The 72,089-nt window shown below is 35.1% G+C and overlaps 1 protein-coding gene across 1 annotated transcript; it reads right to left on the reverse strand.

Moving 5' to 3' along the window:
* Nucleotides 1-8,710: 8,710 nt before the first annotated feature.
* On the reverse strand, nt 8,711-18,272 carry LOC131155420 (U3 small nucleolar RNA-associated protein 25-like). Its single transcript, XM_058108584.1, has 2 exons — nt 17,969-18,272; nt 8,711-8,823 (listed from the first exon to the last, which is right to left on the reverse strand). The coding sequence occupies exons 1-2, from the start codon at nt 18,270-18,272 to the stop codon at nt 8,711-8,713; spliced, it is 417 nt and encodes a 138-aa protein (XP_057964567.1).
* Between the last annotated feature and the right edge of the window lie 53,817 nt (nt 18,273-72,089).

A 72,089-nucleotide genomic window follows, 5' to 3' on the forward strand; every position in this document is an offset into this window, starting at 1 on the left:
CCATACTTTGTTTCTTTCAAATTGATTTAATTCTTCTTGCATGGATAACACCCAAGATTCATCCTCTATAGCTTCACTCACATTCTTAGATTCTTCTGGAGATAAAAATGCACAATGACTCATCATGTTCCTAAGAGAGGAGCGAGTGGATGCTCCATGTAATGGTTCACCTATTATTTGATCTATGGGATTCTTTATGCATTTCCATTCTCTAGGTGGTTCATTAACCTCATTTGTAGTTTGATCAATTTCAATGGATGGTTCTTTAAGTTCATTTTTCTTTTCTGAATCATTCTCAATTGATAGTTCTTCTAGTTCCTTGTTTAATTCAATTTCATCTTCATCAGTTCTTTCAGAGAAGGGATTTGACTCATCGAACACTACATGAATAGATTCTATGACCGTCAATGTTCGTTTGGTATACACTCTATAGGCTTTACTATCTAAAGCATATCCTAGGAAGATACCTTCATCTGATTTCACATCAAAATTTCCTAGATGCTCATTATATCTAAGCACAAAACACTTACAGCCAAAGACATGAAAATATGATATGTTTGGTCTATGGCCATTCCATAATTTGTAAGGAGTCTTATTAAGTGATGGTCTAATTAGAACTCTATTTAGCACATAGCAGGCGGTATTCACTGCCTCGGCCTAGAAGTATTTAGGTAATTTATGTTCGTTAAGCATAGTTCTAGCCATTTCTTGAATAGACCTATTCTTCCTTTCAACTACACCATTCTGTTGTGGTGTTTTAGGAGCTAAAAAATTATGGGCAATTCCTAATGAATTACAATAGTCTTCCATGCCTTGATTTTTAAATTCTCTACCCCTATCACTTCAAATTTTTGTAATTGTGTATCCCTTTTCATTTTGTACTTTCTTGCACAGGTTTATAAATTTTTCACATGCTTCATCTTTATGACCTAAGAATAGTACCCATGTGTATCATGAAAAGTCATCAACTACGACAAACGCGTATGATTTTCCTCCTAAACTCTGAATTGGGTTTGGTCCAAATAAGTCTAAGTGTAGCATTTGAAGTGGCCTAGTAGTGGAGATCACTTTCTTTTTCTTAAAGCTTGTTCTTGCTTGTTATCTTTCACAAATTTAGTCTTAGGCAATCCCTTAACTAATTATTTCTTAACTAGTTTTGAGATTAAATCCATGTTTGCGTGTCCTACTCTCCAATGCCAAATCCAGCTTATTTCATTCATAGCAGATAAGCATGTCACACTTTGTGAAGTTAAGTTATCAAAGCTTGTGGTATATACGTTTTCATGATGCTTAGCAATGAACATTATTTTATTATCAGTTTTGTTTTCAAGTATGCACTTGTCATGTTCAAATGATACTTTGTAGCCTTTATCACATAGTTGACTTATGCTCAATAAATTGTGCTTTAAACCTTCAACTAATAAAACATCATCAATAATGAGTGAGGAATCATAATTGACTTTACCTACACCTGTGATCCTTCCCCTAGCATTATCACCAAAAGTTACAAACCCTTCATCCTTGAGTATGATGGATACGAATTTTGCTTTATCTCCAGTCATGTGGCGTGAACATCTGCTATCCATATACCATCTATCTTTTAAGGATGCGGATCTTAAGCAAATCTACAAGACACAATTAAACAACTAACTTTGGTACCCATATTGTCTTGGGTCCAGGAGGGTTAGTGCTAGATTGACCTTTGACCTTCCATACTTGCTTAATTTTTACATCTTTATTTTTGAAAGGACAGTCAAATTGTATGTGACCCAACCTTCTACATTTAAAGCATGTAGTATATCTATAATGATTCTTAGTTGGAACAAATGACTTTGATTCTTTTGTAAAATACCCCATGTAAAGATGTCTTTTCTTTGTATTTTCTTTACCATTAAAACCGAGCCCTTCTTTTTCTAGAGAATTTCTTTGAGATCCTAAGAGCTTTTCAAAATTATTTTGTCCTTCGATAAATTTACAGATAATTTCAGATTTATCTTTCAAGTCCTTTTCTAACTCCTCAATTTTCAAATCTTTATCTTTTATAAAAGATGCATGGGATTCATTTTGGTGTTCAACTAGATTTGAAAGTTCTTTGACTTTGCTTCTTAACTCGGAAATTTTCTTTGTTTTCTTCTCAAGCATTTTAATAGTGTACAGGTATTCTTGTTTCAGTTCATCATATGAAATCATATCATTTTCATTTTCAGATTCACTAGAATATATGAAGATGATGAAAAAGATGATTGTACCTTAAGGTCATCATGTGCCATTAGACACAGATTGGCAACTTCGTCATCACTGGATTCAGATTTTGAACTGCTAGTGATGTGTGTATCCCAACCGACCTTCAGTGCCTTCTTCTTTTTCTTTGAAGCTTTTATGAGCTTGGGGCACTCAGGTTTGATGTGTCCAACTTCTCGACAGTTGTAGCATGTTAGTGGATCCTCCTTCTTTTTCTTCATGCTTTGATCTCCTATTTTTGATTTAGAGTTTTGGAATTTTCTGTTGAACTTTTTGTTCTTCTTCAAGAATTTCCCAAACTTCTTTATTAGCAAGGCCATGTTATCATCTATTTCGGAATCGCTTCCTTCACTTGAATAGCTTGATGATGCCTTAAGTGCAGTGACCTTCTTAACTTTGCTTTGCTCATTTTTCCTCTCGTTAATTGCCAGCTCATAGGTGATGAGTGATCCAATGAGTTCGTCCACCGACATCTCCTTGAGATTTCTCCCTTCAGCTATTGCCGTAGCTTTCGCTTCCCATACTAGAGGTAATCCCCTGAGTATTTTCCTAATCAACTCACAAGTAGGGTAAGTTTTTCCAAGAGCATTTAACGAATTAATGATGTGTGTGAATCTAGTGTACATGGATTGTATGGATTCATCAATCGTCATTTTAAATGCTTCATATTCACTAGTGAGCATGTCTATCCTACTATCCTTGACTTCCTTAGTGCATTCATATGTAACTTCTAATTTTTCCCAAATTTCTTTAGCTGAGTTACATGTCATTACCCTATTAAATTCATTGACATCTAATGCACAGAAAAGTATATTCATGGCAACGGCGTTAATTTGAATTGACTTCCAATCCTCTTCAGTATACTTATCTTCAGTTTTAGGTACATTAATCTTATCAATTACTTTCATAGGAATGTGATTTCCCTTAATCACAATTTTCCAAACCTTCCAATCTACGTTCAGTAGATATATGCTCATCCTACATTTCCAATAGGTATAATTTACACCACAGAAAATGGGTGGTCTAGTGGATGAGTGTCCCTCACCAAATGGAGTTACACCAATGTGTGCCATTTGATCGTTTTACAAATTAACTATCAAGTCTATGTAAACCCACTCTGATACCAAATGTTGAATTAGGTATAATCCCAAGAGGGGTGGTGAATTGGGTATTTAAAAAATTCTAAGGCACTTAGTTACCTATTAAACTCTTCTTATAAATTTACCAACAACTTCTTGTTACTCAATTATGTATGTGTATGGCTATTCAATCTATGCATGCAATATACACAATTTAAATGCAATGCTGAAAATAAAGAGTGAAGGGAAGAGAGAGGATAAACGCAGTTTTACAAGGTTCAGCCAACTTGGCCTACGTCCTCGCCTTGAGCAACCACTTAAGGATTCACTAAAACCCTGCTCCTTAAAGTGGGACGGAGCTTCCCTTACAATACACTACTTACAAGAGGCACAACTTCCTCCTACTCCGCTGCTTACAAGAGATACAGCTCTCTCCTCACACACCGGTTCACACACCAAACCGTGTATACAATAGAATATGGAAAACAACACTCAAAACAATGCTTCTAACAAAAGCTTGTGAGTACAATTCAATTTCCTAGCACATTAACATATGATATAACTTGAAACTCATGAATGTATGAAAAATGATACAATCATTTTATGTATGATATGCTTCAACACACAAATCCCTATTTAACCACAACTTCCAAGTAAAGAGATATTTGAAATGCCTTGGAGTCAACTAGGGTTCTTGATTCACTTTGTAAAGATGCACAAGTATGTTTGATGTGAGCTAGTTAACAAAAAAAACTTTGTCTTGATTACAAACTCAATCAAAATCACAAAGTTTTAGTTAATGTATTCAATCACAATTTGAGTATATTAATTTTCAGAAAATATCCTTCAATTAATTGTATGGTTATAAGTACCAAGGATATTTAATCAAACTTTAATATATCTAAAATAAAAATCTTTTATAAAACACACACTTAAATCAAATAATGATCTTGTTTAAAATAGCTATGTATATGTATAAATACTTTCAAGATCACCTTTTTAATCAAACTAGGTTTTTCAATAATATGCTCTTTGAAAAATATATGTATATTTATATGCTCTTGAATCAAAATTCAATCAACCAAGTTAAATAACCTTTCTCAAGTAATGATCTCTTCAAAAATTAATTTTTATACGAATAAGCACACTCAAGATCAAAACTTTTCCAATGCTAGTCAAAAACAAGTAATGAGATGAGATGAAAAGTTCGTAAGAATAATAACTTGAAAAATCAAACCTCAATACTAGATTGAAGTATAGTAGAGTAAACAAATTCCCTTTGAGAATCTGAGTTGATTTGCCCAAGCTTGAAGAATAGAGCTTGAAGTGTAGGCAATCGTATAGCACTAGAAGTAGATTTTCAACGTTCTTGCAACAAGGTGTGTCCTTCTCTTTCTTGTGTGTCTAACCTCTTATCTAGGGTTTAGATATTAAGAATATATAGTATATTACCCTAAGGATTGATCTCAGCCGTTGGATCAATAAAATAGCTTGCGAGTCTTTTAATAAAAATCTGAATTTTAAGTTTCCCGCAAGTTCAGGCAATCGAAGTGGGGTTCAGGCTCCTGAAGTGACAACTTCAGGCGCCTGAGGTTCTAGGGTCAGGTGACCGAAGTACCTCTGCTAGGTTCTTTCTTTCCCATTTAATTCTTCAGGCTACCGAACTTAATCTTTAGGCTACCGAAGAAATTCTTCAAACGCCTGACGTTGAGTTCAGGCTACCAAAGTCCCCTTTTTCTCAAATTTTATTTTCTAATTTAAAATTTTGTTTTGCTCCTTTTCTTGGGTCTTTTATAAAACATATTTTTCATGATTTTAAGAATATTTCTAAGTCCATGAGAGTTTCCTAATGATGTACATGAAATGCATGAATCCTAAAATCATTCTAAGTTATATTGAGCCTCAAATTAAATCATACAAAAATGTAAGTACATGAGTTCTAAATACCCATTCCCAAAATATTCTTGAACTTTGCCGCTTGCATCTTGATTCTCGTACTCTTTGAGTTCCATGGTGCTTTCTAAAATGTATCAGCTTTACTTTATGGTTTCCATGACTCGTTAACTTTCTGTGCATGCTTAGTGTAAGTCATGTTCACAAACTCAATGCGCAAATCAAATATCAAGTGATTTGTCATTACTAAAACAGGATTGGACTCGTAGAGTCAACATGACGCATAATCATGTATGATTTGCCAGCTTACGAGCCGAGCTATGGAAATGATTCGCCAACGTACGGGCGGTGCTATGGATATGATTTGCTAGCGTATGGGCCGAGCTATGTGTATGATTTGCCAGTGTACAGGCTGAGCTATGGATATGATTTGCCAGTGTATGGGTCGAGCTATGGTAAAATATGAAATACCGGCGTATAGGCCGATGATATTCATGATATACGTATATATGCAAAATGATATAATTAATTTAATAATTAATGATATGAAATATCCATGTATCACAGTTTCATTATATGTTATATGATATCAGAACCTGGTTAGCTTGGTCTAGGCTAGCACTTGCACGGTGTTGTTGCTATATGTCCATGGTTATCATGATCATAATATTTGTGTTAACGCCGCTGTCTGGAGTGGTGTGAGATTGGATGGTCTATGTGGTTTTTAAGAACTGTGTGAGCGCCCCTGGTGTATGGACCAGGTTTGGCAGACCCATCAGACTTACAAACTGTACTTTTGACTTGGCAGTGGTCGGCCAACCATTGTCAGGTCCCGCCTTTGGGCCACACAACCCAGTCATGTGGGGGTAATACATAACAACAACCAGCTAACCTACCAGGATTGTTTTCATATTATGTTATACGAGATGAATTATATTTATGAAAATCATGTATGTTCTGCAATGATTTGAAAATATATGTTTCCCAGATTTGATACAGACAATTATATTTATGTATGATTTTATATAGAACATGAAAATGCTCATGTTGTCACACACTAGTGTTAGTTTATTTCCCTTACTAAGAGGTGTCTCACCCCGAATTTTATAAACATTTCAAGAGCTTCTAATAGGAGAGCGGGTAAAGCCCCGCTGATCTAGCACGGTTGATCTGCTCTTCTAGAAGGGTAAGTGTTTTGATAGGGTCGAACGTACTTTGTGGGATGGCCTTAAGATATCTTTTGGGTTGTGTATTGTGTGAATATAAATACAATGGTTGTAGTAACTCTGGTATTGTGATATATGATATAATGAGATGTATATGATTGTATGTTTCCTGTTGCCTAGGCTTCTGCTCTATGTTCTAATATATCCCTGGTACCCACGGGTCCAGGTGGACTATGATCTGCTGAACTTTGTGATATTGATTTTATTATATTAAAAAAAATGTATAAATTAAGTAGGTCATCACACAGAGAATGAACCATTTCTTGTGCCAATGAAATATTCTCAAATATACTTCTACTAGGATGAAAGCTCCCTGCTCTGGGGAAATCAATGCAAACAATAAACCTGTCATCCTTACAATAATAATTTTTGAAAAAATTTTGTAGATAACACTACAAAGACTAATAGGCCTAAACTTGTCAAAACTTTGGGGATTCTGAACTTTTGGGATTAGAACAATGTAAGATGCAGAATAAAATTTAGGAAGAGGAGACCCAGCAAAAAAATCTCTAGCTGCATCGATCACCTCTTCTTTTACAATATCCCAACAATCATGGAAAAAAGTTGAACCAAAACCATCCGAACTTGGGTTACTATTTCTCAGGATAGAAAGAATAGCATCACTTACCTCCACCTCAGACGGTTCACGACAAAGAACAATATTCTCCTCTTCAGAAACCATAGGAGATATTATATCAACAAGATTAGTTGTTCGACTGGGGTCTACACCTGTTAAGAAAGTTTGAAAATACCTTACTGCACCCTCATGAACAGCCTCCATATAATCCAACACTTCTCCATTCGGAAGTTTCAATGAATGAATCATAGTTTTCTTCCTCTTTTGGTTCAAAAATGCATGAAAGAACTTTGTATTGCTATCGCCCGCCTCCAACCACTTCTTTTTGGCTAGCTAAGAAATACAAATTTCCTCCCTCTTTTCCTATGCTTCCAACTCGAGTTTAGTAAGAAAGAAATCTTACTCCATTTTTGGAGAATACCCTTCCTAAAGGTGAGCCTTTAGAACCTCCATACTTTCCTCTAGTTTTTTAATGTTCTAATGCACATGTCCAAAAGCCTATTTGTTCCAATTTCAGATTGCAACTTTCATATGCTTCAATTTAGCAGCAAGTCTAACTAAACTCGTGCCATGTGATTCCTCCCTCCAGGCTTCCTCCACGCAAGACTTAAAAGGCTGATGAGTGCTCTACATATTTTGTTACCTAAAAGGAGAAGGACCATACCGATGCAAATTTCTATGAAATCGAATAATCAATGGGTTATGATCTGAAGTCCTCCTCTTTCCATACTCAAAATAAATATTTGGAAAAGATTGGAGAAGATTCGAATTATAGGGGACCCTATCCAATTTTACCCAACTTCGAGAATTTTCACTGTGATCATTACACCAAGACATGTTGCTGCCAATACCAACCAAATCCATAAGACCACAGTTGTCCAAGCAAGTATTAAATTCCTCTATAGTCGATAATGGCCTCGTATGACCATCAATACATTCCGAATATAAACGGATGATATTAAAATATCTCGTTACTAGCCAAGGGAAATCATCCTTCTTTACAAACTTCAAAACATTCCAAAGTTCCCAAAGATCTGTTTGACGACATTTAGCATAAACAAATGAAGCCAAGAAATTTTGTTCCATGGAACTAAAAATACTCGAAATAACTTGATCATGCATATGTTGTAACTTAAAGTGCACTTCCTCTTCCCAAAACATCCAAAGTTTACCCTCCACTGATGCTTTTGCACAAAAATTTGGAAAATTTAGAAAGTCGGCCCATTGCGACATCAAACTTTCATTAGAAAATGGCTTTGAAAAAATCAAAATAGAAAGCGAAAATTTCCTCATTAACTTTTGCAAACAGTTTTTAGACGTGCTTAAATCCCGCACGTTACACATTAGAATTGTATTAATCTTAAATCAAGTTTCTTTGGACGGGTAATAACCCGTTGAGACTTCTTCTCACTTTGCCCGTTAATATCCTTCAACTTAACCAACAGAACATGTAAATCATCATCCAAACAATAGCCTTTTTCCAACGGGAGTTTCTTTAAAGTATTTGTCTCCACCTCCCTATCTGATTCACAATTATGTGGGATATACTTGGGCATGATTGTACACTCTTGTTCCAAGATTTCTGAAACCATATTACTAGATGTCATCAACTGATCATGCACTACTATACCATCTTCTACTAACAGAATATCAGCATCGGGAGCACCCAAGACTGGTTCAACAATATTCTCCCTCTACACAATCTCATACTGGTTTGTGTTCATCTGCAAAATATCCACTTCAGGCCTTGGATCTTCAGGAGCAAACTCCCCCTCTTCCATCTCACTTTGCGGAATTGTCTCAACCACTGGAAAAATTTTTGATGTCGTTGCACTCTCTTAAACATGAGCCACCTCTAAAGGTTCTTCAACAATGCATGGATCTATCAATTCTCTCTGAACTTCCTTCCCTTTATCCAATAATTTCTTCACACGCCAAACTTCTTGTCATTTTTCTTGTCTTTTTTTGTATCCTTACTTCTATCCCCAATTTTCTGTTTCCTTTCACCCACTTGGCATACCACCTTTGAATGCCCTTGTCTATGACATTTCTCACAATAAAATCCTTACTTTTTGTACCATTATATGCACAATGTAATTTATGCACTCACAAATGATAGGGTATCAAGCTCAAGTTAGATTTCATTAACCAATGTGTTAACTCTCAACAATATGTGTGTCAATGTGTATAAGTGAGACTGAGACCTTTGATTTCAAGATAATTTATTTGTAATATGAATATTCAAAGCATCTCTAGAACCCTAAGCAAATATCTCAAAAATATTTTTCAGATATCAAGTACAATGGATGAAAACCAAGGTATTGTCCCAAAAAGGGGGGGGGGGGTGAAGTCTTTGGGTGTTTCACTAATCGACGCACTTCCTTACGGTTTCTGCAAAGTATGGATCAACCAACGACTCCCTTTCAGTTTCCGCAAGCCCAAAAAAACTTTAAAATTCAATTTATTCAATTTCCAAACTTCGTAGTATTTATAATTAAGAATTTAAAACATCCATGTAGTTTATATGTATGCTAAAAATTAAAGAGAGTAAAGGAAAGAGAGTGACATCAGATTTATATGAGGTTCGGCTTATCCTCAGCCTACATCCTTGCCTTTAGCAAACTACCAAAGATTCCACTAAACCAAGCCTTTCCGGGTGGAACAACACAGTTACACACTCCTTCAGTAGGTTAGAGCTTGCCTCTCCAAGTGATACCCCTCACTCGGTTACTCCTTCAATTAGGCTAGAGTTGCACCTCTCCAAACGATACCCTACGCTTAGTCAATGATTTGAACACCTCGAATCGTCCAAGAACTACAAAAAATATGAAGAAAACACCACGTACAAAAACGCTCTCAAAACATAGCAAATTAGTACAAATTCAGCATAATGTACTTCAGCAATTTAAATATCAATATGAAATAGATTTGAAGCTCAAGTAAAGAGATCACCAAGGGTTCTTTAGTAATTAAGAAAACTCAGTATTAGAACCGTAGACTTGTGATTAAGCAGCTATTCAGAAGGTATCTCCCAGATGCATGAGAGAGATTGAGAGTTCAATTTCAAGAATGCTGTGTGATTGCCTTGGTTATTAATTTCTTGGGATTAAGGTAGTATTTATAGACATTTTAGGATTAGTTTCCTTGTTCCCCAAGTCCTGAAATATCATTAATTAACCAAATATGTTAAGTTTCTCTTGTTTGTTAGCATCAAAATAGGATGTTAAGTCTTGTAAGGCTAACAATCTTCCCCTTTTTGATGATGACAAACAAGGAGCAAAAATATGAGTAAGCCTTAAAAGACTCCCTCTTACAATAAGCATCATATTAACAATATTTGTAATTTCAAGATCAATTTCAAATACTCTTTTACTATCATGCTCATTCCATCATTCAAGTTCAAGATCAAATACTCTCATATTCAATATCATGTACTTCTCCTCCTTTTGATACATATATCATGTTCAATTTTTGTTCAAAAACTTCTCGCCCTTTTGACATCAATCAAAAAGAGTAGGATATCAAAAATAAATCATATTTTAGGCATATGAATATCAAACATGCATATCAAGCATATGATACCAATTGAGATTTTCATTAATTCTAATACCAATTTAACTTTTGAATTTGTGATACCAATTGAAACATTAAAGAATAATACTAATTGAAAATTTATGATACCAATTAAAAAATAATTCATGATACCAATTTAAAAATTAGGAAAAAATCATAATATAAGCAATCAGTCATAATACTCCCCCTGAATTTAATACATTCAGATTTGATACCAATTATGCTTTCTAAATTTATCATCCATGTTTCAAACATTTGATTCATATCATGTATGTGCTCATGGATACTAATATCAAATATCAATATCATATCAATGTCATAACATTCTCAAGGATATTATTATGCTTGTCATGCTTAAATTTTAATTGATATTGTTGACTCTACGAGTCCAATCCTATTTTGATAATGACATATCACTTGATATTTGCTCTGTGCATTGAGTTTGTGAATAGGAACCATATTAAGCATGCACGGAAAGATAACAAGTCATGGAAGTCACAAAGTAAAGCAAACAAATCTTGGCAAGATCTATGGAACTCAAAGAGTACAAGAATCAAGATGCAATCGGAAAAGTTCAAGATCATCTTGAGAATGAGTATTTAGAACTCATGTACTTACATTTTCGTATGATTTAATTTGAGGCTCATCGTAACTTAGAATGATTTTAGGATTCATGCATTTCATGTATATCATTAGGGAACCTTCATGGACTTAGAAATGTTTTTGAAATCATGGAAAATATGTTTTATAAAAGGCCTAAGAAAAAGAGCAAAGCATTTTTTAAAATTAGAAAAAGGAAATAAAAAAAAAAGGACTTCTGTAACCTGAACTTCACCTCAGTAGCCTGAAGAATTTCTTCGGTTGCCTGAAGATTAAGTTTGGTAACCAGAAGAATTAATGGGAATCACAGAACCTGGCAGAGGCACTTCAGTCGCCTGACCTTGGAACCTCAGGCGCCTGAACTTGCCACTTCAGGAGCCTGAACCCCACTTTGGTTGCCTAAAGTCGCTGGAAAGTTTAAAAATCATATTTTTATTAAAAGGACTCACGAGCTTTTTCTTTGATCCAACGGCTGAGATCAATTCTAAGGGTTAAACACTATATATACTGATTATCTAAACCCTAGAACTAAGCTAAGACACACAACAAGAGAAGAACTCATCGTATTGCAAGATCGTAGAGAAACTTGAGCTGATTGTCTGCACTTCATTCTACTTTCATTGTCTTTGGGCAAAGCTATTCCGAAAATCAAAGGGCATTCATTCATTCAACTGTACTTCAATCTAGTATTGAGGTTTGATCATTCAAGTTATTGTTTTCAAGAACTTCTCATCTTATTACGTATTCTTGAACATCATTAGAAAAGGTTTGATCTTGAGTGTGCATATTCGTGTAAAATTGATTTTTGAAAAGATCTTACTTGAGAAAGATTATTTAACTTGGTTGATTGATTTTTGATTCAAGAGTCTATAAATATACATATATAAATATATATATATATATATATATATATATATATATATATATATCATTCATTGAGCTTATTATTGAAAAACCTATTTTGATTAAAAGGTTGATCTTGAAAGTACCTATACATATATATAGTTATTCTAAAAAAATCATTACTTGATTTAAATTGTGTGGTTGATTGAAAGGTTTGATTCAAGTGTGTGTTTTCTAAAAGAACTATATTTTAGTTATATTAACACTTGATTAAATATCCTTGACGCTTATAACTATATACTCTATTGAGGGATAATTTTTGAAAAACAAGATACTCAGTTGTGATTGAATACTTGAAAGAAAAACTTTGTGATTTTGATTGATTTAATATTCAAGACAAAATTTTTGTTAACAAGGTCACTTCAAATATATTTGTGCATTTTTGCAAAGTGAATCAAGAATCCTAGTATACTCCAACACATTTTAAATATATCTTTACTTTGGAGTTTTGGTTAAATAGGGACTTATGTGTTGAAGCATATCATACATAAAACGATTGTATCGTTTTCATACATTCATGAGTTTCAAGTTATATCATATGCTAATGTATTAAGAAATTGAATTGTACTCACAAGATTTTGTTAGAAGCATTGTTTTGAGTGTTATTTTTCAGATTCTATTGTATACACGGTTCGATGTGTGAACCGGTGTGTGAGGAGAGAGCTGTATCTCTTGTAAGCAGCGGAGTAGGAAGGAGTTGTACCTCTTGTAAGCAGCGGATTGTAAGGGAAGCTCCGTCCCAATTTAAGGAGCAGGGATTTAGTAAATCCTTGAGTGGTTGCTCAAGGCGAGGACGTAGGCCAAGTCGGTTGAACCTCATAAAACTGTGTTTGTCTTCTCTCTTCCCTTTACTATTTATTTCAACATTGCGTTTAAATTGTGTATATTACATGCATAGGTTGGATAGTCTTACACTTAAGTAAATTGAGTAACAAGATTTTATTGGTAAATAAATAAGAAGGGTTTAAGGGGTAAATAAGTGTCAGATTTTTTAAATACCTAATTCACCCCCTCCCCTCTTGGGATTACACCTAATTCAACAGATATATTCATGAATACCAATATACTTTATAGATACCAATGCTAATGTCACATTATGCACAACTCATGAATATTAAATTATTTAGATGCAAAATTTTCCATTTATCCACGTGATCCATCATAAGCATACATGGTCAAAAATTAATTTCATATGCATATATCAATACCATAACAAAATTTATGCTTCTAAATCATGCTTAATAACTTTATGCTCAGTTTTTCAAAATATAGTGAGTCATAAATCATCAATATTTTCATTGTCTTTAGAGTTTTCAAGATACCAATTTCAAGATATACACATATAGCATATTGCATATCATATAAACATGGAATATATCATTATATTGTACTACACTTTTGCTTGGATTGTTCTTATGTTGCTCAAGTATTTCATTTTAAACTTGTTTAAAAATTTTACCTTCAGTCAGTCGGCTGAGCTTATGTCCAGTCAGCTGACCTATCCTTTCTCCTTAAAGGTGTTGTTCAATCAGTCAGCTGATCTTATAGTCAGTCGACTGACCTTTGTTTTCTTTCACCACTTCTCTGTCAAGCTCTCTTCTTTAAAAAAGTACTCATGCAATAAGTTCAATTTGCTTCAGATTTTCTTTTCTTTTGATTTCATATAGACATCCAAAGTTCATATATCTTAGTACTTTCTAATTTAAGCCTTGCATGATTCATTCATTGATTTGAGGCCAACAATTTTTTCATTAGCTTCAATAAGCATTGATAAGCTTGAATAATTTTATCCTTATTCTCTATTTCAATTTGTTCAATATCTTTGCATGATTTTTCATAGATTTGATATCAATTGAAGGATTTAGTCATACTATTGCATCTTGGTACCCATACTTTCTTGGATTCTGATGGTTTAACAAGTGATGCTTCTTTAATTCTCCAAACTTGTTTTATTTTCTCACATTTCCTCTTTAATAGACATTCAAACTTTACATGTCCCTTTTTCTTACATAGATAACATGTGGTCTGAGTATAGGCATTAGTGGAGGTGCTAGCATAGTCTTTGGAGGCTTTTGTAAAATATCTCATATAAAGATTCTTCTTCTTTGTATTTTCAATCCCATTGAATCCTATGCCATCTTTATTTAAAGGCATTCTTTGTAAGCCAATCATTTTGTCAAAATTTTATTTTCCTTTAGTGAAATTGTAAATGATTTTGGTTTGATCCTCAATTTATTTATTAAGATCATAAATTTTTGAATTTTGCCTAATTTTGTCATTTTCTTGATTTTGAGATATTTTACTGATTTTATTTTCTAATTCAGAAATATATAAGTCTTTCTCATTTTCCATAGAGGATTGGGATCTCAAGTCTTCTAATTCCTTCATCAACTTTTCATTCTTGCTCTCTAATTTCTTGATTTTCAATTCTTTTTCTTTTTCTTTTTCATCAAGATTTTTAGACTTTAACTCTTATATCATAGCTTCATTTTTATTTTCCATTTTCTTGATTTTTGAATCTTTTTCACTTGCAACAAGTTTAAGGGACTCTAACTCTTTCATCACTCCTTCATTCTTGTTTTTCAATGATGTGTATTGTTTAGTTACTTTGACTAACATCTTTTGCACATTGAATAAATCATTTTGTAACTCCTCATAAGATGACATGCTTTCATCATTGGATTCATTTGATGAATCACTACTATAACCATTATCCGATTTCGATGAGGAAAGCCTCATCGTCCCAAGCCATATAGTAAGCAACCTCTTGGTCACTTGATTCATTATCAGAACTACTTGTACTCAAATTGTCCCAAGTAATGGCTTTCATTGCCTTTTTCTTTCTCTTCTTAGAATCTTCCTTCTAAGTAGTGGACATTCCGATTTTATGTGTCCATCCTTCTTGCAATTATAACATGTGAGAATTTTATTCTTTGATTTCTTTGTATTAGTTTCTTCTTCATCTGATTCCAAGTTTTGGATTCTTCTTTTGAATTTATTTTTCCTTCTTAGTATTCTTGCAAGTTTCTTAGATATGAAGGCTAGTTCATCCTCTTCATCTTCACTATTTGAGTTTTCTTTTGAAGTTTTGAAGGTTATGGATTCTTGGGCTTTAGTTTTTCCACTTCTTTCATTCATTGTCATTTCATATGTGAGGAGAGAACCTATGAGTTCATCTAAGGAGGTATTTTTCAAATTTCTTCCTTCGGTTATTGTAGTAGCTTTTGGTTCCCAAATAGGTGGCAACCCTCTAAGAATTTTTCTAATCATTTCATAAGTGGTGTAGGTTTTTCCTAATGCATTTAGGGAGTTTTTTTTATGTGGGTGAACCTAGTGTACATGCTAGTAATTGATTTGTCCGTTTTCATCTTAAAAGCTTCATACTCGCTAGTGAGCATATTGATTCGATTGTCCTTTACATCAATAATACCTTCATAGGTAACTTCTAATTTATCCAATATTTCTTTTGCTGATTTACATGCCATGACTCTATTGAATTCATTCATATCAAGGGCACAATACAATGCATTCATAGCACTTGAATTTACTTGTAACATCCTATGGTCATTATCGGTTAATTCTTTTTATTCTTTAGGTACTTCTTTACCATCTACAAGTTTAGTAGGAATTAAGTCACCATGTGTGAGAACCTTCCAAGTTTTCTAATCCATGGTTTGTAGATGGATTCTCATGCGTTGTTTCCAAAATGTGTAGTTTTAACCACAAAAGATATGAGGCCTAGTTGAGGATTGCCCTTCTCGAAAGGAAGCTATACCCATGTTAGCCATTAAGATCTTTATATAGCTACTAGTTAGGATTTGCTACAACCCCACTCTGACACCAATTGAAAACCAAGGTGTAGTCCCAAGAGGGGGGGTGAATTGGGTTTAAAAATTTTCTTTATTTCCTTTTAAGAATCTTTAACCTCTTTTACTTCTTTTAATGAATTCTTGACTTCTTGTTGATTTATTCAATATACAATAAATACTTAAGTCTTTATACAATTCACAACCACACAATTTTTAATCTTAAACAAGTAATCAATCAATTAACCAAACCAATCAATTATCCAATCAACCACAATATCCAAACCAAGATATAAGCTTCAACTTATTACAAGAATTTAGCTTTTGTTTGTTTGAAGCCCTGCATATATGATTTTGATTCAACCTCTTAAAGTAAAGATTGATAATGCAAGTTTGCTTATATAAAGCCCTGTATTAATGATTTTGCTTTCTCAAAATGAAGTTCAATATAAAATCCAACACTCTTTCTAAAAGCTTAGACTTTAAATAAACTTTCAGTTAAAGAGTCTTTGGGTGTTTCACCAATCAACGTACTTATTTATGGTTTTCGCAAAGTATGAATCAACCAACGTACTCCCTTTCAGTTTCCACAAATCCAAAAACAATTTAAACTTTAGTTTATTCAATTTCCAAACTTCGTAGTATTTATAATTAAGAATTTAAAACATCCACGTAGTTTATATGTATGCTAAAAAATTAAAGAGAGTAAGGGAAAGAGAGTGACATTGGGTTTTTATGAGGTTCGGCTAATCCCCAGCCTATGTCCTCACCTTTAGAAAACCACCAAAGGATTCCACTAAACCAGGCCTTTCCGGGCAGAACAACACCTCTATACACTCCTTCAGTAGGCTAGAGCCTACCTCTCCAAGTGATACCCCTCACTCGGTCACTCCTTCAATTAGGCTAGAGCTGCACCTCTCCAAGCGATACCCCACACTAGGTTAACAATATGAACACCTTAAATTGTCCAAGAACTACAAAAAATATGAAATAAACACTGCGTACAAGAACACTCTAAAAAAAAAAGCAAATTAGTATAAATTCAGCACTATGTACTTCAAGAATTTAAATATCAATATGAAATAGAATTAAAGCTCAAGTAAAGAGATCACCAAGGGTTCTTTAGTGATTAAGAAAACTCAGTATTAGAACCGTAGACTTGTGATTAAGCAGCAATTCAGAAGGTATCTCCCAGATGGAGTATGAGCAATAGAGAACTTTGAGAGAGATTGAGAGTTTGATTTCAAGAATGTTGTGTGATTGCCTTGATTATTAATTTCTTGGGATTAAGGTAGTATTTATAGATTTTTTAGAATTAGTTTCCTTGTTCTCCAAGTTACTTGGAGTGTCGACCAAGTTTTTATAACGTTCACATTTGAAAAACTGATTTTTAGAATTTTCCCGTTGAGATTCAAAATTTAAAATCTCGTGGAGTCAGTCGGCTGGACAGGCGACTGGGTAGTTCATTTCTCAGAGTCGGTAGGCTAGACAGGCAGCTGAGGCCTTTCTGTCTACCTGAAATAAGTTCCATTAAAAGTACTCCAATTCATGGTGACAATACTAGTACCATTAACACTTCAATAAATTCGTGTCTTCACTCTATAACAAAGCACATAGAAATTAGGCACTAGTTCATTCGAGATCATGTCCAAAAAGGAGATGTCGAGTTGGTCTATATTCCCACCAAAAACCAACTTGCTGACATTCTTACTAAGCCTCTCAAAGAAGAAAGATTTCTAATAATTCGGCACGCCCTAGGTATGTGCACTCCTTCGAACATACTATAGGGTGTATGTCTTTTCCACTCTTTCTTCCCCTACTCTTCCACTTTAATTTTATTTCTTTTCTCTAGGTTCTCGTCGACCAACACAGGTTCCTCGTCGCCGAGAAACCCTCACAATTCGTCCACGAATACAGGGCGTTCGTCACCCAAAAATTTGAATTTTCGTCGACGAACTCAGGGTTCTCGTCGACGAATTTTATCGGGGTACTTATGTTAAGACAACAGAAACCCTAAACCTGTGCTCACACTTCGACCCTCTCTCGACCATGTGTTCACATTTCACCCACCTTGCGCCGTCGCCTCCCACCACCTCCCTCCTCCGTCTTCGCCGTCAGCCTTTCCCTCCTGCACGCCACTGCCTGTCTTCTCCCTCGCCTGTCTCCTCCCTCCAGCCCCCCTAATCTTCCCTCTCGGCCGACCCTTTCTCCCCTTCCCTCCATGGCTCCTCGCCCCAAACGCAGGCACCTTCAAACTGAAGTCGGCGAGGGATCCTCTCGCCCTGCCTCCGGCCCCCCTGCCCCTGCCTCCGACTCTCGCTTCGTCTCCTCTAAAGCTGCCCACCACTACCAAACCGACATTGTCAAACGACATGTCGTATATGGCAAAATAGTACCCTCTGAGTTTTTACAGCTTCATTTCCTTGCTCTTCTCACCAAGATTCAAGCTCTTGGATGGGACACTCTCTTCAATCTCGACGACCTGGTTTATGACAATCTTGTTCGCGAATTCTACGCGAATTTTGTCCCTTCTTATAGCGGCAGTGCCGCTTACTCTACCGTTCGGGGCATCATCATTCAGTTGTCCGACGCTACATTCACCACGGTACTCGGTTGCAATTCTTATCCTCTTCGTGGCATCCCCAAGTCCTCCTGGCCGACCCGCTTTGATTGGTTCGACTCCCACACGGCACTCAAGCTTATTACCGGTAACCCTCATATCTCCGCACTCGCTCGCCCAAAATCCAAGGACCTCACTGTGGAATTTCGGGTCCTCCATCACATCATCACATATAACCTATGTCCTTGAACTAGTGGCCGAGATTGGGTTACCCTTGGCGACATCTTTTGCATGTATTGTTTGTGGGTTGGCCGGGGTATATATCTCCCCTCCATCATCGTTCAGAACATGGAGGAAGACCTCAAGCAGCAACGTGGCTGTCTCCCATACGGTCGTCTCCTCACTACCTTCTTCGATCATTTTGACCTTATTCGTGCTGGCCTTTCTTGTATTCGTCCTACGCCCGAAGATATTTATACTGAGGCGACTCTTCGTCGCATGCACTTCGAGAAGTATGAAGACACTAACACATGGGTTAAAGCCCACGAGTAGGGCCCTATTCCTGTCGATGAGGTTGAGGCTGACCTCACAGTCGAAGACGAAGCCGACGTCGAAGAAGGCGAACATGAGGACCTCGTCTATGGTCACATACTGACATGTTTAGACGAGCTTCAGCATACTGTGACGCAGTCCGAGCGTCGCCACCGCCATCAGTTTGACTCTATTGATGCGTCTCTTACTCGGCTCGAAAATGCTAACCGCGCTCGTTACGAAACTCTCGACGCCTCTTTTGCTGCTCTGTTTGATAGGCTAGGTCACCCTCCCTAGTAGCTTACTGTCTAGGCTAACCCCCCAATTTTGATTATGGCAAAGGGGGAGAAGTAGTTTCTGATTCAGTGTTCAGATGTATTTGGAAGTAATTAGAAAAGAACTCTACTTGATGTTATTAGATTTAATCACTAGTTGTAAGCACGACATATAATTAGTAATGGAACTATCATTGCATCCTTTTTAGTGTAAATGCTCTATCTATGTATTTGATTGATTGATATACTGAACTGTCATGGTTTATGCAGGATTATATGGAAACTATCGCATTTATAAACGACATGCTGAAAAACTTTAAATAAAATACTCTTTCATAAAATGCAAACATTAAGGGGGAGGATTTTATTTAAACTATAAAATATTCTATTTAGTAAGGGGGAGCATTTATATTTTTAAGAGACACTAATGGATTGCCATCATCAAAAAGGGGGAGAATGTTAGACCAAATAGTTAAAGGTCTTTCATTCCTACTATGTTTTGATGTTATCAACCCATTAGCTGCTCTCAAGGTCACTAACGTTTCTCTAAGATATGTTTCAAGTATATAGAATGACATCTGAACCAACAAGTAGTCAAAACAACTCATGTCACGACCAAAAGCACAAGTCTCTTAAAGCATTTATGAACAATACAACAAATGTACAAAAGTCGTCTGAAAAATGAGTGTGTAAAATAAGAGAGATTTTATCTTGTAAATATCTTGTACATAAAGTGAAACTCAATACAAAGAGCAAGAAAAGGGGCATATCACACATGCACAACAAAATACTAGTTAAGCCATTTTTTTAAGCATATAAGAAACTCTCAAAATGGACAAGAACCTTCTTAGAAACTTAAAAGGACAAAAATTGAAGAAGGAGGATCTCGTTGACGAACACAGGATTTCGTTGACGAGCTTAGTGCAAACTTTGTTGACAAAGACAAGGTTCTCGACGACGAAAAGATACCGAGGGGCATCTGAATTCAGAACTACAACTCGTCGACGAACACAGGGTGTCGTCGACGAATTAAATGAAGGCCTTGTCGACGAACACAGGTTCTCGTCGACGAAAATATACTGAGGGGCATCTAAATTCAGAACCAACAACTCGTCAACGAACACAGGTCTTCGTTGACGAAATTGCTGAAGAGCTCGTCGACGAACACAGGGCTTCATCGACGAACGTCAGGCAGCAGCGAACATTAAATGTTGCGAATGGCTATTTTTGAATCTTGTCTTACATTCATAAATGCCCAGCGGCACTCTAGAGTTGCCCTCATCCATTCAATGTATAAATAGGAGTAAATGGCATTTTACTAAACACCTTGAGAAATCATATTGAAAGAAGAACATTCATTGGTATTGTCATCTCTAGGGTTTACTCACAAACTCACTTCCCCTCTTCTTGCTACTCTTAGTATTGCATTCACTCTATTGACAGAGGATCTTGAGTAAGGAGTTTATTGGTTTAACTACCTCAAGGGAGTATTCAAGCTTACACTTAATCTTCATTTACCTTTTTGTAAACAAAGGCTCTTTGTGGGCTGTTTTTGGGTGTCTCTAAGTGAGCACCTTGTTGAAGCTCTTTGTGAGCTGGTGTGTATTGGCTTCTCCACCCGAAGGAGGATTTTAGTGGATTTTGGGAATCCTTGAATTGGTCTCAAGGCGTGGACGTAGGCGGGGTGCCGAACCACATAAATATCAATTTGTGTTAAGCTTTTCTTCTCTCTTATCTCATTCATATTGTTATTGTGATTTGCTACATTTCCTTTTACTCAACAATTTTATGCACTTGCTCTTGGTAAGATTTTTGTGTTTGTAAAAAGTAAACTCATCACCGAAGAAAGTCTATTCACCCCCCCCCCCCTCAACATACTACCAGGCCAACAGGCATGCTTTCATTTATCAATTCAACACATGATTCATCATAAGATATATCATAGTTATTACATAAATCATTGCATGCAATGTCAACAGTATTATCGCAGGAGAAATTAGATGATTCATCATATGATACAACACAGCATTCAACATAAGTGTTAGAATTGGTGTATTCCCAAGAGGGGGGGTGAATTGGAATTTTAAACTTTTTCTCCTAGGTTAATGTATTCAATAATAGTATATGCATAACCTAGGGCCTGTCTATGCGATTTCCAAATGCGTAGATGAATATGATATGGAAATTAAGTCATACGCATCATTCACCCATAACATACAAGTGCGGTAAATGTAAAGTACGAAAATGTAAATGAACACAAGATATGTTATCGGGGTTCGGCCAACTGTGCCTACGTCCCCGCCTCGAGCTCGCAAGCTAGAGGATTCCACTAATAGCTCACTTAAGGGTGGAGCGGCACCGTTTACAACCAGGTCAAATTAACACAGGACTGACCTCAACCTTAACCAGGTCAATTAGCGGGGCTGACCTCAACCTACACGCCTTAACAGGACGACGCACCTAGCTTTCCTAACCGGGTCTAAGCCAATCCGGGACTATTCCAGGGCTAGTCTCCCTCTTCAGGCCCGTGCCTGGAAATACAACCAATGTGTATTATACTGAAATGGTACAGTGATTGTGCTTTCAAGTAAAACAGATATGTACCCAAATTCTCGCAATAATATACACCACAGTATGATTCAATGTGTAAGCTCAATGTGGTCTAAAATGTCAACTCTCAAATAAATTTACTATCGTTGTAATGAGTGCGTGAGAGTGCAAACCTAAACGATCTTTGTATCACAGGATATTCAATCTAAGTGCTCAAACAAAGATATTAATCAAACTTCATATATTTCAATCAACGAGTTTTCTCAATACATATATGTATATGAAGCTCTAGCAACGTATAGGTTTGGTTTGCAAAAGGTTATTCAATCTTTGTATTCAGCAAGGGATATATGAGTTAATGAACATTGCAACAAAGATTTTATCACACTAGCAAATATCTCATCAAATATTTTCAAGATAAAAACACAGTAGATATTTGAAAATGTTTTTGCAACCAAAATGCAAATACTAACTTCTTAAGATATTGCAATGACTATGCAATACTCAGAAGTTTTATATAAGTCTTCTTAGGAGAGACTTACTAACAAAGTCCCCTAAGAATACTTAAGGTTTAGCTCTCAAAATAAGTTAGACAATCCAAAGATGGGAGAGCAAACCAATCAAGACAAGCACTCAAAACCAACTTACAAATGATGTAGGCAATATGGGAAGGTAAGATTGAGTGTGTGGAGCTTGGAAATGAGTATTATAGGGTTTTGGATTTTCAAAGAATTTTCCCTAATCAAAGTGGCTAATCCCCACTTAATTTTTGCAAATGAACACATATATATAGCCAAGGGAGAAAATATGACTGTTGGGGACCTATAGGGTATTATTAGAAAAGTCTAATGACGTTTAAGGCATTTTAACCCTGTTTAGAAAAATATTAACCACGGTAAAAATGGGAACAACCCGAGAGGTCCGGTCGACCAAAAGTGGTTCGGTCGACCAGGACTCAAGTGGCTCGGTTGACCAGGGGCATTTTGAACTGAGTGGTCGGTCGACCGGGCAACGGCGATTTTCAAAAACACCGAGGTTCGGTCGACCGGGGCCTTTTTGAACTACAGGGCTCGGTCGACCATACCGCTGGGAATTCTCCCAAGACCCCTCGGTCGACCAAGTAGTTGGAGTACAAATCTGGTCGGTCGACCGGGAGGCCAAACTGTTGACTCCCAGGTGGTTCGGTCGACCGAGGTCAAATGACCTATAAGGGCTTGGTCGATCGGGCCTGGGTCAAATAGTTGACCCAGACCGGTTTCGGTCGACCGGGCCAAATTGAACTAAATTGGCCGGTCGACCGAAAGTGCACCAAGTGTGCATTTTGGTCCCGTATCTACCCAAACAATTCCTATTCAAGTGCCTAACAAATATATGTGAATATGTGTGTGTCCTAAGGTCACTTTGGGGTCCAATTTGAGATCACCGAAAAAGTCCGGTGTCGGTCGACCAAAGGTCGGCCGAAGGTTCACCCTAAGGTCTTTCTATGGTTTGGTTTGAGCTTGCAAATTAAATCATACATGTGATGTCTGTGAGCTTATTACAAACCGAAAACCCTAATTACTATTACAGACAAATTTCATTTAAAAACTATTACAATTAAGAGTATGAAATTGTCTTCAAGCCTTTCTTGCTTTGTGCACATCTTGATCTTATCATTCTTGATTCCTGCACAAAACTCAACCACTCATTAGATACAATGAGTATTTGTCATAATCAAAACCGGACGTGACCAATAAGGTCAACAATAAGAATCATCACATGCATCATTAATAGAATTATCATGATATTCAAAAGATGATTCGGCATTTGACATATCACAGCATTTAATGTAAGAATCATCAACTGAGTTTGAGTTAGAATCATATACCACTTTTTCTATTAATGCAATTTCCCTATCATTTACGACTCCTTAATCATCTGAACATAACACCTCTCGAGTGGTGGTTTCCTTTTCTTGGGTCTCTCCATACTTCTTTTTGAGCTCAACCCAGATCTCCCTCGCATTTGTACATGCCATAATCTCAAGCAAAATAATTGAGTCTAAAGCACAATACAGTAAATCCATGGCATATGAATTTGCATGCATTGCATTATTATCATTTTCAACTACAGGCATACAAATTCCTTTATCAATCACCTGCCAAGCCTTCCAATCCATAGATTTTATAAATATGTTCATTCGAATTTTCCAATAAGTGTAATTGATGCCACAAAATACAGGAGGCCTAGTAGGATACTGTCCCTCGCCAAATAGGGATACACCAATGTGAGTTATTGCGACTTTTGCAAAAATGTTTAAGTCTAGTGCAACGAGGCTCTGATACCAATTGTTGGAATTGGTGTATATCCAAAAGGTGGGGTGCATTGGAGTTTTAAAACTTTAGGTTAAACCAGATATCAACAATTCACAAACAAGGGTCTTTCTAAGCATATACAAATTGCGCAGATAAAAGTAATATGCAGAAATTAAATAGAGGGCCGACACAAAATATGTTATCGGGGTTCGGCCAATACTGTCTATGTCCCCACCTCAAGCTCACAAGTAAGAGGATTCCACTATGACTCGCTTAACGGGTGGAGCGGCACCTAATACAACACCTTCCCAGGATGGGGCTTAACCGGGTCTGAACCAATCTGGGACTTTTTATAGGGCAAGTCTCCGTCTTCCGACCATACGTCGGGAAACAACAGATAATCAAATATTGTGTACAAATAAATGCTTCTACTACAAGCAAATGTGTATAACAATAAGCACAAATACACTCACGTATGATATGCAAATAAGCTTAATGTGAGAATGTGATTTTCAAAAAAGTAATCTTTGAATAAATATGTGTATGATGAGTGTTTTTATACCCAAATAAGAAATTTCTCCAAAAATATTTCTCAAAATAAAGTGTTGGAGAATCTATGATTTATGACTCAAAAAGTATTTTAGCAAGCACAAGCCAATGAGCCTTTGAATCTTGCAATGGATGTGCAAGATTCACAAGCAAATAATATTAGTTCCCAAGAATATTTATCAAATGAAATATGTGGGAGGAACCAAAGTAATACTCTCAAAATAAGATATGAAAATATATGTGAGATGAAAGTAAAAAAACGATTTAGATTTGTAAAAACAAATACCTAAAGGATGTTTAAAACTATGCTCTCTTTGAAAGATTTATCAAAGACATAATAAAAAGAGAGTAAAAATTGAGTATAAAATTTGAGAGAGGTTTTGGGGTAATCAACTTGCTAATTAGGAGTTATGAGGGGGTATACCTAGAGTTGGGTGAAAATATGACCGTTGAGGACACGCTGGGTACTTTTAAAAATGTTTAATCATGTTTAATGAAAAATAACCCTATTAACCGTGGTAAAAATTTGACCAATCCGAGAGGTTTGGTCGACTGTATTAAAGGTTTGGTCGACCATATTGCTGAGTTTGGTCGACCGTTCTAACGACTCGAAAATCTATACCATTTTTTTTTTTCAATTAAACTTTACTATATACTGAAACTTAATTTACTTTGATATCCTTGGATTATCTACTATAACATCTTAGGTCCCAAATGAGCACTGAGGAAACCCTGTTCATTTTGCACACCTACACAACAGGAACATAAAACTGTACATCCATATTTACAATATCAGAATTCAATAATTCCCCAAAATATACATACATAAAAATACATCTCCCAGTAACATCCACCAAAACCCTGGAAAACTACCCAAAAACACATCTCCCTAAAAACATTTACCCCACAACCAGGGCAGTGCAACAATCCCTCCATCGGTTAGCCTGATCTGCTCATCTAATTGGATTACCTAAAAAATGTTAAATCATTGGGATGAGACAACTCTCAGTAAGAGAAAATATGCTATTACTAGTGTGTGTCAACTGAGTTCTATAAATACACAGATAAATATTTGAAACTGTAAAAGCTGGTAAAGCAATATACAGTACAACTTGCATCTATTATAGTTTAAAATACAACTGTAATATTTAAGTTTTCTACTTTTTCATACTTCTATTATCTTAATATTTCTGCTAATATTCTATAAATCTATATACATATACATAACTATGATATTTACCCTAAAAAACTGTACGTCATGATTTAACCCCTCATGACAAGGTTGTGTGGCCCGTAGGCGGGACTTAACTCTAGTTGGCCTACTAGGATAAGTCAACTGTAACTCTACCAATCCTCAGCCTGGCCCTCTACAATCCCTCCAAGGCATGGCATTGGTTTCTACCTCATCAAACCGACCACCTCAACCCAGTCTTTGAAAGAGTCTGCAATCTCTCTAGGCATGGTTGACGGAATCCTCCGCACACTAGCTGAGATGTGTGGTTGCACTCTGATCTATAATAGCAAAGGTACCGAGTTCTGCTGATATCTGAACTGATTCATCGGGGTCTGATACTGTATAATATTATTTTCTATATATACATCTTACTGTTTCATCATGATTTCAAAATAACCATAACACCGAAAACTGTTCTGAAAATACTTTGATAACTGAACTGTAATAGCTGTAATAACTTATCTGTAATATCTAAACTGTATAAACTGTAATATCATAGTGTTACGGCTTTAAAATTATGGGAATCATGGTAATCTATAAATGCTATAAAATATTTAAAAACTGTAACAACCCAATAATTACACCATTTTTTTGTATAAAATATAAATTACTCTGATACCCTTATAATACCTGCTATAACATCTCAGGCCCCAGATGGGCATTGAGGTATCCATGTACACAAATTGACACACCTATGTAGCAGAAAATATAAAGTCATACACCCATATTTATAATACCAGAATTTAGTATTTCCAAACCATATATATACATATTTACACATCGCCTAGTATCATCTGCTAAAAAATATAATCCCCTGAATACACTTAACCTATAAACAGGCAAAATAAAAGATCTCTCTATCTACGAGCCTAATCTGCTCACCTAATTGGATCACCTGAAAATTGTTAAACCATTGGGATAAGACAACACTTAATAAGAGGAAATATGCTATTACTAGTGTGTGGCGACAAAGTTTCTTAACTATTATATTGACAACATCTGAAACTGTAGACACTGGTAAATCTATATACAGTATAACTCGCATTTATCATAGTTTGAAGTACAACTGTAATATCTGAGTTTTCTACTTTTCATACTTCTAGTATCATACTATATCTGCTGATATTCTGTAAATCTGAATATATATATATATATATATATAACTGAGATGTTTACCCTAGAAGAATTGTGCGTCATGATTTAACCCCTCATGACAGGGTAGTCTGGTTGGCCCATCAGGTAAGTCAACTGTAACTCTACTAATCCTCAGCCTGTCCAAACTGCGTCCTCTTCTAGGCATGGAACTAGTAACTACCTTGTCAAATCGGCCACCTCAACCCATTTGTTTGGGCAGTCTGCAAACCCTACTGGCACGGCTGATAGAAACCATCCACACACTATCTAAGATGTGTGGTTGCACTCTAAACTATACTAGCAACGATACCATGCTTTGCTAACTAATCATAACTTAATTCATCAGGGTCTGATACTGTATATACTATTTCTATAGGTATCCTACTATTTTCATCATGTTTCCAAAATAACCATAACACTATAAATTTGATCTGAAAACACTATACCATCTGACTAAATAACTAAAATATCTGACTGTAATATCTGTGTTATCTGACCGTCATATCTGTCTAAATAATATATACTGTCTGTGTAACGCCCCGAATCCTTAAGCTCGGGTCCAGTGCGTTATATCTCATAAAATCCTGATAATCCATAAATCAATACATACGCAGCGGAAATGGAGTTATGGTGAGGTGCAGTGGAGAGGGCAGGGAATGAATATGCGAAGTTGGTGGACATATGAGAGAGGGTGAGAAGGAGAAGAAGAATGAAGAGTGGATATGGAGACCTCCTTTTTCCTGTGTGCGAGTGTTCACCTTACCTTTATAGAGTCAGGAAGTTTAAAAGGGCATGCAAAAAGCCGCGGAAAAGTAAGCAAGTCTCAATAGAAAATATTGCCTCTCCCTGGTGCACGTGTGAGCTTTATTCCCTTAATTTCATTGGCTGGTTTTCTTCTTTCTTTGTGCACAAGCGAGCTTGGGGGATGTCATCAGTTATGGCAGTTGGAAAAAGGGGATTGGAGGGCCAGTGATTGTTTATTTTTGTATTTTATTTTTATTGTCCAAATTTATACTCCAAAAGGAGAGACTCAGTTTTACGAAGGCTTGATTCCCGACAATAAGAGGACCTGAACCCGACTCAATTAAAATTCAACGGGACTTAAAAAATATCGGGACTCAATTAAAAATGTGAGGACTCGATTTACAACACTGTGACTCAATCGAAAACACCGGGGCTCAACTTAAGACATCGGGACTCAACTAAAAATACCAGAACTCAACTTAAGACACCACAACTCAACTAAAAATACCAAGACTCAACTTAAGACACCAGAACTCAACTGAAAATACTATGACTCAAATTAAAATAATGGGATTCGATTAAAAATACTGGGACTCGATTTAAAACATTAGGACTCAACTTAAAACACCAGGACTCAATTAAAAACATCGGATCTTAACTTAAGACACCAGGACTTAACTAAAAATACCAAGACTCAACCTAAGACACTAGGACTCAACTAAAAATACCAGGACTCAAATAAAAATACTGGGATTCGATTAAAAATACTGGGACTCGATTTAAAACATCGAGAATCAACTTTAAACATTGGGACTCAATTAAAAACATTGGGTTTTTTCAAGCAGGGTCCTCCAATTTTCGAGATTCGAAGTCAACTTTTATTACACCAAGTCTCCTCAGGGTAGCCTAGTTAAAATTGGGGTGTCGACACACGTGTTACTGGTATTGACCAAACCTTAAAAAGGTTGACCTCGGTTCTCCTCCAAACCAATTTGGGTCTATTGAACCAGGTGTAGACCGGTTCCTGTCTACATTTAACTATTTTTAATAAATTGAAAATCCACACAAAAATTCAAAAAAAAAAAAGCACAAAAAATATTTTGGTTTTTTAGAATGCTTTGCACTTGAAAATTTTCATAAAAATACAATAAAGGCTTAGAAATATCCGAAAAAATTCACAAAAATATTTTGGAGTTGGAAAACTATTTTAGCATTTGAAAAATAACAAAAAAAAAAATCAGAAAACAAAAAAAAAAAAGAATTTAGAAAATTATGGGAATGTTCTAAAAAATTATTTTAAGGTTAGAAAATTATTTTTGTGCCTGACAAATCATAAAAATCAAGAAAAACACCAAAATTCACAAAAATATTTTTACAACCAAAAGTTGTTTCTTGTGCATAGAAAAAGCACAAAAATTAGGAAAAATATTTTCAAACTCAAGTTTCATTGTTTTTGCCTTAATTTCATTTTTTTTTATTGAATTACTCAAAATTCGGGAAAATATGCAAAATTACAAAAATTTGGAAAAGTAGAGAAAAATCAGGAAAAAAATATTTCGATACTTGAAAATCACTTTTGGCACTCTTTTCTATCCCGAACAAATTCTAAAACCTCCCGGAATATTAGTTTCATACTTATAAAAACCCTACAAAGTTCAAAAAATCCCAAGAGAGTATTTTTGTACCCTATTTTTTTTTTTTCCAATCCCGGTGACCTAAAAGGGAGGGATGAGTTTTTCGGAGCACAATATGCCTTGGTTCTGAGGGAATACTTATATATTATTTATCTTGTGCCTTTTTTTTTTTTTTACCATTTTTGAAAGGGAGTAATTTTCTAAGGCTTATTAAATTTATTTTGGGATAGTTTTTTATTAATTAGGTACTGTTCGTAAGAATGGGCGCATAGTGGTGCTAATACCTTCCCCTTGCGTAACCAAACTCCCGACCTCGACTTTGGTAAGGCAGACCGATTCTACCCTTAATTGGGTAGTAATCAATTGTTCTAACCACACTCCAAAAGGTTAGTGGCAACTCCATCACACATATTTTTCCACAAAAAATATTATTTTTAAAATCCACGTTTTAGTTGTCCCAAGTTTGCATCCAGGAATGTAGCGACATCATGCAAATCATGCAATTATTAAAGAAAAATATAAATGCATTTACAAATCAAATAATATATATGTCTTCTTCTTCTTTTCTCTTTTGATTCTTCATGGAATACGCCGAAATGTATATCCTTCAAGTCCTTCAGGCTTCTATTTTTCCTTTTGCCTTATGTGTGATCTGAATTATAAACCTGTTCAGATACTAAGTACACACATAAGATACTTGTTTTTTGTCAACATCAAAATGGGGATTTGACTCAAAAAGTCAACAATCTCTCCCTTTTTGATGATGACAAACACATACAAGAAAAATGGATGCAACTTGAAGAGGCTCATCCTTACAATATGCATAATTTAAAAATAAACTATGAAGCTCCAACATATTCAAGAAAGAAGATATTACAATTTAATATGCATTTTGTTTTTGCAGTAAGACACATACGTGTAACATTTAAAGCTCAGACACTCATCCTATTTAAACATTTAAAAATGCAGGGAGTATGAAAAGATTAGCAACATTTTGCTCAAATAATTTTCCCCTTTTTCGCATCAGCAAAAGGGCTAAGTTAAGTATAAAACAACTTAATCATTAAACAAAGTTTCTTAACTTAAAACGAGAACTCCCCCTATTTGATATAAAACTTGGGCATATGAAAGCATTTTCATTTATGTTTTGAAATATTTTGCAAGTAAGCACACAACAATAGTATAACTAGCCATTAAAATATTAAAGTGGCATGTTAAACATGGTCACACTAGAAAAATCTACAAACCATTGCAATTTAGACACTTTATAAGTGTAACGCCCCGAACCCAAATCTAGGGTTCGAAGTGTTATACGAAATATATCTCCTGTATCTAATATCATAGTCTCAATTATGCAGCGGAAATAACAAAATATCCTCAAAAAACATACCAGAGTTTCTACATCTATATACATCTCAAAACATAATCCAACATCCAGTATTCCCAAATATTCACAATATTGAAAACATAAATATTACAACCCCAAATATTAAAACCACAATTTATACCCTCTATCTCAAAAATTCTATCACAGCCCCGAGCTCTCTAAGCTCGATCCCACGAAGGTCCTAAAAAGATAAAATTCAACTATCAAGTGAGACACATCTCAGTAAAGATGAAATACATTAAAGCAGTGTATGGCCAACATGAGATTTGTGTACAATATACATATATATTCATTAATTTCAAATGAAACCATAATTATAAAACCATTAGTTGCTCCTAATCAAACACATGCAAGGTATTTTACCAATGAGAGTTCCCAAGGATTGGGGTGATTACCCACCCATACAAATAGCACCCTTCTGATCTAATACTTTACACAACCTACGACCACATCTAAGCTCTCAGGTGATTAGTTTATCTCGTACTCACACATTCACACAAAGATTTACTAGAAAAAGTTCCCAAGAATAGGAAAGATTACCTGCCCATATAAGTAGCTTCCCCTACCCTAATACGTTATGCAGCCCACAGCTACATTTGACCCCTATCAAGACACTCGCATTTCTCAGCAAGTCCTTGTGCGAAGAGTATACCCCGCCCCAAGTACATATAATAATAAAATATATAATACATTTCCTTCTTTACTCTATATTTTTTTTTTTATCTCCGTATCATTCATTACATTCATATTCACATTCCATATTCTTATAATCTGTTTCCATTTCATTCTTGTCCATATCATTTTCATTTGCCAATTTCCATATTCGTTGTTCTCATATTTGCCATTTCCATATTATCCATGGTTAAAATAACAATTATGCATTTAGAACTCTCTATACCAATTATATCATAGTCATGCTTCTACCCCATGACGAGTTGTGCGGCCCGAAGGCTGGACTTAACTCTAGTCGGCCCACTAGAGCTAAATCAACCACATTCTACTGTCTGTAGTTACGATTGGCTGCTCCCACACTGGTCTAGACTCTAGGGGGACACTACCCTTCCCAACACAATCGACTATCCCATCTCCACACTCTATCTAAGATGTGTGGGCGCACTATCTTTGCAAAATATATCCACAACAGTATTGTGCCCATTTTCCAGTTTGCCAATTTCCAGTTTACCTGAGTTCTCAAACCATACATTGTCATTTAACAATTCCAAACACATGCAGAATAACCATATCACATTTTTATTCTCAATACATTTCCAGTATTTCTTGCATCTCATACATGTATCATAGCTCAACACAAAAATTTCATTTTACTTAGGCCACACATTTTATCAACATAATTCATACATTTATCGTAAAATAAGCCAACCCACATTCTTCGTTAATATACTGAAAATATACCTTTAATTTCTTACACAATTATCCAGAAAATCTACCATTTTATCCGTCCTTTTTTCGCAAATAATAACTAGCAACACAGCCCTAGGCTCAGAAATTTACATTTTAAACAGTTGGCTTTTCAGAACTCATATAAAAATCATATACATATATACATAAATTTTCCATATTTACCGATTAATTTCACAAAATTCCTGATTTAATATATTCCCCTTACCTGCTTTCTTGAACTACGCCAACAGGAGCCCCAAAATGATGTCTGTGGTGCTCACCCAAATCTTGGATCAAAAACCCTTATTTAATTAGATAAACCCCAAATAATCTACTATTTTAGTATTTCCTCAACCTATAAATCCCAAATAAACCTTTAAAACCCCAAAAACTAGGAATCCTAACCCTTACCTCAACTTTGGAGCGATTCCCGAAAAGCCCAGTTTAGAAATCTGCTCTGCTAGATGTGTAGAGAATTTCCCCTAGAACACTGTGGCGGTCTCCATTTGTCAGTTCGGGCTGAATCCAGGGCGAAATATCAGAGAGAAGGTAGAGAGAGATGTTCTAGAGAGAGAAAATCGAAGAAAAGAAGATTTCTTCGCAAAGAAGCAACTTTGGATCCTTTTATACACGATGTTGCCACATGGTTTTGTCGACGAGTCATAGGAGGAAATTCGTCGACGAGAGGGTGTGTGCGTTGTCGAAACTTAAAATCTGAAATTTGCTCACTTAGGATCTCTTCGTTGACGAGGGACTAAACTTTGTCGATGATCTTTAGAAGTACACTCATCGACGAAGACAGGAGATTCGTCGACGAGGTCTGCTGTTCTTATCTTTAAATCTTCCATTTTTCCCTTATTCTTTATTTATCTATTCCATTTATTATCTTCCTTATTATTTAATCATTATGATTTTTCGGGTCTTTAGAATAAGACCCATAACAAATTCGAGTTCAAAGCATATGACATATGATAGTAAGTGTAGGTTTGAGCATAAGATTGGTCTAACTAGTTCACATGCATTTTTATGTATGATCAAAGAGCCAGCCAGGCAATGCTCCTTAAAAAAAATTTATAAAAAATAAAACTCGATGACACAAAATTTGAGTTTAAAGAAATTGCACATGTCATGAAAGCATTTAAGCACATATAGGCAAGAGATAAGACATGTCCTAGTTTAAATATACTTCTTACCATAAAAGGTATTTTCCCCTTTTGATATTATCAAGAAGTGTTAGGGATGATACTTGTTGAAAAAGAAACTTTAATGGTTGTGTGTGTGTGTGTGTGTGTGTGTGTGTGTGTGTGATGGTTGTTCATTTATAAACTTTCATTACACATTGACACAAATATCATTGTATTAATTCATTCACTCCTTTTTACTTTTGAAAAAATTAGAAATTCGAAATATTTTTGCCACATCTCATATTAATCATCCAAAAGATTAGAACAATCATAATAAAAATAATAACAAGATAACATACGCAAACAAAACAAAATAAAAGTTCTCATCACTAATAACATCTTACACTTGTATTTCACCAAAAGAACATTAAACCATGAGTTATACAATGAGATAGTCCTCCCTACTTAAAATTCGTTTTTTACTAAGGACTTAAGTTGTGCATATGTGTTACACATAGGAGATTGATAAAATTAACCAAAATTTAATATATATATATATATATATATATATATATATATATATAAAATAGAAACGAGGGACATTTCTATTCACATTCATTTACTTCAAAATAACAAGGGCAATTAGATGTAAATGCACAACACCAACAACTACAGGCTTCTAGGGTTGGCTCTTCATAACATGGGGCCTTAGGCGGATGATTTAATTAAGAACCTTTAATATTTTGTTTAATTTTTTTTATTTTATTTAAAATTATTTTTTCTAACTTTTTTGAGATTCAAAATCACTAATTAAAGTTTAATATTCAAGATTTTCAAGTATTTTTTTTTCTATTGATAACATAACCAATTCATTTAATTTTTCTTGTGACATAGTTGATCACAAATAATTTTATATAAGTTTAAGTTTTGAAAAAAAAAGTAGCTACTGTCATAGGTATCGTTAATAAAATTATTTAAGCAATAAAAGCATTTGGAAAACAATCTCTTTTTTTATTAATACATTGAAACTTGAAAAAGAAAGAATTAAATTGCATTTACTTTATATTTTAAAATACAATTTCATTTACTTTATAGTAGGAAAGTCAATGTATGCGAAGATAGCATCATAAATAATGTTAAAATTATTACATTAAAAAAAAAAATTAGAGGCCAAAACTTTTGAAACACTAGGCAAACACTAGGCCAAAACTTAAGGTCTGGCCGTCACTGCAGGCTTCGGCACATAGCTTTCTCTTATAGCAAAGATCAATTTTAAGTTAAAAAAGGCAATGGGAGAAAATGAATCGAGTGTCATTAATTCAGAATTGAGTATTCTTTTACCCCGATTTAGCAAATTTGTTCTCATAATAAATATTTGAATTTTGAATCCAAAGAAAGAGATGCCATGCAGTAAAGCAAATTGCTATGATCTCGGCCAAATTTCGGAGAAAATATTAGGTCCACCCAAAACGTCATTAATTTGCTGATCTACTCTCCATGACTCTCTCTCTCTCTCTCTCTCTCTCTCTCTCTCTCTCTCTCCTAGCTGCACCATCGTCTCCGGCAGCAGCCTCTGCTATGGGTTTGGACTCACCTTAATTTTAAATTAATTATATATTCATTTTTGAATATTAGAAAATCTTTTTTAGTACTAAATAGGAAATGGAAAGTCTGCTATCTCCTTTATGACAACTAGCATACTTGTATTAATTCATTCACTCCTTTTTTAACTCTGAAAAATTAAAACGTTCAAAATTCGTTCGCTGCATCTCAAAAGAATCATCCAAAAAATTATAACATTCATAAAAAAATAATAACTGAAAAACATATGCAAACAAAACAAAACAAAACAAAAAGTTCTCATCGCTAATAATATTACTCTAGTCCCTCAAAAGAATATTAAACTATGAGCCATACAATGGAATATCACTCCCTCCTCAAACTCATTTATTATAAGGAAGGACTTAAGCTACGCATGCGTGTTGCAGTTGGGAAAATAGAAAACGCGGTTAACGCTTGGGGCATCCCGCCGCACAGTCTTCTCTTGTGCCATAACAAATAGGACGATCTTTTGGAATGAACTGGCAACACCAGCAGCTCTGGTTTTCTTCACCACATGGATTTCTCTCAGAGCAGAAATTAAGTTTAATATTTTTAAGTGTATTGCCGTCGACTTTCTGCTCTAAAAGCTTTCTTGAATTTTCTATGGATGCCTCTCTGCCGGCCACGTCGCTGTTCATGCTATTACCTTTCATACATGAGAGAAAAATTAGCAAATTAAAGGTTGGTTAATGTATCGAGTTTTGTAGACAAAATATAGAGGATGAATGAGATGTAAGAATTATGCCTTATGCTAGAAATTAAGAGCACGCGAAGACTTGATCACTTATAATAAAATATTTTCAAATGTGAAAGACAAAAACTTTATGCAAGTAATTACATTCATGAACAAATAGAAGGGTGAGCCATGCAAAAAGGAGAACCAAATTCTTGAAACTTGAAAGCGCCATCGGTTAGGGTTTTACTCGGAATGCTATTGTAGATAAAAGAATGTAAGAGAGTGGAATGTTTATATATAGTAAAAAGTAGAAACTGCAAATTTGGTAATATAAAGATGAAAAAGGCAACATAAGAAAACGAATCAAATTTTAGAGAAATTTTAGTTCCCTTATGGCTCCCTTCTTCTCTCTTTTCCTTTTCCCCTCTCTCGCCCACACACAGCAGCGGCTCCATCCTGGCCGTGCACAGCCAACAGCTCCGGCGGCGCCTTCCTCCGGCACGTGTTTCTGATTTTTCTGGGCACCAACTTTTAATTTTTTTGGGCTACCATTATAATACTTCAAAATATTCATGAGATGTAATTATCATAGAAATATAATTACTAAACACATCATAAAATAAGTAAAATGTAATTCAATATTTTTTAATTCAAGTAGTAGTATTAAAAAAAAAACTATAATTTCGAACTTCATTATTTATAAATTAAAATTATAAAATTGGATGGTAGTTTTTTTGTGCATGAAATCTGAATAGTAAATGGATAAAGAAACTCAAATTTATATGGATTCGTTGACCATTGTTTGAGACCATTCACCCACTCTTATTAATTTTATTTAAGTTACTTTGTTATTAATATAATATTCAGCCAAACCTAGAAAAAACAAGTTACAATTCGATCAACTATCCAATCTGAGTTATTTTTTCAAATTATATTTATTTATTAAAAATATATTTAATTATATAATTCTCATGAAATGTATATAGTAAATATTTTATAACAATATAATTATTTAAATATTTTTTTTCTAATTTATTAGTATTATTTATTTTTTTTATAATTTTACTTTTTAAAATAATAATTTAATTATGTTGTCATGCTTATGTCAATTGATTGATCTGACTTAATCGTTAGGTGTTCAATTCACTTAAAATTTTAATTTTCAAAATATATTGTAATTAAGTGACTCATTTTTCTAACTTAATTTATTAAATTAATGTCATTTTTTAAAAATTTATCTTATAAAAATTAGGTGGAAGGGTAAAATTGCCATTTTATTACGAATAAAATTAAATTTTTTCAATAAACTTAATGTTTGACTAATAGTCAATTAAAAAAATGATGTCATCATGAAAAGAAAATATAAAACAAAATTAATTAAATGTGGAACCCATTTACAATATTAAAGTAATAACTTATTTCACGCAATCATGTGATGATCAATCTCCAAAGTCTCTTCATAAGCAAAATCAATTGTGAAATTTGTTTCCATACACTATAATGTTCATTTCTCTCTTTTTTAGTACTCAACATTGTCATTAATGTACATAAGATTTTTCTATAAATTTAGTTTAGGACCATTGTTTGTGTAGTGGTAAAATTTTTTTTTCGGGTTGTCTTAAGTAGAGGGTAGTCAATTTTTTCACAAGCACTGAGGATAGAAGATTACGGTACTCCCACAAAGATTGCTAAGAGTAACTAGATTCAATAGCCTCTAGTGAAAATTTAATCCCTAAGGATCCTTCAAAAAAAAAAAAAAAAAACTTGGAAATCAATTTTATAGCCGATTATCCATGTGTAAAACATGAAATAGGAAATGGAAAGTTTATATCACCTTTATTGACAACTAGCATAATTGTATTAACTCATTCACTCCTTTTTAACTTTAAAAAATTAAAAAGTTCAAAATTTTGTTTGCCACATCTCAAACTAATCATCCAAAAGATTATAACATTCATAGTAAAAATAATAATTGAATAACATATGCAAGCAAAACGAAACAAAAAGTTCTCATTGCTAATAATATCTTAGACTTATTTCATTGCATCAAATATAGATCAAGGGTGCTTAACTTTAAGGGACCCTATTAATAATATCATCTGCTCTTACACCAGTGTAACGCCCCCATATTTTTTTTTTTTATAATAATATTAACATAGTCAATCCGGACCCAAGGTGGGGTACCGGGGGGACACCTGTCCATTTATATACTATCTGTGTGGCGAAAAACATAATTCACCTAATTCATACATACAATACTAGAGTTCTACCATCTCCAAATATGCAAATAAAGCCCCCCAAAAAAAAAATCCATCAGATGTCCCAAGGATTATACAAACATAATCCCAAATCCCAAAAAAAACAAACACATACCCTACACTACTATAACTACAACTCTTCTATCTCAGAGCTCGCTCCGCTTGGCATCCTAGATTTCCTAAAATGTTTAAGATTCTTAGGGTGAAACACCTTTTAGTATTAGAAAGTGGGGAAAAACTATTATCAGTGTGTGGTGAATGAGTTTTAGTATATTATAACACATTCATAAAATATTAATTTAACTAGGAAAAAAAAACGTGAATACTGTACTTATTCTTATATATATGTCGTGATGTCCCGAACTTGCCAAAACACGCACGGGCACGGTTGCGAATTTGGAAAAATGGGGTAAATTTTGAAAAGAATATTTTCGTGAAAAACATTGTCACGACCTGCTCATTTTCCATATATATATATATATATATATATATATATTATTTTTTTTAATAAAATCATTACCACACACATCTCATTTCCCAACACAGCAGGTCCCAATCCACCTGGACCCGTGGGTACCAGGGATATATCATAACATACAGCAGAAGCCTAAGTAGCAGGAAACCTACAATCTTATGCATCTCATCATTTCATATATTACAATATACCAGAATTACTACAAACATTGTATTTCCATATATACATCCCAAAATGTAATCTAGGGACAATCCCGACAAAAAAAAAAAAACCAAACTGTCCCTACTAAAAACTTATCTTTCCAAAAAAGGCTGATAATCCACACTACGTCAGCGGCGCTTTTCCCGCTTTCCTATCTGGGGCTCCCGAAAAATTTATATAATTTAGGGGTGAGATACCTCTCAGTAAGGGAAATAAACTAATACTAGTGTGTGGCAACATGAGTATTCTGTGTTCTACATATACCATACATAACATATTCAATATTGTTTATCAAATCTGGGAAAACATATGTATATCAAAACATGGCAGAACATATTGCATTTCATAAGCATATCTCGTCTCATATCATAATAATAACATAAAACATCCCTGATAGGTTAGCTGGCTGTTGTCATGTATTACCCCCACATGACTGGGTTGTGTGGCCCGAAGGTTAGACCTGACAATGGTTGGCTGACCACTGTCAAGTTGATAGTCTAGTCTGTAGGTCCGATGGGTCTACCCAGACTGGTCCGTACACCAGGGGCGATAACACCACACTTCATGAAAATAATCACATCGACCATCCAATCTCACACCATTCCGTACAGCGGCGTTAACACAGATATCATGATCATGAAGATCATGGACATATAGCAACGGTACCGTGCAAGTGTTAGCCTAAATCAAGCCAACTAGGTTTTGATATCATATACATATACTAAAACCATGATACATAAATATCTCATATCATTTATTTTCATATCAATCATATCATTTCACATATATACACGTATCATGAAAATCATCGGCCCGTACGCCGGTATTACGCATTTTATCATAGCTCGACCCGTACGCCAGCTACACATAGCACAGCCCGTATGCTGGCAAACCATAATCACATAACATGACTCGTACACCAACAAATCACATCTCATAGCACGGTCCGTACATCGGCAAATCACATCACATAGCACGGCCCATACGTCGGCAATTCACGGTCACATAACACAGCCCGTACACCGGCAAATTACATAAAAAAAATCTCGAACTATACGCCGATTTTTCATCATAAAAATTCATACCATCCACATTCCTAGAAAATAGTATTTCACAAAAAAAAATTTTAACTCATGCCACACAACAGATTTTTGACATATTCATCATACGATCATTTTCACAGTATTTTGCAATTATAAAACATATATATATAAACATATACATTTTCCATAACTCAAATGATATATATATATATATATATATATATATATATGTATATATATAAGCATTTTCTCAAAAACAAAAACTAACTTAGTTTATCCCCTTACCTGATTCTTGAACAGCCCCGAAGAAACTCTTCCCTGCACCCGCAGGGTTTCCGACTCAATACCCTGAAAATGAAATTCACCAGAACTAAAGTTCAGTATTTTCATACGTACAACATTTTCTATAACTATCACTAAGTCAAATTAGGTTTAAAAGTCTTATCTCAACTTAGGGAGGATTCCCAACGTTCCCAATCAACACCCCTGGAAAAGAAAACTTCCAGTATTAAACTTTAATATTTTAACGCGTATAACACTTCTTTCAACTGTCACAAATCCAAAAATTGAGTAAAAAGCCTTACCCTGGATTTGGAATGGAATCTAATTTCGTTTCCCTGATGATCCGCCTCGGTAAACTTGTAGAGAACTCCGTCAGGATCGTCGTGGTAGCTTCAGATCATTGATCCGACGACTGGTGGGGCCGAAAATGAAGAGATAAAGGAGAGAGAGTCGTAGAGAGAGAGAGAGAGAGAGAGAGAGAGAGAGAGAGAGAGAGAGAGAGAGAGAGAGAGAGATTTCTTAAAAATGAAATAATTCCCGGATTTTCGCATATATAAAACAGGGGATTTAGTCGACGAGCCCATTCTTCGTCGACGCGTCCTTCACAAATTTCATCGACGAGACCCTGTATTCGTCAACGAAATTTAGGCTCCCTCAGAACCCCTCTCGGTATTTTCTCGTCGACGAAGTCCTGTGTTTGTCGACGAAATCTTTAAAGCCTTCGTCGACAAATCCCCTGTATTCGTTGACGAAGCCCTACTGACCCCCTTTCCTTTAGTCCTTCCAAAGTTCAATATCGTCAACAAACGTGAAGCATTCGTCGACAAAGTCGACGGCCTCCTTCTGTTTTCGGTTTCCATATCCTTTTTCTTTTATTATTTAACTACCATTTTATTCGGGTCGTTACAAATATGGTGTATAGAATCGTCACTAATCTTTTGAAGTGTGGTTAGAATACTTTATTACTACCCAATTTAGGATAGAATCGGTCTGCATTGTCAAAGTCGGGATCAGGAGTACGGTTACGCGAGGGGAAGGTATCAGCATCCCCTACGCGCCCGTTCTTACGAACGGTACTAGATTAATTGAAAATTATCCCACAAGTTAAATGTAATAAGTCTTTATGATTACTCCTTTCCAAAAATTGAAAAAATGAAGGTACTATATAAATATTCCTTCAAAACCGGGGCATATCGCACTCCAAAGAGTTCATGCCTCCCTTTGAAATCATTAGGATCGAAAAATTGAGAAAAATAGGTTTCCCCTATTACATTAGCACACATCCGAGCCCCTTTTGAGACGCATTACTTTAGATCAAAAATCCACCATCTCCTGAAGGGATAATCAAAACCGATGCAGTGATGAGTCACTGCTTCAATTCCTGGAAGCTCTACTCACAATCATCATTCCACTCAAACTTAACATTCTTCCTTGTTAGCCGTGTCAGAGGCCTTGATAGCCTAGAAAATCCCTCTACAAACCGGCGATAGTATCTTGCTAGACCCAAGAAACTTCTGATCTTGTCGATATTTTTCAATCTTACCTAGTCAACTGCTGCATTTATCTTGGTCCAATCCAAAGAAATACTACCCCTGGATATCAAGTGCTCGAGGAATGTGACCCATTTCAACTAGAATTCACACTTCTTAATTTGGCATACAACTTCCTTTCTCTCAGCACCTCAAGAACTATCCTCAAATGATTCTCGTGCTCCTCGGGGTTCCTTGAATTTACCAAAATGTCATAAAAAAAACTACAACAAACTGATCCAGATACTGGTGGAGAACCTTATTCATTAGATCCATGAATACAGAAGGTGCATTTGTCAGTTTGAACAGCATAACCAGAAACTCATAATGATCATACCGAGTCCAGAACACTATCTCCGAAACATCCTCTGCCTTGACCTTTACCTAATGGTACCCAGATCGAAGATTTATTTTAGAGAATACCCGTGTTCCCTGGAGTTGATCAAACAGATTGTCGATATGGGAAAGAGGATACTTACTTTTAATTGTTACTTTATTTATCTCTCTATATTCGATACATATCCTCATCAACCCGTCTTTCTTTTTCACAAAGAGTACTGATGCTCCCTAGGGTGACACATTAGGCCTGATAATCCCTTGTCTAGCAATTCTTGCAACTTTTCCTTTAATTCTTTCAATTTCGCCAGAGCCATTTTGTACGGACCTTAGAGATCGGTGCCATCCCTAGAGGTAGATCAATTGCAAACTTAACTTCACGATCAGGTGGCAACCCTAGAAAATTCTCCGGAAGCACATCAGGAAAATATTTCATTATCAGGATATCTTCCAACTGCAATTCCCCTACCAACACTTCTTTCACACAAGTCAGGTACCCCTGACATCCCTCCAGAAGCAATCTCCTCGCTTGAATAGCTGATAACATCTGTGGTGAGGAACGCACGCACGTCCCCATGAATCGGTACTTCTACTCCCTAGGAGGTTTGAATAGCTGATAAAATCTGTGGTGAGGAACGCACGCACGTCCCCATGAATCGGTACTTCTACTCCCCGGGAGGTCTAGGGACTCCCTCTTTCTTATAGGAGTCAATACTGGCATAGCCAGACGCTAGCCAGTCTATCCCCAAAATCATGTCAAACTCATGCATATCGAGAACCACTAAATTAGCAGGCAGTGACCTCCCCTGAATACCAATCGAACAACTCAACCAGACCCAATTTGAACAGAAAAAGATCGGTGGACATGAACATAAAACACGAGATCACCCAAACCTATACAGTGCAACCCGAACAGCTCAACCAGACCCAATCTAAGCACGCACCCGAGTTGGTGACACAAACCTAACCAGTTCCAGAATCAAACACTAACGAGCACAAGAACCTAAACCTAAAAGTCGAAAGTGAAAAAACAAAGAAATAAAAAAATTAAAAATTAAAAATTAAAAAGATCCAGAAGGAAACTCACTGGGACAAATGCTGATTTAATCCATTGAAGAGATCCAACCCATCAGTGCATCCACCATCGTAGATTGAACACCGAAACACCAGATTGGCATAACAATTCTTTCGACTAAAACTAGAGAGTGAGTTTTGAGGCTCAGAGAAAGAGAGCCCATGATTTGTGGTGTGCTCAGTCCTCACAGCTGAAACTCGGTGTTGCTGTGAGTCGACTACAGCCCCGACGACGGCGGCAAGTCCACTAGTGCTCAGACGAGGCTTGATATGTCACAGGGAGAGTCTATGAGTCTGGGAGAGAGCATGGGAGTGAGCTGGGAAGTTCGAGAGTTTCAGCTGCCATTCACCACATGCAGTCTTCACGCTGTCGGGAGTAGGGAGGTTGGCGGCACGGCTGCGGCGTCTGTGCTGGGTGGCCAGATCTGCTCGGCAGAGATGGAGGTTGGCGGAGACTTTCTCTGGTTGTGTATGGTTGCGGGAGTGGACGCAGATGGTCTGGTCATGGTGGTGTTCGTGGCTACGAAGGAAGGAGAGACGAGTGGTGGTGGTTTGCCGAGGCTACTGGTGTCGAAGCAGGGGCTATCAGAGGTGCTAGTGGAGATGGTGGTTGGAGGGTAATAGAAATGAATGGGGGAGAGGAGCCGGAGCTATGCTTGGATTGGGGAAGCTCGGGTTCTTGTGGTTGACGGTGGCAGTGGAAGATGGTTTGTAAGGAATGGTTGCGGCGGTGCGTGCTCTAGCAGTGGGAGAGTGGGTGGAGATAAATCCAGTGAGAGAAAAAAGGTGGTGGTGGCTAGGCGTGAGGGAGGTTTGAGTTATGAAGTAGGTTGGTAGAGAGAGAGAGAGTGGTCGTGGTGACAGTGAGCTTCAGGAGGTGGCCGGTGAAGTGACGAAGCTGTGGGCTGTGCTATGGCCGTGAGGTGAGGGATTGTTCTGCGAGTAGTGGCCGAGAAAGGGAACAGAGGGAGAGGATGGAGGGTGGTTCTGGTAGTTGCTGGAGTTGCAGGTGAGGTGAAGGCCGAGAGGGAGGAAGAGTGTAGAGAGCGTGCGTGAACGGTGGAGGAGAAGATGAGAGAGTGGGGAACAGGGAAAGAGCTGCCAAGCCTACCGTATGGCTGGAGCTGGGCACGAGGATCCGTGAGCAGAGGGAAATGAGGGAGAGTGAGGTTGTTCGGGTTTTTCCGTGAGGATGGTGAGGATATGGAGAGATGAGAGGATAGAGAAGATGAATAGTAAAAAAAAAAATGAAAGCTCCCCTTCTCTTTTCTACCCTGCCATGCGAGTAAAAGTGGAGACCCCTATTTATAGGGTCTAGGTGATGCTATATTGGCGCGCAAAGTAACTATTCCCTGCGTGAATGGCCCTAACAGAATTCCCTGGCAAGAATATTTCTTTAACCTCCTCACCCATGCACATGTAGATTTCTGGCTTTCTTTATTCATCCTCTAACCGTTTGATTCTCTTTTTGACGCGTAGGAGGGCTTGGGATGTGCTTCCAGGTGCCACATGGAGATTGGGTAACCTAGCATTTTTTCTTTTTGTTTTCTTTTTGGTTTTTTATTATATCTTTTTTATTTCTCTTTTGTGCCTTTGTTGTCCAATTTTGTCCTAAAAAAAATCCCGAATTTAAAAATTAAAGCTTGATCCCAACAATTATGAGGACCCGGACTTGACTATTTTTTAGACAATATAAGACTCGATAAAATTCAATGGGGCTTAATTAAAATACCGGGACTCAACTTAAGACACTGAGACTCGACTAAAAATATTAAGACTCAAATAAAAATATCGGGACTTGATTAAAAATACTAGGACGCAAATAAAAATATCGGGACTCGGTTAAAAATATCGGGACTCAATTTAAAATATCAGGACTCAAATAAAAATACCGAGACTTAGTTAAAAACATCGAGAATCAATTTTAAATACTGGGACTCAATTTAGAAGATCGGGCTTATCAAAAAGGGTCCTCCAATTTTCTGGATAAAAAGTCAACTTTTATTACACCAGGTCTTTTCAGAAAGGTTTGATAAAAATTAGGGTGTCTACAACACTCCTTTCTCAAACTCATTTATTATAAGGACTTAAGCTACGCATATGGGTTGCACTTAGGAGATTGATCGTATCAACCAAAATTGTATATATATATATTACACGCGCGCTCGTATGTATGTGATAGAAAATGTGGTTAAGGTGAGGGAAATTTCTCTTCACATTCTTCATATGTAAAATAACAAGGACGTTTAAATGTAATGACAACTCAACACCAACAACTATAGGCTTCACCACATGACTCTCTCTATAGCAAAATTCAAGTTTAATATTTTTAATTGTATTGTCGTCAATTTTTTGCTCTAAAAGCTTTCTTGAATTTTCTATGGATATGTCCCTGCATTTAACAATGCATCATAGTTCGGCACATTCAATGACAGTAATACTATCAACAGTTATATTAACGATTTCAAAAAAAAAATATTTTTGAAGCAAATCGTCAATCAAACCGTCGGTGGTTACATTTATTTATTACAGAGTTAAATGACGAAGATCTGAGACAAATCATCACAATAAAGACTAAGGAGCGTCAAAGATTCAAAGTCAATTGTCTCAGGATCATATATGCTAACAAATAAGAGCTTATTGATTCGAAAGGAGGATATATGTCAACAACGCAGATTTTATCTCAGATTTCATGGAATTTATAATATATCATTTATAATTTATAAATGTGGAATGTTTATAAAAAAAAGTAGAAATTACAAATTTGGCAATAGGCAACATAGGAAAATGAATCAATGTTATTATATTAATGAGGAGATTGAGTTTTCTTTTAGAGAAATTTTAGCAAATTTGTTTGTATAATGCACATTGTTATGGTCTCAACTCAGGCTTACTTTGGTTCCCTTACAGCTGCGGCTCCATTCTTTCATATAGGCCAAGCTATAAAAATGGTTCAAATTTTTATTTTTTTTAAATTTTAAACAATTGGTCCCCTTTGAAGTTTGGCCAAAAAAATATGAGGCTCTCTTGAGATTTTAAAATTTCTAATATCTATTTTGATATTTCAAAAGAAGAAGAAAAAAAAAAAAAGTATTGGGGTTATCCCACAACGATTGTGGAAGGGGTTGGTGGTCAGTTATTAAATATGAGGAAAAGTCTCACCTCAAGAGCTAACTTTTGGGGTTGAGAAGATTCTGAACCACCCAACACTAGTATCAAAGTCATGGTTCAATATTCTCCTTCGTATGTCAGGTACATGGTGAAAGCCTCATCCCATGAGCTAATTTTTAGGGTTGAGAAGACTTTTGATTACCCAACAAGAAGAAGAAGAGGAAGAAGAAGAAGAAAAAGAAGAAATTTGGGAAATTTTTTTTTTTTTCTAAGTATGAACATGGACTTAGTGAATCTTAGTTATGTAAGGAGTGAAAATGAGTACATGATATGAGATAACAGGATACTACTCGTTGTGTCGTCTTCACCCAATTTGGACCTCAATATTAAAAAAATAAAAAATAAATAAAATAATGCATGGTAATTTAGTCTATTTATTATGGATTGTTTGTTTCTGGCTTTCATATGCTAATATATGTTATATGTCACTTAGTGCAAAAATATGTATATGTTAAGATATTATTAATTTATATTTATTGCTACATGCAATTTTTTTATAAAAGTTCTATTATTCATATAAATTTATTAATATTTGACAATTTTATTGAATAAATAATATAAAATAATATATTAAATTTTTTTATTAATATTAAAACTAATTATTAAACTTTATATATATATATATATATATATATATATATATATATATATCCGGTGCCAAAAAAGCAAGCCAATTTTACTAGTTTTTATAACTGATCATGATCATAATTATTGTTTAGATAGCAACTTTTGGACATGCAGGTTTCTCTTTGCTTGTAAAATCTCTCTCTCTCTCTCTCTCTCTCTCTCTCTCTCTCTCTCTCTCTCTCTCTCTCTCTTCTAAAGAGGCTTTTAATCTTTGGTTCTGCTACTTAATTACAAAACACTTTATTATGATTAAAGCAAAAGACTTAATTTTGGCAATGAAAAAAAAAAAAAAAAAAAGCAACATGAGGAAATGAGTCAATGTCACTTAATGTTGAGATCAAGTATCCATTCAATTATTTTTTTTATAAATATTTGACTTTTGAATCCAAGTAGAGATCCTTACTTTAATGCATATTGTAACGAATCTTGACTTAATTTTGTCACCTTATTGTTTGCTTTGGCTATTAATCTCGCGATTTTTTCTTATAAAAGATGTCACAAAGTTAAAATCTAAACCATCCTTATATGTCTAACATCTCCCAAATACATATCCAAAGTAGACCATGACATATGATATGTCACAAAATTTTAATATAAACATATTTTTTTTAAAAAAATTAATATTAAATTAATATTAATTATATATTTATTTTTGAATGTTAAAAAATATTTTTAATGCTAAAGTGCTAAATTTAAAAATTGGATTAACTTCATAATTAAGCATTTGAGTATTCTTTCATTTAGGTGAAATCATAAAAATGGTTTAACCTTTTTAATTTTAAACAATTTGATCTCTACGCTTGGGAGCTTGAATTTATTCACTTTTTGCTTGGATACTTCCATGGTTTTTCATTTGTTTTATCAAATCTCAGTCAAATGAAATTCTAAATTTTTGTATACAAAACAAATAGAAATTAAGCTTTGGAAAAAAAAATTAAAAAAAAATTGGGTAATGGTTCTCTATGTGTGTGATGGTTGTTCATTTATAAACTTTCATTACACATTGACACAAAAATCATTGTGTTAATTCATTCGCTTCTTTTTAATTTTGAAAAATTAGAAATTCAAAATATTTTTGTGACATCATATATTAATCGTCTAAAAGATTTGAACATTCATTGTTGGCTTTATAAGATTTAAAATCTTATTTTGATAATAACAAATCTGAGGAACTTAACATATTTGGTTAAGTGATAATATTTTAGGACTCAAGTGTGTGAATACAAGGTCAAGTGCATACAAGAATTATTAAAAGCTTATACTCCAAAGAAAGAAGATCTCATAAAGCTTATACTATTAAAGCATGGATTCAAAGATAGTTTGATGAATTTTAAAGTGAATTGAAGTTGGAAGTCAAGATAGACTCAAGAGATGGAAAGGCATGAAGACTTAAGTGTTTAGAATGTCAAAGTCTTAAGAAGTCTTTGTGTAAATACTTCAAGCAATTTCAATATGAATACATAAAGCTCTCAAGTTAATTACTTGGACCTAAATACCTTTTAAAATACTTGAAAAATATTTTTATAAGGTCAAAAGTTATTTCAAAATGGTTAAAATTATTTTTGAAATAAAAAGCACCAAAACAAGATTTTCCAAATTCTATTAATTTTTCTATATCAGCATTGATGAACATTTTTCTCTATCAAACACTTCTTATCTTAAAAAGTATTCAACATCAAAGTTGTGGGATTTTCTTTTAGCTTTCTGCTGATACCAAGAATGTATAATTTAGAGTTGTATAGAAAACGTTATGAGCAAAATATTGAAAAGTGGTCGAAGCTGACAGCACTTAAGGCGACTGACCTTATTTGTTTAGACGCCTAAACAGCAAACAGAACCCCTTCAGGTGCCTGACCCCAAAACCTCAGGTGCCTGAACAATGTTAAGGGTTATAATTTTTAAAGTTTTAAAATTCAAATTTATATTTTTTGGCCACCAAACTTTGAGAAAACTTGGGGAATACTTCAAACAACTTGGGCAACATCAAAAGTACTCTTTAAACTTTATAAATACATGATTAAACCTAAGGATCAAATACACCAACAACGTATAAGCAGAAAATCAATCAAATTCTTTTTACTCTTCAAAGCTACCTTGCCTATACTCTTGTTGAATTACTTGCTGCAAGTTTGCTGAGAAAAGCTTACGAGTCTTTGCATTTTTACTGAGTTATTCAAACTAAGAAAGAACCCTAGTGATATGTATTGTAACGACCCTAGTAGCTTTGGTGTATTCCCAAGATGGGGGTGAATTGGATATTTAAAAATTAATCCCCTAAGTTCAACTAATCTAATAAGCAGTATTTCACAAACGTAGGGTCTTTCTATGTATTCACAATCCCAACCAAATATTTAAATGATAAACATAAACATACAGATGCAGAAAGTAAATTACAGAAAATAAAATCAACACTAGATATGTTATCGGGGTTCGGCAAACTATGCCTACATCCCCGCCTCTAGCTCGCAAGCCCGAGGATTTCACTAATGCTCACTTAACGGGTGGAGAAACACTTGTTACAACTAGGTCAATTAATGGGACTGACCTTAACCAGCACGCCTTATCAGGATGGCGCACCTAACTTTCCTAACCGGGTCTAAGCCAGTCCGGGACTATTCCACAGGGCTAGTATCCCTCTTCAGGCCCACACCTGGAACACAATCAATATAAATTTATGTACACGGAAATGTACTTCTCAACTAAGCAGGTATGCACTACAATACGCACAATATAATCAATGCACCTCAATGATGTATGAACTATAAGTTCGGTGCTCTATATGTGCAATCAACACTGAAGGGTATGTCTATAAACAATCAAGCACAAGAATGTATCAAACAAGCTATTCTTTGAAAACCAAATAAGCTAAATCTCAATGTCAGATTAGGGTTTCAAAGATGTTAGCAATAATATTCAAACAAACTCAAAAATATTTTTTCAATGTAGTAAGCACAAGAGTTGTTTAAAAACAAGCTTTGAAAATGATTTTTGCACTCAAAAATATAGGCTTAGGTAACTTGCAATGACAATGCAAGAACCACAACCTTCCAAGTATTCCCAAATAAGATCTATCAAGTTAAATCAGTGGAAGAACTTGATGCTTCTACTATCAATAAAATCAAACAATCAATATAATTTAATGAGAGTATTAGCAATGAAGCACAAGCACACAAAATATACTCACAACACTTGTAAGATCAAGAAGGATGATGTGTATAAATGTTTTGGAGTATTATAGGCTAAAGAAGGATTTTTTGAATTTGAGAAAGTTTGACCCTAATCAAATTTTCTAATTCGTGCTAATTATGACAAATGAACATGTATTTATAGGCAAGGAGGATTTTTTAACCATTGGGGACCCAATAGGAATAACTAAAAAATTTTAAAAAAGGTTTTCAAAAATTAACCCCATTTACCCCTTTAAAATAATTAGTAAAAATGTTTTAACCCGAGAGGTTCTTGTGCCCGAACAGACTCAATCACAAAACAATTATTTAATGGTTCCAGTGACCGAATTAAGGACTGGTTGGCTGAACTAAAGTCAGTAGCATTTTGTTCATAGGTTCGGGTGCCCAGTTCCAAGTTTGGTTAATCGAACCAGCCAATTTGGTCACCTATGCCCATTTTGAACGTGATCGTTCGGGTGTCCAAGTAGTTGAAAAGGAACTTGACACAGGTTCGGGTGCCCGAGGAAGATATGCTCTATATAGGTTCAAGTGCCTGAAACATGAAGTCAACATGCTAACTTTTTTGGTTGCTTGAGTCGTTTTACACCGCTTGGGTTTGGCGACCAAACCCTCTCAAGATTTTCAATTTAAGTCCTCTTTTGCAATTTAGCCCAATTTCACTTCAATTAATTCCCCAGATAATATATGTCATTATGGAGACAATCTTAAGGGTTGTGTAAGGACCTAGGGTAATTTCTAAGGCCATTTTTCTTCTCGAAAAAATTCGGCGTCAGTCGACCGAATGATCCCTAAGGTCTCTAAGGTCTTGAGCTTTATAGTTCCTACATGCATGTCATGCAATGATTATTACAGACCTTTCCTACTTAAATATTACAGACCCAATAATAGTGAAATGAATTACAACATGAAAATAGTCTTCAGGGTCTTCAGTTTTCAAGTCTTTACGTGCCATCATATGATCTTGTTGTTATGAATTTGCACACAAACTTGATAGACATTAAATACCAGAGTATTTGTCATTATCAAAACTAGGACATGACCAATAGGGTCAATAGACCCGAAAAAATATAATAATAAAATAAATGGGGAAAAAAAATTTTTGGGCTAGGAGAAGAGAAAACTGGTGATGGTTTTCTAAAGTGAAGAGAAAATCGGTGACGATTTTTGGGGAATTACCGTGGGTTAGTAACGAGTAAAACAGTAAAAATAGGGTCGGTTAAAGAGAAAATCTGTAACGACCTGCTAATTTATTTATTTAATTTTTTTTCCTTATGTGTTCATACTGAAATTTACACTACTTTGATGCCTATTAATTTAAATCTAACCATCAACCTAAGAAGCAGGAAGCTTAATACATAAAAACATATCCACATATATACTACAATACCAGAGTGTCAGAGTATTCCTTTAACTATACATATACAACTGTTCTCCAAAAATACTCCCTACTACAACTAGGGACATACAAAACAACTTCCCAGAATACTCACCCTCAGAAAAGGTAGTACTATAGCCTCTCTACCTGCGAGCCTAATCTACTTGTCTAGCTGGATTACCTAAAAAATATTAAATCAGTGGAATGAGACAACGCTCAGTAAGATGAAATATGCTATTGCTAGTGGATGGCAAGTGAGTTACATGCTTATAAAATCTGATCTAGGAATACCATAAGAACACAGAGTTTAAGAAAACCCATATATATGTTACAACATCAACCATACCTATGTTGCTTAACATGACTCTTTTTCTGAATATTCTATTCATAATACTTCTAATATCTATAGGTATGTCTACTTTCTATAAATCTGATCATACATGCATGTAATAACTAAGAAAATTCCCTAGATGGATAACTAAAAGTCATGATTTAACCCCTCATGACAGGGTTGTGCAGGCGGGACCTATCACGGGCTGGCCGACAAGGATAAGTCAACTGAACTTCGACAAGTCAGATTGGCCTCCTTAACCCTAACTGGCGAGGAGCATGTCCACAACATAGGCATGATCAACCTTTAATATCCATATACTATCTGAGTTATGTGGTTGAACTCTGAACTGAAAATAGCTACGGTACCATGCTCTGCTGACTGAATTTGGTCCATCAGGATCTGATACTATATAAGTAACTGATATTTCTAAAATATTGTTTTTACCATGATTTTGAAACAACTGAAATAACCATAACGTTGTATAAGCTGATCTGAATAAACTGTAATAATTAAATATCCGAGATATCTAAATAACTGAATAACTGAAATATCTGATTAATTAAAATAACTTAATGTTATGGTTCTGAAATTTGTATATCATAGTATTCTAAAAATGCTATAAAATATAGGTTTTTGTACGTATACTGTAAATCATGGTATTCTGAAAACTGTATAAACTTTTTACTGATCTAATATTAACTCATGCCACACAACTAAGTAAATGAAAACCTCTGTACTGAAATCTGTATTTACTGACAATAAAAGTAATTTATAATCTGTAGAATTTTCCCTAAAACATATATATTCTACTGAAAAAATTCCTAAAATTATTAGCATAGCATATTTCCCTTACTCGATTCCTACTAAAGTCCCCTACCGTGATTGGTCCTACACCCACAGGGTTTCCCACTCAACACCCTGAAAACAATATTTCTTAGAACAAAATATCATTATTTCTTCGACTACTACATTTTCTACAACTACTGGAAGGCCAAATATTGAATAAAAGACCTTACTCTGAATTTGGGATAAAATCCAAGTTGACTCCGCCAACGATCCACTCCAACAGATTTGAAGAAAATCTTCCCAGGAGTGACGTGGCGGCTTCGGATCGTCAATCCAGCGAAGAACGGGGCCGAATTTCTAGAGAGAAGGGGAGAGGGACGAAAATCTAGAGAGAGAAAAGGATTTAGGCAATTCTTCTGTTGAAAATCCATTTTTAAGAGTATTTATAACCCCAAATTCATCGACGAGACACGTCATCTTGTCGATGAGTCCTTAAAGAATTTTGTTGACAAACCTGAACTCCTTGTCGACGATTTTCAGACTGCCAAAAACCCCCTCTCGGTATCTTCTCCTCGATGAAACGCGTCCTCATTGACGAGATCCTCATATACCCTCATCGATGAATCTCCTATGTTGGTCGAGGAGGCCCTGATAAAATTTATTGGGTTATTACATTCTCTCCTCCTTATAAAATTTTGTCCTCGAAATTTACTATTCATATGTTTCATCTTCCTTTAAGATAAACGGTCTACTTATTTTATTACTTGACCTCAGTTATGGTGGAGGAATACCGTAATTACATAGGTAGTTCTGGGAGATTACGACTATAAAAGAAAATTCCCCTAAAACCAAAATAGTACCTATCCTATACTCTACATCACAATTACACTATACTAAACAAAATAAAATTATTATTACCTTAACTTTTACATCACTGTTGTAATTCACTAAACAGATGGGGATATTTCTGTCTGATCTCATCTTCAAGCTCCCAAGAAGCTTCTTCTATTGCGTGATTCCTCCACAGGACTTTTACTAGTGGTATCTTTTTACTGTGCAATTGCTGTTCTTTTTTATCTAAGATCTGCACTGGAGCTTCTTCATATGCTAGAACATCAATGATTTCTAATTCTGTATAGCTGATAATATGGGAAGAATCTGGGACGTATTTCCTTAATATAGAAACATGAAACACATCATGAACTCAGAATAGAGATGGTGGTAATGCTAGCCGATAGGCAGTTGACCCAATTTTATCGAGTATCTCAAATGGGCCAATAAACCTAGGGCTCAACTTATACTTCTTCCCAAACCTCATGATTCCTTTCAATGGTGCTATTTTCAGAAATACATGGTCTCCCAGTTCAAATTCCAATTCCAGTAGTGAGTATCCGTGTAGCTTTTATGCCGACTCTGTGCTACACTGACTCTATCTTGAACAAGTCAGACTTTATCATATGCCTGTTGCACTATTTCTAGCCCCAAAACTCGCCTCTCACCTAGCTCACTCCAGTATAAAAGAGAACGACACCTCCTACCATAAAGCGCTTCATAAGGTGTCATGCCTATGCTAGCCTAATAGTTGTTATTATAGGAAAACTCTACCAGTGACAAATACTGGGTCCAGCTACCCCCAAAATCTAACACACACACTTGCAGTATATCCTCAGGTACCTGGATCGTTCTCTCTATCTAACCATCTGTCTGAGGATGGAAAGCGGTGTTAAATGCTAACTGAGTCCCCAAAGCCTCCTACAAGCTCTTCTAGAACCGCGATGTAAAATGTGGATCACGATCTGAGACTATAGATATCAGCACTCCATGGGGTTGAACAATCTCTTGTATACAAATCTCTGCTAATCTGTTCATAGGGTAGTTAACTTTAATGGGCAGAAAATGAGCTATCTTTGTTAGCCTATCAACAATTACCCAAATGGCATTCTGACCATGCAGCACCGGCAGTAGCCCAGTAACAAAATCCATGGATATGTAGTCCCATTTCCACTCGGGAATGAAAAGTGGTTGCAACTGTCATGTCGGCCTCTAGTGCTCAGCCTTAACTTGCTGGCACGTCAAGCACTGCTACATAAATTATGTAATCTCTCTCTTTATGTTGCTCCACCAGAGATATTCTCGTAGATCCCTATACATTTTCGTACTTCCAAGATAAGCAGTGTATAGAGATCTATAAGCCACTTCTAGAATTGTTCTCCTAATGGTATCATCTGCAGGCACGCACAATCTGGTGCGAAATCTCAAAGCTCCATCGTGTGAAATGCTGACTTCCTCTCCCTAACCATCTTGTATTCTGGCTATTACTTCTGCTAATTTTGGATTATCCCCCTAAATAGCTTTTATCCTTTCATATAGTGTAGGCTGTATAAGCAGACTGGCAATAAACGCCTGACGATCATCTTCCACTAACTCCACGCCAAGCCTTTCCAAGTCAATCTGAATTGGGTGCTAAATTGCTACTGCTAACTACGTTGTATCCTCTGATTTACGGTTCAGTGCATCAACCATCACATTTGCTTTACCTGAGTGGTAACTGATGGTACAATCGTAATCCTTAATGAATTCCAGTCATCTCCTTTGGAGCATATTCAACTTCTTTTGTGTAAAGAAATACTTTAGACTCTTATGATCAGAAAATATTTCACATCTCTCACCATATAAATAATTCCTCCAAATCTTCAGTGCGTGCACCACTGCAGAAAATTCCAGATCATGAGTAGGGTAGTTCTTTTCATATTCTTTCAACTGCCTGGAAGCATACGCTACCACCCTACCATGCTGCATCAGCACACAATCGATCCCTTTCAAAGACGTGTCACTGTAAATTACATAACCATCACCTCCTGATGGAATCATTAATACAGTTGCAGTGATGAGTCGCTGCTTTAATTCTTGAAAACTCTGCTCGCATTCTTCATCCCACACAAATCTAGCATTTTTCCTGGTTAAACATGTGAGAGGCCCTGATAAGGCTGAAAAACCCTCAACAAATCGATGATAATAACCTGCCAGTCCCAAGAAACTTCTGACTTCCTGAACGTTCTTTGGCCTGGCCCAATTCGCCACCGCATCAATCTTGCTAGGATCCACTGAAATACCATCTCCTAAGATCTTATGGCTTAAAACGCAACCTTCTCAAGCCAAAACTCACACTTGCTAAACTTGGCATAGAGCTTTTCCTCCCTGACCATCTGCAGTACCTGTCTCAAATGCGCCTCTGATCCTCAAAACTCCTCGAATAAACCAGTATATCATCAATAAAAACTACTACAAACTGATCTAGATACTGGTGAAAAACTCTATTCATCAAGTCCATGAACACAGCTGGGGTTCGTCAAACCAAATGGCAAAACGAGGAATTCATAGTGCCCATACCTGGTCCTGAAGGCTGTCTTCACAATGTCCTCTGCTCTTACCCTCACTTGATGATAACCTGATCTGAGGTCGATCATGGAATACACTTGAGTACTCTAGAGTTGATCAAACAGATCGTCTATAGAAAAATCCACCTTGCATTTGGGAGGCAACCCAGGTAGCTCCTTAGGAAAAACATTTGGAAATTCTCGTATTACTGGTGTACTATCAAGCTTCAATTCATTTTCTAACACTTCTTTTACAAAAGCCACAAACCCCTGACTTCCGCCCAGGATCAATCTGCTTACCTGCATAGCTGACACTAGCTGCAACAGAGCACGTACACGTGAACCAACGAATCTGAATTCTTGCTCACCAGAGGGTCTAAAAATCACTTCTTTATGATGACAATCAATACTGGCGCTATTTACTGCCAACCAGTCCATACCCAGTATTACATCAAATCCATACATATCTAACATGATCATATCAGCTAGTAGCACTCTCCTATGAATTTCTATTGGATAGCCTCTAGGTACCCTTTGACACCTCATCACTAACCCAGACGGTGTAGCTACTGACAATTTGATATTTAATGCCTAGGTCTCACTTCCCGATAATTTGACATAGGACGTAGAGACAAAGGAATGTGTAGTACTTGAATCAAATAAAATAATAACTGGATATGATAAAACAGTAAAAGTACTTGTCACCACATCCGCGGAAGTTTCCGCATCACCTAGCGTCAAAGCATAAACCCTTGCCGGGGCCACTTTCCTTTATTGGCCTCCATGAGGGGCCTAATAACCTCCCCGATAGGGTCAGGGAGCTGAAACCTAGTCTGGCAATCCTGGGCATGCACGTGACATGTGGTCGGGTCTCCCACAAAGGTAACAAACATCTCTCCCTGCTTGGCACTCCCCCAAATGTCATCTCCCACATATCTGACATACCGGGTAGGTTTGCAAACCCTAATTCTCATAAGGTTCTATTGTTTGCCTTTGATCACCCCTATCACGGCCTCCTCTCCATGGGCCCCTGCTGGAGCCAGCCTGAAAACCCTAAGGCGTGAGTCTCTTCCTTTAACTCTGAGTTGCTATACCTCTCTATATACCACTCTCAATAATCGCAACCCTATCTACGACCTCTGCAAATGTCTGAGCCCTAAAAAAAATCACCTGCTCAAACAAGTTTTGCCTTAGACCCTCTTCAAACTTCCTTACCTTTTTTTCTTCATCTAGTGCTAAATGTGGGGCAAATGACAACTCAATAAATCAAGCTGCATACTGAGATACTGTTATTTGCCCCTATACTAGATGCATAAACTCTGCTGTCTTCGCGCTTCGAACGATAGTGGGGAAATATCACTCGAAGAATAGTTCCTTGAATCAGTCCCACATCATTGGCACTGGAACTGGCCTCTGCTCCTCAATCAGTCGCGCTGATCTCCACCAGCACTTCGCCTCTCCTGTCAGTTTAAATGCCACAAATACCACCTTCTGTTCATCCGTACATGGATGCACTGCCAATGTCTCCTCAATGTCTTGGACCCAATTTTCAGTTATAATCGGGTCATCTCCTCTAGAAAAAGATGGGGGCTTCATCCTCGTAAACTGTTCGATCGTGTAGCTACGCTCCCCTGAACTCCTGGAAATCTCAGCCATCACTTGCTGGGTGACCCTGTGTAGTACTGCATTAGTATCTTCACCTCCCATACTAGAAGGTTCTGGCCTGTCCTCCCCAGCATTCATGCAACTACTTCCTGGATCCTTCTTGAAAAATAAGGCAATACTTTAAGAACCTTATCTTCTGTGCAAACCAAATCTATTTCATTCAACTGAAATCCCATATTCACACTTTACTATCTTCCATGTTCTAAATTCAAAATTTGATCCTGTAACCTAGATACACGACTCGAAAATAGTTTTTTGACTTTTTGACTCTAATCCCTGTTTTGATGCTAATAAAGCACAAGTATCTCATGTGTGCATTTAGTGTTTTTGAAGAGGTTCGTGATTCAGCACACACATGAGGTAAAGGACATGGAAGCTTGGAGGAACACAAAATCATATTTTTTTCGGTGTATTCCTTGAAGACTGAAGAGCAAAAGATGAAGACGTTAATTTTTAATTTTATATCTCTGGTTTGTAATAATGCATGCATCTTCATGATGTATTTGAATGCTCAGAATGACCATAAATAGACCCTAGGGACCAGCACATCTCACCAAAAACTTTTTTCTAAAAATACTAAAATCATACAAAGTTTTTGGAATAGCTTTAGGGACAAAATTGGGGCTAAAAGGAAGTTTACGAAAACTTCGGTCGACCGACACCAGATTTTTTTGGTGTCTTCAAAAAGACCTAGAAAAGACCTTAGGACACTCACCATTGCACTTATATGTGTAGGCACTTGAATTGGGTAATTGTGAATTGAAACAAGACCGAAATGCGCATTTTATGCACTTTCGGTCAACCGGCACATGCAGTTCATTCTGCACCCGATCGACCGAGATGAAATAGTTGACCCTGGTCGACCAAAACCCCTTGAAGTCAATTGTTTGACTTCCTGATCGATTGAGATATTTTTGTACTGCACCAACCTGGTCGACCGAGTTCCCACGTGTGGGAACCCAACAGTCTAGTTGACCGACCAATTAGTTCATTTTCACCCTGGTTGACCGAACCGCGCTATTTTGAAAAAAAAATCGCCTTTCCTGGCCCGGTCAACTGAGCCATATGAACTTCAGTGGACCGAAAGTCTTCTGGTTGACCAATGCTCTCGGGTTGGAATATTTTTAAGTGTTTAAAACGTCATTAAAACTTAATTAAAGTTTTCTAAAATACCGAGCGTATCCCTCAACGATCATATTTGTTGAAAATCTATAAATACCCCCTCATTACTTTAGATGAGTAACTTTGATTAGCCAAATTTCTCTCTCTAATCTTTTGGGCTATTTTTTATCAAAGTTCCCCCAAAATAATTTTTCATTGCAAAAATCTTCTCTTGGGGTAAAATGTTTTTAATCTTTTAGACTCTCTTTCACTTTCTATGTTTGAAAAATAATTTTTGAAAGAGAGCACTTATCTTGTTTTAAATTCTCCAACTCTCTTTCTATCCATTCATTTCAAAATAATTTTGTTAGAGAGTATATTTATTTTGGGCAAATTATTTCTGTATTCACATTCTATACTCTCACATGCAATTTATTTTGAAAATCATTTTTAAGAATATAGTTTGTTTCTCTCCCAGATTATTTCCTTGATAAATATTTGTTGGCCTTACAAGGCTTAAAATCTTGTTATCTTGTTTTGATGCTAACAAACAAGTGGAATTTAATGTATTTGTGTGAGTAATGTTATCTCAGGGCTCATATATGAGAAAACAAGGTCAAAGTACTCACAAGAATCAAATGAAACTTAAAAGAGTCAAAGCATAAATTTAAAGATAATATTTTAAAGCTTGAAGAAAATAAGGATATGGATGATAAGCCAAAGAAAAGTTAGAAGTCAAAAGAGCAAAATAAAATAAAAGAGAAAAAGCTCAAAGAAAGACAAAGCATGAAGACTCAAGAACCTAGAATGTGAAAAGTTTTAGAAGTCTTTATATAAGTACTTTTATGTTTAAATATCTCTTGAAATATTATGAAACTCTTAAATTAACTTCTTGGACCTAGATACTTTTAAAATACTTGGAAAATATTTTTATAAGGTCAAAAGACATTTCAAAAAGGTTAAAATTATTTTTGGAATGAAAAGCACCAAAATGAGGTTTTTCCAAATGCTGTCATTTTTCATACATCCGCATTGAGGTATATTTTTCTCTATTAAAAAATCCTTATTTTAAAATGTATTCAACATAAAATTTGTAGGCTGTTCTCTTAGCTTTCTTTTAACACCAAGAACACCTTATATGGAGTAGGAAAAAAAGAGTTATGATAAAAATACTAAAGTGGGGTCAAAGCTGTCAACCAATTGAACACTGTTCACGAGGGAACTTCAGATGACTGAACAGCAGACAGAGCCACTTCAAACGACTGAAGTGTAACTTTAGACATCTAAAGAATTTCTTCAAATGACTGAAGATTAAGTTCAATCATCTGAAGATTTTTGCTGAAATTTTTTGAAAAGGCAGAACCACCTCAGACGACTAAACTCGAGACTTCAGTCATCTGAACACTTTTAACGGGATTTTTTTTTTCAAAAGATTTATTTTTTAAATATTAGTTTCTTGGGCTCCAAACTTTATAAAAACTTGGAAAATACTCCAAGTAAATATGAGCGACAAGAAAACCCTTTTGAATGCCTATAAATACATGGGTTTGCAAATCAAAATACACAATGAATTGAAAACTCTGTTTTAGAAGCTAAAAGCACTCTTGTTCTTCCAAAGTTCTCTTGGTCACTCATTGCAAATCTCTTTTGCTGAGATATTCTGAAGCGCTGATCCTTCCTCCTTTAAATTCCACTAATAATCCTCATCTAAGAAGGATATTGGTGAATTCTAAACTTGGGCTTCATTCTATTTCATATTGATATTTCTACATTGAAGTATATAGTGTTGAACTTGTACTAACTTACTCTTTATGAGAGCATACTTGTACGCATATTGTTTCTTGTTTTTCTTATAGATTAACGATTCTAAGGATTGTTTGGATTGTTGGCTAAGCAAGGGGATATTGCTTAGAGAGGCGAGCTCTAGCCTAATTAAGGAGTGACCGAATGAGGGTACATCGTTTGGAGAGGCGGGTTCTAGCCTATTGAAGGAGTGTGTAAAGGTTTGTTCCGCCCGATAAAGGAACAAGTTTAGTAAATCCTTTGGTGGTTTGCCAAAGGCAAGGACATAGGCTGGGTATAAGCCGAACCTCGTAAAAATCCCTATCTCACTCTCTTTTTCCCTTATTCTTTATTTTCAGCATATTTAAATTGTGTGGATGGTTTAATTGGTAATCATATATACTACGTAATATAAGAATCAAGTAAACTTGAAGTCTAATTTTGATTTGGGTTACGAAAACCGAAAGGGAGTACGTTGGTTATACCATATCTTACGGAAACCATATGGGAGTACGTTACTTGGTTAATAGCCCAAGGATAAATTAACAAAGAGTTTAGTTGAGTTCTGAATATTTAGAAGAATGTAGACATTGTGTTGATTGGATGTTATATTGCACATCATATTGAAGAAGTAAAACCATTAATACAGGACTTTATATCAGCAAGTATAAATTTCATATATACGGGGCTTATATAAACAAACAAACTATTTTAAGTACTTACATTGCCAAAGTGGTGTATGTGTTAATTTTGGTTTGATTGTTTACTTTAAATTTGTGATTGATTGATTGGCTTGGCTACTTGGATGATTGATTACTTGTTTGGCTAAGCAATAGTGTTGTGTTGTTGATTGATTAAAGGAAATAAGTTCTTGTGTGATTGATAAATCAAACAAACAAGTCAAGAATTGGTTAAACAAAATAAAAGAAATAAAGTCTCCAAAGGAATTAAAATAAATTTTTAAAATCCAATTCACCCCTCCCTCTTGGGGCTACACGTAGCTTTTCAATATTCTTTGGGAGAAAATTATTTATTGCACAAATACTTTGAATATAAACTCCAGATTCTCAAAACACTTTTACTTGCAAAAATCTCTGTTGGAGAACATATTTCTCATTTATATATATTCATATATATTATTTGTGCAAAAATTATTGATAGAGCAAAATCCTAGATTCTCCTATATTATTATTGAAATATATTTTTGGAAAAAACTTTTTATTAGGGTTTAAATATAGTTAAGCACCCTTACTCCCCTGAGCATTATTTCATGTCATTGGAGTGCATACATTTTTATTGAGCTTATTGTGTACATCTCAGCTTGTATTTTCAGAAGCAATTTCATGTACAAAAAAAAATGGTTTTATTGTAACGATTGGGTTCAGCTCATTAATTGAACTGGGAAGTCTCAGCCCCGCAAGTGAGATCAGTTTGGTTCAGCTCGGGATTGAACTGGGGAATCTCAGCTCCGTAAGTAAGACTAGTTCGGCTTAGCCTAATAATTGAGCTGGGGTTTTCCTCACCCCGTAAAGAGAGGATGTAAAAGGTTTTTGCTCTGCCCGGTTAAGTGAGCAGGTATAGTGGAATTCTTGGAGGGTATGCCCAAGGTAGAGGTGTAGGTTGGTTTGGCCAAACCTCGATAACAAATTTGGTGTCGTTCTCTCTATCTTATTTAAATTCCCGGACTTTAATTTCAGCATGTGTATGAATGTTTATTTAATGTCAAAATTATTTTCATGCACACATTTAATTTAAATAAGATACTGCACAAGTGTATGTTTGTTTTTATTGTTACACTCGATTTACGTACACGTATATATGTTGAATGGGGCATGAACTGTGGTGAATTGGTGAAATGTTTTAAATTAGTGAAAAATGTTTTAAAACCCAATTCACCCCCCCTCCTTCTTGGGATCACACCAAATTCCAACATAGTTTACTATGGTTTTCCTAAAATCGTCACCCTAGGAAAGACACAGAAATCACTACAGAAATCTTGTCCCCGGACCACAGAACAAACCTCAAATCCTTTCCTATACTCTGGTATTGCTTCTGTTACACTCTAAAGTCTACAAAACCTAGCAATCTAGGCTCTGATACCAAACTGTAACGACCTGCTAATTTATTTATTATTATTTTTCCTTATATGTTCATACTGAAATTTACACAGCTCTAATACTTGTTAATTTAAATCTAACCATCAACCTAAGCAGTAGGAAGCTGAATACATAAAAACATATCCATATATATACTATAATAACATAGTGTCAGAGTATTCCTTCAATTGTACATACACAACTGTTCTCCAAAAATACTCCCTACTGTAACTAGGGATATACAAAACAACTTCCCAGAATACTCACCCTCAAAAAGGGCAATACTGTAGCCCTTCTACCTACGAGCCTGATCTGCTTGCCTAGCTGGATCACCTGAAAAATATTAAATCACTAGAATGAGACAACGTTAAGTAAGACGAAATATGCTATTGCTAGTGTGTGGCAAGTGAGTTACATGCTTATAAAATATGATCTAGGAATACTATAAGAACACGGAATTTAAGAAAACCCATATATCTATTACAACATCAACCATACCTATGTTGCTTAACATAATTGTTTTTCTGAATATTCTATTCATAATACTTCTAATATCTATAGGTATGTCTACTTTCTGTAAATCTCATCATATATACATATAATAACTGAGAAAATTCCTTGGATGGATAACTAAAAGTCATGATTTAACCCCTCATGACAGGATTGTGTGGCCCGTAGGCGGGACCTATCACTAGCTGGCTGACCAGGATAAGTCAACTAAACTCCAACAAGTCAGATTGGCCTCCTCAACCCTAACTAACGGGGAGCCTATCCACAACATAGGCACGATCGACCTCTGATATCCACATACTATCTGAGTTATGTGGTTGTACTCTAAACTAAAAATAGCTATGGTACCATGCTATGCTGACTAAATCAGGTCTATTAGGGTCTGATACTATATAAGTAACTGATATTTCTAAAATATTGTTTTTACCGTAATTATGAAACAACTGAAATAACCATAACATTGTATAAACTGATCTGAATAAACTATAATAATTAAATATATGAGATATCTAAATAACTGAATAACTGAAATATCTAATTAATTGAAATAACTTAATGTTATGGTTCTGAAATTTATATATCATAGTATTCTTAAAATGCTGTAAAATATAGGTTTCTGTTCGTATACTGTAAATCATGGTATTTTGAAAACTATATAAATTATGTACTGATCTAATATTAACTCATGTCACACAACTAAATAATGAAAACCTCTGTACTGAAATATGTATTTATTGATAATAAAAGTAATTTATAATCTATAGAATTTTCCTCGAAACATATAAACTAACAAAATTCCTAAAATTACTAGCATATCATATTTCCCTTACCTGATTCCTACTAAAGTCCCCTACTGTGATTGGTCCTACACCCGCAGAGTTCACCACTCAACACCTTGAAAACAACATTTCTCATAACAAAATATCATTATTTCTTCTACTACTATATATTTTACAACTATTGGAAGGCCAAATATTGAATAAAATACCTTATCCTAAATTTGGGATGAAATCCAAGTTGACTCCGCCAACGATCTACTCCGGCAGATTTGAAGAAAATCTTCCCAAGAGTGACGTGGCAGCTTCAGATCGTTAATCCAATAAAGAATGGAGCCGAATTTCTTGAAAGAAGGGGAGAGGGACGAAAATTTAGAGTGAGAAAAGGATTTGATCAATTCTTATGCTAAAAATACATTTTTAAGAGTATTTATAACCTCGGATTTGTCGACAAGACACGTCATCTCGTCGAAAAGTCCCTAAAGAATTTCATCAAGGAACCTGAACTCCTCATCGATGATTTTCAAACTGCCAAAAACCCCTTTCGGTATCTTCTCATCGACGAGACGTGTCCTCATCAACGAGATCCTCATGTACCCTCATTGACGAATCTCCTGTGTTTGTCGACGAGGCCTTGATAAAATTTCTTGTGTTATTACAAAATTGGTGACGATTTTTTGGAGGTCTAAGAAAACCAACAATGATTTTCTACGCAGAGGTGGCTATAAGAAAGATCTTGCGAGAGACTTTAAAATCAAATCAATTTCTCTTTTTTATCTCACGAAACCTATGGTTTCCCCCTCCTATTTTTCTTTGTTTCTCACTCCAATAAGGCTTATTTTGATGATCCGGAACCACTACGAGGTTCATGGGATCATTCTTTACAAAGTAGCAGGAGCAGATTGTTGATTTAGGGTTTTGGGGAAACCATCCCATACTCAGGATAAGTGAGATATTTTAAAGTTATGTCGTTAGATTGAGATATATGGAATCTAGGAAGTATTATAATAGAGTTATTTGGGGATTTGAGTTGACAAATTCGGGTTTTTGAATCGGGGTTCGGGTGAGCACCACAGGTATTGTTTTAGAATTCCTACTGGCATAGTTCAAGAAACCAAGTAAGGGGAATATATTATATCAGAATAAAATAACTGGTGAAAAATGGAAATTTATGTATATATATTTGTATATGATTTTCATGTGAGTTTTGAAAAGCCAATTGTTTGAATGTAAATTTCTGAGCCTAAGGTTGTGTTAAAAGATATTATTTGCAAAAATGGAAGGTTAAAAATGATAGGTTTTTTGGATAATTGTGTAAGAAATTAAATGTATATTTTTAGTATATTAACGATGATTATGGGTTGGTTTATTTTCAATAAACATATGAATATATGTTGTTAAAACTGTGTGGCATGAGTAAAATAAAATTTCTGTGTTGATCTATGATATATGTATGAGATGTAAGAAATACTGGAAATGTATTGAGAATTAAAATGTGATATGGTTTATTTTGCATGTGTTTGAGAATGTTAAATGACAATATATGGTTTGAGAACTCCGGTGAACTGGAAAAATGGGCACAGTATTGTTGCGGGTATATATGGCGGCGCTAGTGCACTCACTCGTCTTAGAAAGAGTGTGGAGATGGGATGGTCGATTGTGTTGGGAAGGGTAGTGTCCCCCCTAGAGTCTAGACCAGTGTGGGAGCAGCTAATCGGACCTACAGATTGTAGAATGAGGTTGATTTAGTTCTGGTGGGTCGACTAGGATTAAGTCCAACCTTCGGGCCGCACAACCCATCATGGGGCAGAAGCATGACTATGATTTTAATTGGTATAAAGAGAGTTCTAGATGCATAATTGTTATTTTAACCACTGTTAATATGGGAAATGGCATATATGAGAACAACGAGTTTGGAAAAGGCAAATGGAAATGATATGAACTAGTATGATATGGAAACAGAATATGGAAAATATGGAATACAAATGTGAATGTAATGAATGATACAGAAATAACAGATACAGGTTAAAGGAAGAAATGTATTATATATTGTATTATTAGATGTATTTTTGGCGAAGTATACTCTCTACCCGGGGGCTTGCTAAGAAAGGCGAGTGCCTTGATAGGTATTAGATGTAGCTATTCTGGACTGCATAATGCATTAAGGTAAAGGGAAGTTACTTGTATAGGCGGGTAAACTTCCTTATTCTCAGGAACTTCTGTTAGTAAACTTTTGTGTGAATGTGTGAGAACGAGATGAACTAATCACCTAAGGGCTTGCCGAGTAAGGTAAGTGCCTTGATATGCTTCAGTTGTGACCATTGGTTGCTTAAAGTATTTAAGCAGAGTAGTGATACTTGTATGGGCGGGTAATCACCCCAATCCTTGGGAACTCTCGTTGGTAAAATACCTTACATGTGTTTGAGAAGGAACAGAGTATGATTTTATAATCATTGTTTCAATTGATAATAAGGAATATATATATATATATATATATATATATATATATATATATATATATATATATGTTTATTGTACACAAACCTCATGTTAGCCACACACTGATTTAATGTATTCCATCCTCATTGAGATGTATCTCACCCGATAGTTGAATTTCATCTTTTTAGGACCTTTGTGGGATCAAGCTTAGAGAGCTCGAGGTTGTGTACCATTTTTGTAGAGAGAGAGGGTATAAACTCTGATTATATTTTTAGGTTGTAATATATTTATGATTTCAGAAATGTGCAAATGTTGTGAATACTGGTTGTTTGGAGGATACCTTTTGAGATTATTTATAGATGTAGAAACTCGGGTATATGATTAAGGAATTATTATTTTCGCTGCGTAACTGATATATAGTATCAAATATAGGTAAATGGTTAACGTAGCACCCGAACCCCACTTGGCGAGTTTAGGGTGTCACAAGGTGATAACAGAGATTTTTTTTTTCAATAACACTCTGGACCTTAGTTTCGAGTTTGGGTGTTACATGTATACTTGAGCTTCATATTTCAATATTATTATTTGATTGAAGTATATTATTTTTAAATTGTACTAATCAGCTCTTTTGAGAGTGTTACTTATATACAAGGCTCTTGTTGTTTCTTATTGTTTTTTATGTTTCAGGTTATTGAATCATTGAACTAGCGAGAGGGGATTTTTGCTAGGGAGATTTCTTGATGATTCAGGATTGTTGGATCGTTGTACTGAGCATGAGGTATTGCTTGGAGAGAGGGCTCCACCCTAAAGGAGAGATTGTAATGGTTTGTTCCGCCCGCAAAGGAATGCTATAGTGGAATCCTTTGATGGTCTTGCCTAAGGTAAGGACGTAGGCTAGGTATAAGACAAACCTCGTAAAAAAACTCGGTCTTACTCTCTTTCCCTAAACTCTCTTTAATTTTCTGCACATATATAACTGCGTGGTTGTTTATTTCAATTCTATAAATTATGTGGATTGGATATTAAATAAATAAATAATTAATTTGACTATGGGATTGCGGAAACCAAACGGGTGTACGTTGGTTAATCAATACTTTTTTGCAGAAACCATAAGGGAATATGTTGATTGATTAACACCCAATACTCATTAATTGAAATTTTATTTAAAATCTGAGTTTTGGAAGAGTGTTGAAATTTTCAATTGTGCTTCATTAAAACAGGGCTTTTATGAAACTTTACTTCGAGTTACTCAATCGCTAAATTTTGGAAACTTTGCTAAATTCATTCTTTAATGAGAATCTTGTTTTGGTTATCTTGTTGAGAGGACTGACTTATTCAAAAGTTGAAAGTATTACATTGCAAATCATTGGTTTGTCTTGATTGAATCAATTTATTGGTTGGGTGTTAATTGACATTACTGCAAGATCAAGTTGATTTACTCTTTCTTAAAATTTTAAAAGTGAATATTGATTTCTAGCTAATATTGTAATATAAATCATCCTTATTTGAGTACTAAACTTACAATAAGTCGTGAATCTATAGAAAGAGTTAAAAGAAATTTTTAAAACGCATTTCACCCCCCCTGTTGGGACTGCACCTTACTTTTTAATTGATATCAAAGTGAGGTTGTAGCAAATCTTAACTTAGAAGCTACACAAAGGTCTTTATGGCACACCTAGGCGTAACTCCCTTTGCTGAGGGTCAATCCTCATACAGACACCTCTCTTTTGCGGAGTCAACTATACTTTGTGGAAACAAGGAATGAGGATATACTTGTAAACCATGGATTGGAAAGTTTGGAAAGTTGTCACACATGGTGACCTTGTTCCTACCAAAAACATAGGTAACAAATAAATAACTAAAGAGGAAAAAGAGATGACAGACAATGACCATATGATGTTGCAAGTAAATTCAAGTGCTATGAATGTTTTATACTGTGCTTTTGATATAAATGAATTCAATAGGGTCATGACATGTAAATCAGCTAAAGAAATATGGGATAAACTATTGGTAACCTATGAAGGAACGATTGATATTCAAGATAATAAAATCGACATGCTCACATGCGAGTATGAGGCCTTTAAGATGAACCCAGATGAAACCATCACTAGTATGTACACTAGGTTCACCTATATAATACTCGCTCAATGCCTTAGGAAAGAATTACTTAACTTATGAAATGATTCTAAAAATTCTTTGAGGACTTTCACCAATTTGGGAATCTAAGGTCACTGTAATAACTGAAGGAAGAAATTTGAAAAACACCTCCCTAGATGAATTAATAGGTTCTCTACTCACTTATGAGATGACAATAAACGAAAGAAGTAGAAAATATAAAAACAAGGAATCCATTGCATTTAAAGCCTCAAGTGAAAGCTCTAGTGATGAAGATGAAGAAAATATGAATGTAAATGAAATAGCTTTCATAACCAAGAAACTTGCAAAAATCCTTAGAAAGAAGAATAAATTTACAAGAAAAATCCAAAACTCAAAATTAGATGAAGATGAAGAAAAGGAAATCAGTAAGAAGAAAACAAAGGTTGAACTTCCAACATGTTATAATTGTAAGAAAGTTGGACACATAAAATTGGATTGTCCACAACTTAAGAAAGATTCCAAAAAGAAAAAAGAAAAGGGCAATGAAAGCCATTACATGGGATACAAATAGTTTAGATAGTGAATCAAGTGACCAAGAGGTTGCTTGCTTTATGGCATGGGACGAAGATGAAGAACAAACCTCCTCATCCAAAACATTTAATGATTATAGTGATGATTCATCAAATAAATCCAATGATGGGTGTATGCCATCTTATAAAGAACTACAAAGTGAATTATTCAAAGCTCATAAGATTTTAGTTAAAGTAACTAAACGATATACTTCATTGAAAAATAAGAATGAATCTATGATAAAAGAATTAGAATCTAAAAATCTTGCTGAAAGAGAAGAGGATCTAAAAATCAAGAGATTAGAAAGTAAGAATGAAAATATGATGAAAGAACTAGAAGATTAACGATCTCAAGCTTCAATTGAAAAAGAAAAAAACCCAGTCATTGATGAACTTGAAAGCAAAATAAATCAGATGACTAAAGAACTAGTAAGGCTGCAAGCTAACTGCAAAGAAATTAAAAATTCAAAAATACTTTGTCTTGAAAATTAAATTAAGGATCAAAATAAAATAATTTACAACTTCACTAGAGGAAAATAAAATCTTAATCAAATGATTGAAACACAAAGAATGTCCTTAAATAAAGAAGGTATAGGACTCAATGGAGTTGAGAATATAAGGAAAAAGAACCTCTATATGGGGTACTTTGCAAAAGCCTCCAAATATTATGCTAGCACCTCCTCAAATGCTTACACACATACCACATATTTTCTATGTAAGTAGAAAGGACACATTAAGTTTGAATGTCCATTAAAAAGAAAGGGTGCAAAAATCAAACAAGTTTGGAGAATAAAAGAATCAACTCTTGGTAAACCATCCGAACCCAAGAAAGTATAGGTACCTAGATAAAAAGCCTAGTTCACAAACTAGGGACTCCAAAGACATTAGGATTAGTAATTCCCTTTTTAGAAATTAAAAAAGCTAAATCTATACTAAAATGAAAAGGGATGCCTCCATAGCCTACAGGATTCAAGAAAGCCAATTCAAATATAAGAAGAAAATTTATCCTTGCTCAATGTATGGAAAGCTACTTAATCCAAGGAAATTGAACTAGTTGAAACAGAAAATCTTAAAGAAGAAGAGTTTATGAGCTTATTGACGACTATAACATTAAAACAAATGGAAACAAAAATGGCATTGTTGGCCACAAATCAAGAAAGCTTGGATTGTACAAGGCTTAATTTAAAAAGTATTGAGATTTGAAAAGCCATATAAATTTTGGTATTCATATGCAAAAGAATTATTTGAAATCAAAAGAAAGAAAATTTGAAACAAATTGAGCTTACTGCATAAGAATTTCAAATAAGGAATAAGGATAAGTGTTTGAAGAATGTATGAGCATGAGCACACAAATCTAATGGTAATGCAAGATGCATATATATTTTGTGAAACTAAACACTAAGCTGGGTTGAAATATTATTTTGTTGTACTTAGTTCTTTTATTTGTTTTTCTCTTGACCATTTAAAGTTCACATGCTGATGTTGGATTATGTTATATATTTTTTTTGGCATGATGAATAAAGGATGACCATGTTTTGATTAAAATATATGCTAACTTATGGACCTTGTTATTGTGATCTAAATGTGAAATTTTTTTTTTTGGTCCTTAGAACTTTTACATAATATTTCTTTCGGCTTATTATTATTATTTTTTTGGGTTGATATAAAAAGAGGAAGAAAATTTAGCAAAACTGAATGTAAGCAAACTAAGCATGAGCATGACATGATAAATTCAAAAGCATGATTGATAATCTTGACACCTTCATGAATACATAGCATATACTTCATGAATGAAAGTATAAATTTATTGAATATGAAATACATTTTATTCCGGGGGAGTTAGATTTGTTATGTAATGATATCATGACTTATGGAAATTACTGAAAAATATGATATAAAATCGTTTGTATTTTATCATGTTATTTTGGGGACTTATTGTCTATCTTTTTATGCATGATGAATGCAAAGTTTCTGTTTCGTGCCTTCACTTGATATATAATTTTGCTTATGGTTGATCTTTACCTTAGCATTTATATATTTTTCTTGATATCTTACTCTTTTTTATTGATATCAAAAGGGGAAGAATTTTTGGGCAAAAATTGAGCAGGCCACTAGCATGACATACCTAAGCATGTATATTGGCTCAACTATGAAATGATATATAAGAGCATGATAATTGATCTTGAATTATGACATGATGCAATATTAAGCTAATCTTGATATATGAGAATGATATTGAAATTGATCATGAATTCTGATATGCTTATTGAGATTGATCTTGATATTGCAAATATTATTAAATTGATGCTTATTGTAAGGGGAAGTCTTTTTAAGACTTACTCATTTTTTCTCCTTATTTATCATCATCAAAAAAGGGGAGACTGTTGGCCTTACAAGGCTTAAAATCTTGTTTTGATGATGACAAATCAAAGAAACTTAACATATTTGGTTAAGTGATGATATTTCAAGACTCAAGTATGTGAATACAAGGTCAAGTGCACACAAGGATTATTAAAAGCTTATACTCCAAAGAAAGAAGATCTCATAAAGTTTACACTATTAAAACATGGATTCAAAGATGATTTAATGAAACTTAAAGTGAATTGAAGTTGGAAGTCAAGATAGACTCAAGAGATGGAAAAACATGAAGACTTAAGTGCTTAGAATGTCAAAGTCTTAAGAAGTCTTTATGTAAGTATTTCGAGCAATTGCAATATGGATACATAAGGCTCTTAGGTTAATTATTTGAACCTAAATACCTTTTAAAATACTTGAAAAATATTTTTATAAGGTCAAAAGTTATATCAAAATGGTTAAAATTATTTCTAGAATGAAAAGCACCAAAAAAGGATTTTCCAAATTCTATTATTTTTTCTATATCCGCATTGATGAGAAATTTTCTCTATAAAAAACTCATTATCTTGAAAAGTGTTCAACATGAAAGTTGTGGGATTTTCTCTTAACTTTCTGTCTAATTTGGAATTGTATAGAAAAAGTTATGACCAAAATGTTGAAGGATGGATGAAGCTGACAGCACTTCAGGTGACTAACCTTATCTGTTCAAGCACCTAAACAGCAGATAGAACCACTTCAGGCACCTAACCCCAAAGCCTCAAGCTCCTGAACACGGTTAATAGTTATAATTTTTAAATTTTTAAAATTCAAATTTATATTTCTTGGCCACCAAACTTTTAGAAAACTTGGGGAATACTCCAAGCAACTTAGGCAACACGAAAAATACTCTTTAAACTCTATAAATACATGATTAAACCCAAGGATCAAATACGCTAACAACCTACAAGTAGCAAATCAACCAAATTTTTTATACTCTTCAAAGTTACCTTGCCTATACATTTGTTGAATTACTTGCTGCGAGTTTGTTGAGAAAAGCTCACGGGTCTTTGC

The sequence above is a fragment of the Malania oleifera genome, chromosome 1 (genome assembly GCF_029873635.1).
Source record: "Malania oleifera isolate guangnan ecotype guangnan chromosome 1, ASM2987363v1, whole genome shotgun sequence".
Taxonomy (NCBI): Eukaryota; Viridiplantae; Streptophyta; class Magnoliopsida; order Santalales; family Ximeniaceae; genus Malania; species Malania oleifera.

What these genes read in the sequence shown, in the direction of transcription:
- LOC131155420 (XM_058108584.1), bottom strand. Translation starts at nt 18,272, where the DNA reads ATGTCGTTTGACAATGTCGGTTTGGTAGTGGTGGGCAGCTTTAGAGGA. An exon ending in GTGGGAGGCGACGGCGCAAG is followed by an intron (nt 8,824 to 17,968) that starts GTGGGTGAAATG and finishes AAATTTTTCCAG; the next exon opens with TGGTTGAGACAATTCCGCAA.